At 38.9% G+C, this 71478-nt stretch overlaps 3 protein-coding genes across 5 annotated transcripts in view; 1 reads left to right on the top strand and 2 right to left on the bottom strand.

The window, feature by feature from the left end:
* The first annotated feature begins 4464 nt into the window (after window positions 1-4464).
* On the top strand, window positions 4465-37467 carry Fastkd1 (FASTK mitochondrial RNA regulator 1). 2 transcript variants are annotated; one of them, XM_090342688.1, is made up of 15 exons: window positions 4465-4554; window positions 7458-7957; window positions 9486-9554; window positions 10697-10822; window positions 14302-14700; window positions 17093-17203; window positions 17836-17967; window positions 21155-21638; window positions 22682-22796; window positions 27663-27791; window positions 29604-29735; window positions 30407-30520; window positions 33235-33373; window positions 34670-34784; window positions 35650-37467. In XM_090342688.1, the coding sequence occupies exons 2-15, from the start codon at window positions 7623-7625 to the stop codon at window positions 35743-35745; spliced, it is 2496 nt and encodes an 831-aa protein (XP_090198814.1). In that variant the 5' UTR covers window positions 4465-4554; window positions 7458-7622; the 3' UTR covers window positions 35746-37467. The 2 variants fall into 2 exon arrangements, with proteins under 2 accessions (XP_090198814.1, XP_090198815.1); XM_090342689.1 differs by lacking the exon at window positions 4465-4554 and having other exon boundaries at window positions 7838-7957; window positions 9494-9554.
* Window positions 37468-41804: 4337 nt separating this feature from the next.
* Window positions 41805-55251, bottom strand: Klhl41 (kelch like family member 41). The gene is made up of 6 exons (XM_090342690.1): window positions 54134-55251; window positions 48990-49147; window positions 48784-48891; window positions 45840-46025; window positions 44827-44973; window positions 41805-42179 (listed from the first exon to the last, which is right to left on the bottom strand). The coding sequence occupies exons 1-6, from the start codon at window positions 55241-55243 to the stop codon at window positions 42068-42070; spliced, it is 1821 nt and encodes a 606-aa protein (XP_090198816.1). The 5' UTR covers window positions 55244-55251; the 3' UTR covers window positions 41805-42067.
* A 3516-nt stretch (window positions 55252-58767) lies between these two features.
* Bbs5 (Bardet-Biedl syndrome 5) overlaps window positions 58768-71478 on the bottom strand; it is a 23220-nt gene continuing 10509 nt past the window's right edge. For both annotated transcript variants that reach the window (XM_090342692.1, XM_090342691.1), the window contains exons 7-12: window positions 69107-69202; window positions 64970-65032; window positions 61948-62082; window positions 60637-60720; window positions 59098-59121; window positions 58768-58936 (exon numbers count right to left, since the gene is read on the bottom strand). In XM_090342692.1, coding sequence (XP_090198818.1) covers window positions 58835-58936; window positions 59098-59121; window positions 60637-60720; window positions 61948-62082; window positions 64970-65032; window positions 69107-69202 — 504 coding nt within the window. In that variant the 3' untranslated portion in view covers window positions 58768-58834. The remainder of the gene's footprint in view (window positions 58937-59097; window positions 59122-60636; window positions 60721-61947; window positions 62083-64969; window positions 65033-69106; window positions 69203-71478) is intronic.

Genomic DNA, 71478 nt, shown 5'->3' on the forward strand with positions numbered 1-71478 from the left:
TCTCTCCCCTCACCCATGAACTTTTAAAATGTCTTTTGGGCCGAGCACCTGTGGTCCAAATTCCACTCAAAGATTTGCAGTTAGTCATTCTGGATCCAGAGAGTTTCAAGACACTGAGGAATTATGGAAGAAGCCTGTGTCATATTCTGTTTTGTTTTACTAATGTATAATACTCTCTACCAGATAAGCTTTAGTTTATTTTGGCATATGGTTCTGGACGTCCAAGGTCAAGAGACTCAAGACCTTTTAACTGACAATGTCCCAGACTGGAGTAGGGCTTCATATCATATAAGATAGGAATGTTGTGTATAATCTTCCAGCCATAATACTCTCTTTGTATGATAGTTCCAGTATTTACTACTGGAGAAGTAGCTTATGCTAGAATGCTTCTCCAACACAAAAGGTCCTGGATTTAGATCTCAATACTGCCAAATGAAAGAAAACACAAAGGAAAGAAATGATGCTACAAAATGCAATCATGATAAAGTCATCATTGGGTGATGACTTTATGTAATTGGAAGATGATCCAATTGACAAGGTCCCACCTTTAAACACCTAAAATGGAGTAAGTTCCATTCTCTTAAGGTTTACAGTGAGGAACAAACTCAAATATGAGCAGCAGAGGAAACAGAACATGGTCAAATTAAAATCTGTGTGGAGGAAAGTCTTTATTGACCAGAGATATTTGCATTGGTATGTGGTATGGCTCTGAAATAACCTCGGTGGTTGGCTTTATTCATTACACACGACACACAGTAGCTCATGAGTCTGATAGGCTAGATTTGGCCTAGCCTTCATCAGTCTTTGAAAGAAAAAGAATGGATTTTCTTTATTTCCTTTCTTCATTTGTGCTTGAACTCAGGGCCGCTTCCGCTTGCTTGTATTTTTTGCTCATGGCTACTACTCTACCACTGAGCACACCTTCATTTTTTTGCTTCTTAGAGAAAAGAATCTGGAAATTTTCACTTTTTTTTTTTTTTTTTTTTTTTTTTGCTAGTCCTAGGCTTGAGCTCAGGGCCTGAGCGCTGTCCTTGGACATTCTCAAGGCTAGAGCCTCAGCACCACTTCTGGCTTTTTTTTTCTATGTATGTGGTATCAAGGAATCAAACCTGGGTCTTCGTGCATGCTAGGTAAGCACTCTACAACTAGGCCAAACTAAACAAGATGAGGGGTGGGGGTAGGGGGAAGGAAATAGGGACCAAGACATGAGAAAGGCTATCAATGTTTGTGAAGTAATGCACCTATCTACTGAATATAATGTATCCCTTGTATTAATTACAATAAAAATATATGAAAAAAGCCATAAAAAAAAGAATCTGGAAATTTTGTCTGCCTGGGCTGGCTTCCTCAGATCTCAGGCTCATGAGTAGCAAGGGAGTGCCCAGCTAGAATGGGTTCTGATACCAAAAGAGGTATAGGTGGACTAGGCTAGGTTAACTGTGGAGTTAACCTTTACTTTTTTTTTCAAGTAAAGAGTACATTTCTTAGCCGGCGCGGTGGCTCACACCTGTAATCAAGGTCCAAAGCCAGCCTGGGCACAAAAGGACCTGAGACAATCTCTAGAAAATGGGAAGTGGGGCTTGGCTCAGGGATAGGGCAGTAGGTAGCCTTGAGCTGAAAAGCTCAGGGACAATGTCCAGGCCCAGGCATAGGGTGATAGCCTTGAGCTGAAGAGCTGAGGGTCAGTGCCCAGGTCCTGTTCAAGCCCCATAATCCACACACACAGAGAGAAAGAGTACATTTCTTTTTAGACAATGTTACACCTTCCCTTACTCTCTCCCAGTTTTTCCCTCCTGTCCCTACTTACAAGTTATATAGTTTTTTTTTTTTTTTTTTGCCAGTCCTGGGCTTGAACTCAGGGCCTGAGCACTGTCCTTGGATTTTTCTCAAGGCTGGAACTCTAGCACGTGAGCTTCAGCACCACTTCTGGCTTTTTCTAAGTATGTGGTACCAAGGAATCGAACCCGGGTCTTCGTGCATGCTAGGCAAGCACTCTACCACTAGGCCAAACTCCCGGCCCCTATTTCTGTCTTTTTTCTATGTATGTGGTACTGAGGAATTGAACGTGGTTCTTCAAGCAGGCTAAGCATGCACTCTACCACTAGGCCAAACTCCCAGCCCTATAGTTCATTTTTTTTTTTTTTTGGAGGCATTTGAGAACCTCCTGCAGCCCCTATAGTTGTTTTTTTTTTTTTTTTTTTTTGCCAGTCCTGGGCTTGAGCTCAGGGCCTGAGCACTGTCCTTGGACTTTCTCAAGGCTACAGCTCTACCACTTGAGCCTCAGCACCACTTCTGGCTTTTTTTTTTTCCTATGTATGTGGTACCAAGGAATCGAACCTGGGTTTTTCGTGCATGCTAGACCAGCACTCAACCACTAGGCCAAACTCCTTGCCCCCACCTATAGTTCATTTTTAATGGTATCTAGTGAGTACTACTGCTGCATTTGTTCATCCATTGTCCCTCCATTTCTGTGCCCCTTTACCCTCCCAAAGACAGATTAATGAACAAACAAGACAAAAAGAAAAGAACAAAATAGCAATGAAGAAATGCCTTTACTTTTAATTTGGAATGATGAACAGTGTCGGGGTCCTTCGTCCCCGGTCCCTCTCGACTAGTAGGAGGGATGCGGAAAAACACGCCCAGACCAGGATGGGGAGAGGGCCCACTGTCCTCCCGCACTCAGCCTTCCTTCCCCGGAGCACACAGCTTCATCAAAGCAGGCTAATCTCTCTCTCCAATAAAACCTGCTCCTGAGGCAGTCCCTCCAGCTAATATCCCCTCACTCTAGGTCCCAGCAGAGAGTGATAAACAATAACACATTTGTAACCAATCGTAATCAAGTCTTTTCGCCCTGCCTCTTGCGCCTTGCCTAGTCTCAGCAGAAAGTTATTAGGCATTACTCGGCCCCCAACAGAACAGTTTTTGTTTCTTCTTATAGATTATCAACAAACTGTTGATTGAATCACCTACTCTGTTTTCTTTTTTTTTTTTTTTTGCCAGTGGTAGAATGCTACTCTTGAGCTGAAGAGCTGAGGGACAAGTTCCACCCAGAGTTCAAGTCCTACAACTGATAAAAAAAAAAAAAAGTTAAAGTTTAATAATTTTCCTTCATCCCTCCCAATGCCATTCTTTTGAGGAATTTGTTCCTATGTGTACTCCCACTAAAAATGGTTAAACTAGCCAGGAATGGTGGCATATACCAGTACTTTCAGCTACTTAAAAGGCGTAGGTGGCAGGATCATATGAGGCTGAAATGAGATACATACTTGGGCAGAATAGTAAGAACTTGCCTCAAAACAACAATGGCTGAGTGTTGTTATTCAGTGATAGTGTTTGCCTATCAGGTAAGATGCCCTGGTTCATTGTTAAGAGCAAACAAAACAAAACTGTGGAAGCACACATCTGTAATCATAGCACTTGGGAAGTTGAGGCCGGAAGAACTTGAGTTCAAGACCATCCTGGATTACATAGCAAAAACCTATCTTAAAAAACAACTATGTGGGGATTGGAAACGTGGCCTAGTGGTAGAATGCTTGTCTAGCAGGCATGAAGCCCTGGGTTCAATTCCTTGGTACCACACACATAGAAAAAGCCAGAAGTGGTGCTGTGGCTCAGGTGGTAGAGTGCTAGCCTTGAGGAAAGCCCTAAGACTATGCTCAGGCCCTGAGTCCAAGCACTAGAACTGGCAAAACAAGCAAACAAAAAACAAAACGGAACTGTGAAGCTAGAACTATAGGCATGAGCCACCAGCACCTGTCCATCTTAACTTTTAAGGATATATTAGGAAAAAGTACATTTTTATTGTTGTGCAACCTATGTCCAGAACTCCTCATCCCACAAAACTGAAACACACGAAATCCCTCATTTCTTCTCTCTCCTAGCTGCTAACAAATATCATTGTTTTCTGTCTTTATAAATTCGAGGGTTATAGACACCTGGAATTTAGATAAATGGTATGAGGCTTGAGGCTTTTGTGCTGGGGTCCGACGTAAGCTGAATTGAACTCCACATGTTTTCATGCATAATTTCAGTTTATAATATTTCATGTATATATTATACATATAACCAGTGCTTCAAGGACTGGGGAGAGTCTCAAAGACACTGACATGGGGCTGGGAGTGTGGCTTAGTGCTCGCCTAGCATGCACAAAGCCCTGGGTTCGATTCCTCAGTACCACCTATACAGAAAAAGCCGGAAGTGGTGCTGAGGCTCAAGTGGTAGAGCTCTAGCCTTGAGAAAATCCAAGGACAGTGCTCAGACCCTGAGCTCAAGCCCAGGACTGGCAAAAAAACAAAGACACTGACATGAAGGCCCTGAGCGCTCTCCAGGAGCCTGGACGAGGGCCTCGCCTTTCCCATTGAGGACTAACGCTGCCAATCCCAGAGTTCCTGTAAAGGCGTGCGTGACGTCCACGCTTCGCGCCGAGACTTCTGGGAAGTGTAGTGTGAGTGGCGCGGGCGCACGCGTCCCCGTAGCGCTCCTCTGCGTGAGGACTCCGGATTTGGGGAAGGTGGTACCTCGAGTGGAAAGGCTAAACACCCTAGGACAGGCAGGGTAAGCGAAGAATTGAGCTTACGGAGTCTCCACTTTGCTGGGGGGGCCTGAGATAACGCTGACTTCTGAGCCATCGCTACCATCTCTTCGGCCTTCCGCAGGAAAGTGGTCGGCGCGCCGGCGAGTCCTCGTTGTGGCCGCGGATGCGGTTCTTCCTCGCCGAGAGCTCGGCGGAGTAATGGAGGCGTTCTTACTGGTATTATGTGCTCGGAAGCTCAGAAGGCCGCTGTGGGCCCCAGCCCGCTGCCGCCGTGATCGCGGGAGCCGTCTTCCCTCCCGGGCTCCCGTGCCGGCCGCGCGCCCAGCGCGCCTGTCACTTGCCACTCTTGAACCCCGCGCCCTTCCGGCTCCGGGAGTCGCCCCCGCCGCTAGCTTACTACCAAGCCTCTCACCTTAGTTAAATGGCTTCCCCAGGGTCATTCAGCTGGGGCCGCGGCCTCCCTTTATTCAAATCATCCTGTAGTCTCCACTTTGTGGGTGCTTGGCTAGCACCTTTCCCTTGTGCAAGGCAGGTTGAGGGAGTTTGCAGCTCAGGGCAGCTTTGGGCTAGCAGGACGTGCATATTGCTACAGAATAGGCAGTGCAGTCCTGTGGTGTAAAGCCAGTTCTGCATTTATTTATTTATTTATTTTTTGTGGGTCATGGGGCTTGAACGCGGCCTAGGCACTGTCCCTGAACTCTTCAGCTCCGGGTTCCCGCTCAACCCTGGGCCAACCCCCACTTCCGATTTTCTAGAAGTTAACTGGAGATAAGAGTCTTTGGTCTTTTTTTTTTTTGCCAGTCCTGGGCTTGGGCTCAGGGCCTGAGCACGGTCCCTGGATTTTCTCAAGGCTAGAGCTCTTCCACTTGAGCCACGGCACCACTTCTGGCTTTTTTCTGTGTATGTGGTACCGAGGAATCGAACCCGGGTCTTCGTGCATGCTAGGCAAGCACTCTACCAAACTCCCAGCCCCTCTTTGGTCCTTTTGTGTTCGGGCTCACTTTGAATCTTGATCCTAGATTGCAGCCTCTTCTCTCCTGTCTCAAGTTCTGGGTAATTTTAAAGAACGGTGCTAGGCTGATTTTTAGTGATAGCAGTAATTGAGCACATGCTTGTTCATGTGGAGAGGCTGTAGTCCCAGATTCTCCAGTACTATATCTATCTATCTATCTATCTATCTATCTATCTATCTATCTATCTATCTATCTATCTATCTATCTATCTATCTATCTATCTGGTGTGTGTGTCTGGGAACAACCTCAGGGCTTCTCATTCTCCTTTTTTGGTCCTCTCGGTTTCTCTCTCTCTCTCTTTTTTTTCTTCAAGTCTAGTGTTCTTCTATCCTTCGATCTCAGACTCCAGGGTAGTTTGGATAACAGGTATAGGCTGCCAGTTTTCTTTTTTTTTCAAATTTTTCATTTTATTTTTTATTTGTTTATTTTTTTTGCCAGTCCTGGGCTTGAGCTCAAGGTCTGAGTACTGTCCTTGGACTTTCTCAAGGCTAGAGCTCTACCACTTGAGCCTCAGCACCACCTCCGGCCTTTTTTCGTATGTATGTGGTACCGAGGAATGGAACCCAGGTCTTTGTGCATGCTAGGCGAGCACTTTAACCAGTAGGCCAAACTCCCGGCCCCTAGGCTGCCAGTTTTCACATATTTTATTTTTTCTTCAAAAAACCGTTTTAAAGCCTAGCACGGTGGCTCACGCCTGTAATCCTAGCTGCTGAGGATGCTGAGATCTGTGGATCAAGGTTCAAAGCCACCTTGGGCACAAAAGATCCTGAGATTCTTATTTCCAATTAACCTCTTGAAAATGGGAAGTGGGGTTTGGGTCAAGGGTAGGGCAGTAATCTTGAGCTGAAGAGCTCAGGCCAGTGCCCAGGCTAAGTTCAAGCCCCATAACCCACCTCCCACCCCAAAACAACAAAAAAAAACCCAAACCCTTTTTGAACCTAGTTTTCCTTATGTATAAAATGGAAATGGAAATAATTGTATCTTCCTGGAAAGTTAGTTGAGAATTTAGTGAGGTGGTATTAAAAAAAAAAAACAAAAAACATTGTAAGCCAGCAACCGCTGGCTCACCTGTAATCCTACTCCTGAGATGGAGATCTGAGGATAATGCTTCAAAGCTAGCTCTAGCAGAAAAATGCATGATACTCTTATCTCCAGTTAATCACCAAAAGCTAAAGGAAAGCATTAAGGCTCTGAATTCATCCCCAGAAACACACACACACTTTTTTTTTTTTTTTGGTGGGTCATGGGGCCTACCCTTGAGCTAAGCCCCACATGTTTTCTGGAGGTTAATTGGATATAAGAGTCTCAAGTCCTTTTATGCCCAGGCTGGCTTTGAACCTCGATCCTCTGATCTCAGCCTCTTGAGTAGCTAGGATTATAGGCATGAGCCATCACACCTGGCTCCACACACATTTTTTATAGTTTGACATATACAAGGTTTTTCTTTTTAAATTTTGTTTCTAGCCTTTAAATATTTCTTGATTGGTGCTGTAAAAAACTCATTTATTTCTTATGACCTATATAAGGCCATTAAGTAATCAAATAAATTCCTTTAGGGCACAAGAAGAAAGGGGTAAGAAATTACTCTGAAAGCTCAGATACTGGAGATCATCCTTCTAAAAAAAAATAATAAACATAAAACAGCCATTTTGATTTTATTCTTTTCCATTTTTTTTATGGTCAAATTTGAAGATTTAGGTAGTATCTAACAAATGTTTTTTTAAGGTAGGATGCTGGAAGAAGGTCTTTTATCTAGGTAGTTCTGTTTGGATCAGATATTGCTACCATTTCAGATTAAGAACAATCTCTAGTTCATGCAAATAAAACCTTGTTACTTTAAACTTGAATTTTGCAAATAATTTGATGAAATGAGATGAGAATAACCATGGCAAACCAATTGTTTTTTACAGAAGCCATGTGGTGGAAGACTTAGGGTCATCTTAATGGAAAGATAACCAATTATCTTGGAATCAGCAGATTACACCTGGCTACTAATTGCAGATGGCTTTCTTGATCTAAGAAAATTTGCAATATAAAGTTTAAAAGCCTGTTTTTTCTAGACTCTGGTTATAAACATGTTTCGTCTAAGAGCTATTTCAACATTTCCCTGGAGAGTGTTTCAGTTTCGACCCTTCACTTGTGAATCATTAATTGTTAAGATGAATGACTGCAAAGATGAAGAGCAAGTCTTTGATTTTATTGAAAGAAACAAAGCCACACTTACAGAAGAGCAAGTGGGATGTGCATTTAGTACACTTTGGAGTTTTCAAAAGCAGAAGATCAACTTGTTCAAAAGTGTTGAGTGTGTCAGAGACCATCCAAAATTTCTTAGTCTTTGTGATTCAGCTATAAGTAAAATCAAATTAATGAATGACAATACCCTGGTGAATGTGTTGTACATCACGCAACAGTAAGTTATTTTTAGTTTGTTATAGAAATGAGTATATTTCAATTTTCTAACAATCTTTAAAATGAAAAACTGTTTACTCTCTAAAAGATAGTTTTACACATAATGTAGTATTTTTTTTTTTTTTTGCTCATCCTAAGACTTGAACAAAGGGCCTGGGCACTGCCCTTGGGCTTTTTCCTCAAGGCTAGCATTCTACCACTTGAGCCACAACACCACATCTGGCTTTTCTGTGTATGTGGTACCGAGGAATGGAACCTGGGTATTTGTGCATGCTTGGCAAGCACTCTGCCACTAGGCCAAACTTCTAGCTCCATAATGTAGTATCTTAAAAATGTTTGGACAATTTATTAGATGCATATTTGTAGTATTAGAGTTATAAAAATTAGAATGTAATCAGTCCAACGGTAGAAATTATTAAGTTGATTATATGAAACTGAATTGTTGTGGGATTTTATAGAAATATGGCTTGCTAAAGATAATAAGGCTTTGTGCTAGTATTGGGGCCTGAACTTAGGGCTTTGCATTCTCGCTTAGTTTTTCTCATTCCAGGCTGTCATTCTACTACTTGATCCACACCTTCACTTCCAGCTTTTTCTTAATTTGGAGATAAAAGTCTTTTGGATTTGTATTTCTTCTTTATTTTTTTGCCAGTCATGGTGCTTAAACTCAAGGCCTGGGTGCTGTTCCTGAGCTCTTTCTCTCAAGGCAAGTGCTCTAACATTTTTGAGCCACAGCTCCACTTCTGCTTTTTTGGTCATTAATTGGAGGTAAGAGTCTCATAAGGACTTTCCTACCCCGGCTGGCTTTGAACCATGGATCAGCTGTCAGTCTTGTGAATAGCTAGAATGACAGGTGCAAGCTACCTGTCAGTGCGCTGCTTGCGTTTGTAATTCTAGAAGTTGGCTTTGATCCAAGTTCCTTAGATCTCAGTCTCCTGAGTTACTAGGATTACAAGCCTGAGTCACTAGCTCCTAACTTAGACTTTATGTTATTTATATTAATGCCTAATAATAAATCAGAAGCTAGTAAATTGCATCTTTGACTGTATTTTCTTGGATCCTCTACTTAAGCTGATGATTAATACACTTTTTTTTTTTCCTTTTTCTGGTGCTGGTCTTGTGCTTAAGCTCAGGGCTTGGGTGCTGACCCTGTTACTCTGTCAGTTGGTCCACAGCTCCATTTCTGGCCTTTTGATGGTTAATTGGAGATAAAAGTCTCATGGTCTGTCTCTCCTGCCTAACTGACTTTGAACCACGATCCTATTATTGGTTCTTATTATGTAGCCCAGGCTGTCCTTCAACTACATACAGACTCTTTTGCCTCAGCCTCCTGAGTGATGGAATTGCTGTATTCAGTGTGCATATGTTTTTAAAATTTCTTGTTAGTATTTTAAATTGGTTTATAAATGTATAAAATAATGAGTTTCATGAACTTTTCATACATTTATATAGTGTACTTTCCTATGTGTATTTTTAATAATTTTAAAATACTTATATGTGGAAAATTATTTTTTCTTGTTTTTCTTGAGATTTGCAGTTGAGGCCCATGACCCACTAGTTGAAGCACTAGTAACAGAAGCATGGGAGAGACTGGAAAGGCAAGTACTATAAATTCATTATCTAAGACCACAATTAGCTTTATTAGGGTTACCATAATGAACTCTTACAGCTGAGATTTCAATGGGTCAAAAAAAGAAAAGCCGGGCCGGGAATTTGGCCTAGTGATAGAGTGCTTGCCTAGCACAAATACCCAGGTTCGATTCCTCGGTACCACATACATAGAAAAAAACCAGAAGGGGTGCTGAGGCTCAATTGGTAGAGCTCTAGCCTTGAGAAAGCCCAAGGAGAGTGCTCAGGCCCTGAGCTCAAGCCTAGGATTGGCAAAAAAATAAAAAAATAAAAATAATTTGGGGTTGGGGAGTTTGGCTTAGTGGTAGCGTGCTTGCCTAGCATGCACAAAGACCCAGGTTCAATTCCTCGGTACCACATACATAGAAAAAAGCCGGAAATGGTGCTGAGGCTCAAGTAGTAGAGCTCTAGCCTTGAGAAAGTCCAGGGACAGTGCTCAGGCCTTGAGCTCAAGCCCAGGACTGGCAAAAAAAAAAAAAAAAAAAGCCTTTAAAAAAATGTTATTTCTAATCTAAGAGATTTTTTTTCTTGCTTCTTTCTCTCATTCTCCCTCCTTCTCTTTCTCTTTCTCTCCTCTCTGTCTCTCTCTCTCTCTTGCTCTCATTTTTAGTGTCAATACTGTGGTTTGAACTCTGGGCCACAGCATTGGAGCTTTTCCACTCAAGGCTAGTGTTCTACCACTGTATCTACTTCTGGCCTTTTTTTTTTTTTTTTTTTTTTGGTCAGTCCCAGTCTTGACCTCAGGGCCTGGGCACTGTCCTTGAGCCCTTTTGCTCAAAACTAGTGCTCTACCACTTTGAACCATAGTGCCATTTCCTATTCTCTGGTGGTTTTTTGGAGATAAGAGTCTCATGGACTTTCCTGCCCAGACTGCTTCACTCCAGTCTCCTGAGTAGCTAGGATTATACATGTAAACCACTAGTATTAGCTTATTGTTTATGGAAATGATGATGATGGTGGTGTAGTTGTACAAAGGGATTACAATTCCATATGTAAGATTATGAGTACAATACTTCTTAGTCATTGTCATCCCTTACTTTTATTTTCTACTGCATCATATTGTAATTAAGAGTAAAAGTTAATGGTCTAATTTTTGTATTTTCTTTAATAGGTTTGAAATGAATGTGCTGTCAGTGTTTTCTGCATGCCTAGGAGATCAGCATTTGTACCATAGTCCATTAATGGGAAAAATAGCTGATATTGTAAATAGGAACTTAGAAACCATACAGGACTTAAGGTAAATTGATTTACACTCTTTCTGTTGAGGTATAAAAGGTACTGAGCTTTGGATATAGATATAGATTTGCCAATCATAGTTATGTCTCATTAATCTTAAAAGTTCATCTACGTCTAATTCTCCTCTTGAAAGTTTGTCTATGAAGCAGTGATGGCAATACCTACTTTGCATTTTATATTTTATAAAATACAATACAGTATTTTATAATAATGCAGCACAGTGTTATTGAGATATGTGAATAGCCTTTGGTTTTTTTTTGTTTATTTGTTTTTGTTTTTTTTGGTTGGTCATGGGGCTTGAACTCTGGCCTGGGTGCTATCCCTGGGCTCTTCAGCTCAAGGCTACCACTCTGCCCCTTGAGCCATAGAGCCACTTCTGGTTTTCTAGTGGTTAATTAGAGATAAGAGTTTCACAGGTTTTAGGACCAAAGCTAGCTTTGAACCTCGATCCTCAGATCTCAGCCTCTTGAGTAGCTAGGATTACAGGCATGAGTCACCGTGCCTACCTGTCCCTGAGTTCTTTTGCTCAAGGCTTGCATTCTATCACTTGAGCCACAGTGCCACTTCTGACCTTTTCTGTTCATGTGGTTCTGAGGAATTGAACCCAGGGCCTCATGCATGGTAGGCCAGCACACTACCACTAAGCCATATTCCCAGCCTCTTCTCTGAGCTTTTGCTCAATTGGAGATCAAAAGTTTTGTCTGCCTGGGCTGGCTTCCAACTTTGATCCTCAGATCCAAGAGATCCTCAGATCTCAGCCTCCTGAGAAGCTAGGATTACAGATGGGAGCCACTAGCACCTTGTTTATTTCACTATTTTTCTCTTAAAAGCATTTGATTGTTGAGAGATCTGAATTCAAGTTCCATTAGTTTTTTTTTTTTTTTAGTATATAACATTTATTTTCTTTTTTCATAATAAAAGCCTTTGACAGTTGCTTCCATAGCTGACTAGTTTATACAAAAGTAAAGATGAGGCAGCCACGGGATTAATTACACAGAGCTGTTTATTGTCACCGTAGAACCAAGACTCACTAAATTATTTTACCAGACCATTTTCTTTTTTCTTTTGCCAGTCCTGTGGCTTGAACTCAGGGCCTGGGCACTGTCCTGGGGCTTTCTCAAGGCTAGCACTCTACCCCTTGAACCACAGCACCACTTCCAGCATTTTCTGTTATGTGGTACCAAAGAATCAAACCCTGGGCTTCATGCATGTTAGGCAAGCACTCTTCCACTAGGCCATGCTCCTGGCTTAACAGACCATTTTCTAGGATGCACTATTCTACCAACATAAATACTGCAACAGGTGAATTCATAACAGTTGTATACATTTTTTGTACTTTTAGTTGTTTTGTTTACTATGAACAAATATGCCTGCTCTGAAGTAGGCAAGAATAGTTCTCAAGGTTTTTTTTTGGCAATGCTGGACTTGGACTGAACTTAGCCTCCCGGATGGTAGGCAAGGGCTGTACTAGAGTCAGGCCTCTGGTGTCCCACACTTCCCTCTGGGTGGATCTCCAGACCTATGCCCTATCTGGCTTCCAATGCTCCATCCTCCTGCCTGGGGAAACAGCTGAGATCACAGACATGTAGCACATATTCAACCTCAAGTTCTCAGTGTGGGAATGTCATCATGAGGCCCCCATTTGAGAGAAGCCTACAGCACCATTTATTCAAGCACAAACTCATCTAGCTACAAAGATCCTAGAAAATCACTAATGCACTTTCCAGAAATGAAAACTTAAAATATGAATGAGACTTTTTCCTATTGGAATAACTGCAAACAGTATGAGCCCCACAGAAAACTCAGGGTGTTTCAGAGACTCCAAAGCTGATGGTTCCTATGCTCTGAGCTGCCGTGGGCATGGCCTGTGGGTGATGACCATCATCTGCTCCTGGATCCCGGCGCAGCAGGCCTAGCAGGTTCAAAGCTCCAGCACCTCAAAACAACTAATGGGGAAAATGTAATCCTAGCCTTTCACAGGGCTGAGATCTGGAGGATTATGGTTCAAGGCCAGCCTGGCCAGAAAATACCACTGCCAAAATAATAAACAGAAAACAGGGATGGAAGTGTGGCTCAAGTTGTAGAGTATTAGAGGTCTTGCATTCAAATCCTAGAATTCCCCCCAAAGGAGTGAGAGATAAAGAAGTTGTAACTGGGCTGTATTTTGAAAAACAAAAAAAGTCCATAGCAGAACATAGGTGAAAGGCAAAGTTAAATTTTAAAAAAGACTTAATTGGAAATCAAGTGGTGACCATGCTTGCATTCCGAGTACTTCTGACACTAAGGATGAATGAGCTCTAGTTCAAGGCCAGCCTAAGCTAGCTACCTTGCCTTAAAAGACAGGAAAAAAAAGTATTTTATCGTTAATAACTTCCTTGTTTACTTTCCAAATCAAGGAAACAGTGAAAATACTTTTTTTTTTGTATGTGCTAGGATTGAACTCAGGCCTCATTTTTTTCTTTGTCAGTTGTAGGACTTGAACTCGGTGCCTGGGCGCTGTCCCTGAGCTCTTCAGCTCAAGACTACCACCCTACCCTTTAGCCACAGGCCCACCTCCGATTTTCTAGTGGTTAATTGGAGATAAGAATCTCAAGGTCTTTGGTGCCTGGGCTGACTTTGAACCATGATCCTCAGATCTCAGTCTCTTGAGTTGCTAGGATGACAGGTGTGAACCACTGTGCCTGGCTCAGGCCTCATTTTCATGCTCAGCATTTCCACTCAAGGCTGGCACTCTTAGCACTCAAGTCACAGTTCCTAATGTAAATACTGGGAAGCAATAGAAAGTGTGTGCTGGTATTAGTGCTTAAACTTAGGGCCTTTCATTCTCTTCTGGCTTCTGCTCAAGCTAGTGCTTTACCACTTGAGCCATGTCAGCTTCTGCCATTTTACTGTTTAATTGTAAGTCTTTTGGGTTTGTGTGTCCACACTGGTTTTGCCCCTCAATCAGACTTTAGCCTCCTGAGTAGCTAGGGTTATAAGCCTCATCCACTGGCACCAGCCAGCTGATACTTTGTTTTTTTTTTCTTTTGGCCTCTGATTCACCATATTTATTTTTCTCAAATTAGAGACACATTTTGGATTGTGCAAGAGTATTCTCAACTTCCCAAGTAGATATATAATACTGATACAGAGGAATTTATGATTAAGAGGAAAAAAACCCTACTTTTAAGGCCAGCCCCTGTGTACATGACAGTAGTCTGTTCCTTGGGAGGTGGGGATAGGTTTGAGGCAAACAAGGAAAAAAGTTAGCAAGATCTCATTTCAACAAATGAGGATTGTGCACAGCTATGCCCCAGGGATACCCTCTCCAAAAACACCCTACAGCAGAAGGGCTGCAGGGCTCACAAGGTTCCATTAGTTTTTAAAGGAAAAATTATAATAGAAAATAATGTTTACTACTTTTTTATATCTGGATGTTCAGTTCTAGAATTGATCAGTTTTGTTCAATAATGTGAAATCTGTATCTTTTTTCTTCTTCAGGTCCTTGTCTAACTTGATGGTCAACATATCTGGTGTAATATCACAGTGTTTTCAAGAAAAATTAGTGAACAAAGCAGAGCTACTTTTTGACACTACAGATACTTCTAATGTCAATATTTCAAGAAGATTAGTTCAATTTCTTCGAAATGCTAAATATTGTTATTATCCACTTTTAGAGAGATGTAATAAAGTGTTTTTAAGCAATGTGAACTACCTTGATTTGGAGTTCATCAGTAAAATACTTAGCCTGTACCAAGTTCTGCAGTTCCATAGCTTTGAATTTATTATAATGGCCAGAAAGAGGCTATCAGAGATGATTCCTCTGTCTGAACATCCTGAGAGCTTTGTAAGATTGTTTGTCACATTGGGACCAATAGCAGGACCTGAAGAAAAGGAACAGTAAGTTCAGTTTCAAATACTTTACTTTTCCTGGTGAGAATATATACAGCTTTCAAACTTAAGCCTTCTTATAGCTGAAGGCCCCCAAATCAAATAATTTTCTTTGTTTAACTATTTGTTTTTATTTCATTTTGTTTTATTTAAAAAATCTAGTTCTGAGGATTGAACCTAGGTTCTTTCATGTGCTAGGCCTGTGTTGTACCACAGCACTATTGCTGAATCTTTTCATTAAATGTTTATTATTTTTATTTCTGTTCTATATCTAGTCTTACTTCGTAGCTCAGGTTGATTTGGTATTTCCTCAGTAGCCTAAGGCTTCCCTCATACTAGCCATTTTTCTGCCTTAGCTTCCCAAGTAGCTAAGATTACAGACATATACTACCATGTTCAAGTTAATTTTTTTTTTTTTTGCCAGTCCTGGGGCTTGAACTCAGGGCCTGAGAATTATCCTTGGGCTTTCTTGTTTGTTTGTTTTTTTTTTTTTTGCCAGTCCTGGGGCTTGAACTCAGGGCCTGAGAATTATCCTTGGGCTTTCTTGTTTGTTTGTTTTTTTTTTTTTGCCAGTCCTGGGGCTTGAGCTCAGGGCCTGAGCACTGTCCTTGGACTTTCTCAAGGTTAGAGCTCTACCACTTGAGCCTCAGCACCACTTCAGGCTTTTTTTTCTATGTATGTGGTACCGAGGAATCGAACCCAGGTCTTCATGCATGCTAGGCAAGCACTTGAACCACTAGGCCAAACTCCCGGCCCCCTTGGGCTTTCTTAAGGCTAGTAGTGCTCTACCACTGGAGATACAGCACCATTTCCTGCTTTTTCTGTGTATGTGGTACCAAGGAATTGAACCCAGGGCTTCATGCATGCAAGGCAAGCACTCTACCACTAGGTCACACTCTAGGCCCTGAAATAATTCTTAGTTATATCTCCAACTCTTAGTCTATTGTTATATGGTCAGTAAATCTCTGCTACTAGATCAACGCAGAAGATAAGAGAAAATACCATTTAAATACTTTTACTCTTCTTTCCTAGGCCATGTGAGTAGAGTTAACACAAGCATAACACTTCCTACTCAGCAAATGCTGAAAATAAAGCTGTGGCTCAAGTGATAGAATGCTAGCCTTAGGCAAAGAAGCTCAGGCCCTGAGTTCAAGCCCCAGAACTGGCTCATGGTTGCGTGCACACACACGCACACACAAACACTTCCAATTTTGTTGGCTATGGTAGAATAGAAAGACTGTACTTTGTATTTGAATATGAAGAAATATGACATAAATATGTATTATTAACGTGAGGTTCACATTTCCTCATTTGTGTGACTGGATTGACACCAGGCATAAAATTGTTCCATCCAGCATATGAATGTATGGGATACTTAGAATTATAGTAGTCTTTCTTATCTTGTCCTGCCTTTTCCTTTCTTTTTCATTTTTTCTCTTTCTCTTTGAGATGATTTCACCATGTAGACCAGACTAGACTAGTTTGGAACACAGTAACCTCCTGCCACAGCCTCCTTAGTGGCATCAAGGATATGCCATGCACGGCTACTGTTGTGCTTATAGATAAGTGTGATTAGTAAATTCATTTAAGTAGGGTTTCTAAGACCTGAGATGTACAGAGGGGCTACAGTTACAAAAGTCAGATAATTAGTTCATTTCTTTTTGAGCAGTGTCATCTCTTCCATTTTTCCCCGGGAAGTTCTAGTTTTTTAATTAATTATTTTTGTCAGTTGGGCTTGAACTCTGGGCTTGGGCTTTGTCCCTGAGCTCTTCAGCTAAAGGCTACCACCCTACCCCTTGAGTCACAGCACCACTTCCAGTTTAATGGTGATTAATTGGCAATAAGAGCCTTATGGGTTTCTTTGTAGTGCCCGGGCTGACTTTGAACAGTGATCTTAAGATCTCAGCCTCCTTAATAGCTAGGATTACAGGCATGAGCCACAGTGCCTGCCTGTTTTGTTTTGTTTGGTCTGGTCCTGGGGCTTGAAGTTAGGGTCTGGACTCTGTCCTTGGCCTGTCTGTGTTCAAGGCTAGCACTCTTTGACTTGAGCCACAGTACCACTTTTGGGTTTTTCTGTTTATGTGGTATGAGGAATTGAACCCAGGGCTTCATGCATGCTAGGCAAACACTTTACCACTAAGCCACACTCCCAACCTCAAAGTTCTGTTTTTTCATGAGACAGTGTAATATTATACTGGGACCTTAAAAACATGGAAGATAACTACTTTTCTTTATTTAATATTATGTTAACCTGGAATTGGTGGGAAATTTGAATTAGAAAGTTAGAATTATAAAGGAATTCAGTTTTAATCTCATTTCTTTCCTGTGTATTACCCAAGAATTCTTTACTGATAAAGTAATTTTTAATTTTCCAAGCTAATTCTAATTTTAATTCTTCTAGACTTCAATCAATACTATTACTGATGTCTGAGGAGCTGACCGGCAAGCAAGCCTTGGCAGTGGTGACAGCTATGGAAGTTATGGAAAGCAGGAATTCGCATTTGATTAAAAAGTAGACTTTCCTGAAGTTCATGCTGTTTATTCTCACTTATGAGTAACTGTCTTCTATAATTCTTTCTTTCTTTCTTTTTTGTCATTTGTGGAATTTGAACTCTGGACCTGGGCACTGTCCCTGAGCTCTTCAGCTCAAAGCTACCACCCTACCCCTTGAGTCATAGGGCCATGCTATGGTTAATTGGAGATAAGAGTCTCACGGACTTTAGTGCCCGGGCTGGCTTTAAACCATGATCCTCAGATCTCAACCTCCTATGTAACTAGGATTACAGGTGTGAGCCACCAAGCCTGGCCTATAATCTATAATCGTTTTTTGGAAGAAATAAGGAATTCTCCCTAAAGGCATTTATGTTCAAATTTGTTATTTCACACAAGAGCTAACAACTATTTTTAGCAGCTTTCATTTTATTTACTACTGTTCTTTCCCTCCCCCTCCCCCTTATTTAATTAATTTTAATTGTTTACATTTCTATCATGCTAAGATCATTCTTGAAGAAGAGAAAATCTTGTCTCATTCACTGCTATTTCTTTAACTTAGAGCACTTGGCATGAATGCTTCTATGAATGGTTGATCAATGATCACATGAACTGGTTATAATATATGTTTATATGTTCTGTCATTCTTTTTAGAATTGCTTCAGTTCTATATAAATATCTGGATAACTATAAGCCTTTAGAATTATTGAAGATAACTCAAGCATTGATTTTTCTACAATTTCAAAGTAAGGAGCTTTTTGTGAAACTAAGAGAATTACTGCTTAGGTAAGATTAATATAAGCATTTGTGGGCTGGTCGTTTATCTCAAATGGAATATTTGCCTAGCAAACTAGAGGGTTCTGTTTCTAGTACCGAATTATTATTTTTTGTTTTTTTAATGAAAGAATTTATTAACATTGATTTTTACATCATATTTCACATGTCATGTTTAACAAACAAGTATTCAAGAAGGGAATCTCTATATACAATCTCTGGCACTTAGGTTTTAGAATATAATTAAAATTAAGCTGAGGGTTTGTATGTCATACATGCATATTAATCTATGTAATTTAAAAAGAAGATAGGGCCGGGAGTTTGGCCTAGTGGTAGAGTGCTTGCCTAGCATGCACAAAGACCCAGGTTCAATTCCTTGGTACCACATACTTAGAAAAAGCCAGGAAGTGGTGCTGTGGCTCAAGTGGTAGCATTCTAGCCTTGAAAAAAAACCAAAGACAGTGCTCAGGCTCTGAGCTCAAGCCCAGGATTGGCAAAGAAAAAAAAAAAAGAAAGAAAGATTCATTAGAACTTAATTTTCTAATCAAGCTGCAATTTATTTATTTATTTTTGCTGGTGCTGGGAGTTGAGCTCTGCACACACTTGATTTTCTTGCTGATGGCTAGCACTTTACTACTTGAGCTACATCTCCAGCCCAGCAGTTTGGGTTTTGGGTTTTCTAATAGTACTGGGGTTTTAATTCAGTGCTTGGGTTACTTGATGACTTGCCTGGTGCACTACCACTTGAGCTACAATGCCAGCTGTTTGGTTTAATGTACAGAGTTGCTATAACTTTTAGAAGCAAAATTGAGTGCAGTGGCTCAGTGGTATAGTACTTGTCTAACATCTGTGTTTCTGTATTCAATGTGTAGGATCACACACATACACACACATATATAAAGTGATGATGTTAATGAAAAATATTGTCCCATATAATTTCCCCTTTATTATTTATTTATTTATTTATTTGTTTTGTTTTTGCCAGTCCTGGGCTTGAGCTTAGGGCCTGAGCACTGTCCTTGGGCTTTCTCAAGGCTAGAGCTCTACCACTTGAGCCTCAGCACCACTTCTGGCTTTTTTCTATGTATGTGGTACTGAGGAATTGAACCCGGGTCTTCGTGCATGCTAGGCAAGCACTTTAACCACTAGGCCAAACTCCCAGCCCCCCCCCTTTATTATTTAAAATTATGTTTTCTATGGCTATAACATTTGCATCACAACTAGAAAATTATCCAGTTTTCTACTGAGTTTTTATTAGGCTAGAATGATGTTTTTTTTTTATTAAAGATTTTTATTTTAAGTTAGGGAGACTAAGGATGTAGTTCAATGGTATAGTGCTTTTCTGAGTCCTGGGGTCAATCTCTAGTGCAGGAAAGAAAAAAAGAAAAGATAGAATAGTAACAGATGAGATTCAAATCAGATTGACTTTTACCGCTTCATTGACCATTACTAATTTGATTTTATACTGTGATTTCTTTTTTTTTTTTTTTTTTTGCCAGTCCTGGGCTTGAGCTCTGGGCCTGAGTCCTGTCCTTGGATTTTCTCAAGGCTAGAGCTCTACCACTTGAGCCTCAGCACCACTTCCGGCTTTTTGCTATGTATGTGGTACCGAGGAATCGAACCCGGGTCTTCGTGCATGCCAGGCAAGCACTTTAACCACTAGGCCAAACTCCCGGCCTATACTGTGATTTCTGAAAGCAGTCATGAGTCTGAACTACAGTCAAAATGATTTGCATCATAATAAATAGATATAGCCTGGCTGTGTGGTGGCTCATGCCTCTCATCCTAGCTACTCAGGAGGCTGAGATCTGAGGATCACAATTCAAAGCCAGCCCAGGCACTAAAGATCATGAGACTCTTTTCTGCAATTAACCACTAAAATACCGGAAGTGGTGTGCTGTGGCTCAAGGGGTAGAATGCTAGCCTTGAGCTGAAGAGCTCAGGGACAGACCCCTGGCCCAGAGTCCAAGCCCCACAGCCAACAAAAAGAAACAAATAAAAAGATGCATTTTTATGACTATGAAGGACTTGGACTGAAGAATAAGAACTATTTTATTTATTTGTTTGTTTGTTTGTTTGTTTGCCAGTCCTGGGGCATGAACTCAAGGCCTGGGTACTGTCCTTGGACAATTTTTTTTTTGTGGGTCATGGGGCTTGAACTAGGCCTGGGCGCTGTCCCTGAGGTCTTTAGCTAAAGGCTATAGCTCTACCATTCGAGCCACAGCACCACTTCCAGCTTTCTAGTGGTTAATTGGAGATAGAAGTCTCGTGTTCCTATTTATGTTTCCTGCATGGTTGGGATGGCAGATATGAACCACTGTGTTCAACTGTTCTCAGGCTGACCTCCTATTTTCAGCTTCCTGAATAGCTAGGATTTCACTATGCTATTTGCTGTTTTGACAATTACTGCCTTCATGGTGGGTAAGTTACCATGTGAATTTGGGAAAGGAGGAATAGAGAATCGGTTTATTGGGTATGGATTTTCAGTGTGTATTTGCTGTATGAAAGGAGAAGGTGATCAAGTGATCACAGTGTGTCAGGGCCTTTGCAAAGTCATGCTAGAATCTGATAGCTGTTACCAGAAATTGAACCCAAATCCTTCCTTAGTAGTGGCACAAGAAGCATTGTTTCTTTTTTGTTTCTTCATAAAGAAAAAAAAATCAGAGGTTTCTTTAGGACATCTTAGGATTCTACCATTTAATTTTATGTTTTCCTCATCCATCAGTTATTAATAATAATTGTTCTATGTTTTAATAGTAGATATAATGAAGATTTAATAAATTTAAATTTGTGACTCCATATATATATATATATATATATATTTTTTTTTTTTTTTTTTGTCATGGGGCTTGAACTCTGGACCTGGGTGTTGTCCCTTGAGCTCTTCAGCTCAAGGGGTAGGGCAATAGCCTACCCTTCAAGGCTACTGCCCTACCTCTTGAGCCACAGCAATATATCCTATCATATCCTATTGATAGATATATAGATATGTCTAGTATTTCCGATATTTCTGTTTTCTGGTGGTTAATTGGAGATGAGTCTCACAAACTTAAGTGCCCGGGCTGGCTTTGAATCTTTGAATCTTGATCTCAGCCTCCTGCGTAGCTAGGATTACAGGTGTGAGCCACTGGGTCTGGCTATATTTTGTTTGTTGTTGCTGATATATTAATCTTAATTCTTTTTCTCTCTTTCTTTATAGTTCTTTGAAAGTTAGTGTGACACCAAATGAGGTTTTCATCCTTGTCTGTGCCATTTCCATGCTTCCTTCTCCTCACATAAGTGAAGAGGGGACATCTCGAATCGAAGCTGTTTTACCACAGTGTTGCCTCAGGGAACTGGATGATATTGCCTCATCTGTTTTAAGATGGATTCAGTATGATCGCAAGTGTTTGGCTAGAACTACTGGAAAACAGCTGAAATTACTTCAAAAAATAGATTTTTATGGCCTTCAAAGATTACAACAAAGGAGTTTTGATCTGTTTTGGAAGGAACTTAAAAAAGTAAAAGGAGGTTGGCTTTTTGAATCACTTCTTGAGGAAACAGTTGATACTTTATATCATTCAGTGGATGAAATCAATTACAGGAATGTTTCTGGAATTGCCTCTTTTATTTCTAGAACTCAGTACCTCAGTAGTCTTCTCCTTGACAGAATAGCCTCAGTGGTGGTTCAGCAGATTGAAAAGGTGAAAAATTTAAATGTTATATATTAGTTTTATATATTTGTTAATTTCTACAAACATAATTAAAAAAATCTTAAGTACTTTCAGAAGTTAGAGTTTGAAGTTTAAAAATAAACTCTGGTGTGGATAAAATGGTACAAGCCAGTACCATACTAGTTATTTCGAAGATGGAGATTGGGGAAGTCAAGGTTGAACAGCCTGGATGGGCACAATGATGATGGGTGCCTGTACTCACAGCTACACAGGAAACAAAAATAGAATTGCCTTCCAAGGTAACTTAGTAAAAGTTCCAGACATTACAAAGTACCTAAAAAAAAAAAAGGGCTGGGGGCATGCCTCAAGAGGTAGAGCACATGCTTAACAAGTACAAAGCCCTAAATTCAAATACCAGTTCTACCCCCCAAAAAAAGATGAAAGAAAAAAAAATCTGTTCTGTTTGATAGCTTAGTGCCTGAGAGCTGAGAGTTATATTGAATGAATGAACAATGAGAAATGAACAAAAAGATGAAAAGTAAATGCAAATAACTGGAAAAACCTCTTTATACTTTTTTGTACTGTGTACTGATACAGAAATAAGTGATACTACTTTCTGTTTATTTTCATGAGTAATGATTTCTGGAATGGGATTTTGTATTGAATAATTTGTAGATTATCTGATTTATTCTGCATTATGCTTTTAGAGCTACTCATAAGTCACCACATAAATTATAGCAGGATAAAACAATTAACAGGCATGGGCTGGTTGTTTGGCTTAGTGGTAGAGTGCTTGCCTAGTATGCATGAAGTCCTGGGTTCAATTCCTCGGTACCACATACACAAAAAAGGCGAGAGTGGTGTTGTGGCTCAAGTAGAAAGCCCAAGGACAGTGCTCAGGCCCCAGAGTTCAAGCCCCAAGACTGCCAAAAAAAAAAAAATAAATAACAGGCAGAATAATAAATTTTTCATATAACCTTAGGTATGGTAGAAAACTAAAAAATAATTTGGTTAAATTTTTGTTTCATTTCACTGAAGCTTAAACTATATATTTTTTTGTTCTGTTTATACAGATCCATCCCTTTTCAATCCTTCCTATTCTTCTTCCATTTAGCCTCATGAACTATGATCCACCTCAAAGAGATGAATTTTTTGGAACATGCATTCAGTGCATTAATTCTTACTTAGGTAGGTATATTGAGGGCAAGTGATCCGACATGGAGCAGGTATTTTTTTCTTCAAAAAATGCTTTAAGGGGCTGGGAGTTTGGCCTAGTGGTAGAGTGCTTGCCTAGCATACACAAAGACCCGGGTTCGATTCCTCGGTACCACATACATAGCAAAAAGCCGGAAGTGGTGCTGAGGCTCAAGTGGCAGAATGCTAGCCTTGAGAAAGTCCAAGGACAGTGCTCAAGCCCTGAGCCCAAACCCAGGACTGGCAAAAGAAAAAAAAAATGCTTTAAGTGTTTTACTACTAGAAAAAAAAAGAATAACAATAACAATAATAATAATAATAATAATAATTTTTTAGCATCTGAGAGGAAGAGGCAGGAGGATCATAAGTTTGAAACTAGTATGGATAATGAAGTGAGTACACAGACAAACCCTGCCTCAAAACAACAAGAAGAAAATAAATAATCCTTTTTATGTTGGCTTTAGCAGAAGTAGACAACAAGGAAGAAAATTAGTTTTCATGCTAGAATGAAATGTTTTGAATTGAGTTTGACTTTCAAGGAGTAGAACTTTGTGGAACTTTTCAGACCCAAACTGCTTACTTGTCTGTATCATAATGTGGAAGTGTTACAAGTGAAACATCTGGCCCAGTGGTTCTTCTCACTTTTTCAGTCAACATTCATCATGAACTTCAGGTATTCTCCAGGCTCTGGACATACCAGAGACAGGAACCAGAGAAATTACCACTGGGTTTTGTGGTAGACCACACTGGCTTTGAACTCACCATCTGCTTGCCTGTCTTCACTTCCTGTGCCACTATGCCTGGCTACTAGACTATCATTGTTGAGTTTACTTTTTATAGGAGGGATCCTGGCGTAAATTAGAACACACTCGGTAAAATCTCAAGTTCAAAGTACTTTCTAGAATATTACTTCAGAGTAGATGTGTAGGATGGAGCATAGAGAAGTGGGATGGGCTCAGTTAATGACTTGAATTCAGGTACTGCCTCACTGAGATGTGATTTACCATGGGCTGAATGAAGTGAGGGAGTGAGCCATGCTGTTAGATGAGGAAGAGTGTACTAGGATTAAGGAATGGTAATACCAAATGCTCTGAGGTGAGAGCATCTTTGAGAAGCAGCAGATTCTCTGTCAGGTATAGAGGGAAGTAGGTTGAGCTTAGGAGTTGTTGGAGAGAGAGCCAAAGACTTATTGCCTGGGAACTTTTTGCTATGCATGAAAAGCAAGTCATCTTCAAGCAACAGATGCTTACTGATCATTTCATGTGCACCATTAGGTGCTAGTCTTCATATTAGGGTATATTTGTATACATTTCTATAGACTAGTCCTGGATAAGCCTGTGGAAGATCAGTATCATACAGTAGTTGTATAATTATTAGGTTAGTGAACTTGGTTATTCTTTTGTGAGATTTCTTAGCCAGATAGTATAGTCATGTTTAATTCCACTGTACCTGTAAAGACAAGAAAAACAGGCTAGAATATCATCATGCATGTGCCTGTGTGTCATCCACTTAAATTTTAGTAATACATCTGTTTTTAGAAAGAGGAGACTTGAAGCATACCTGTTGTACTATCTGTACTATCCTGGTTGTTCAATCAGTTGTTAATCAAAAGGAAAGAAAGTTTATCTCTCATCCCCTAAAGATGTACTTAGAGACTTATAAGTTAGATTTTTTATTTATTTATTTTTTTGCCAGTCCTGGGCTTTAGCTCAGGGCCTGAGCACTGTCCTTGGACTTTCTCAAGGCTAGAGCTCGACCACTGAGCCTCAGCACCACTTCCGGCTTTTTTTTTTTCTATGTATGTGGTACTGAGGAATCGAACCTGGGTCTTCATGCATGCTAGGCAAGCACTTGAACCACTAGGCCAAACTCCCGGCCCCAATTAGATTTTTTTTTAACTGAAGAATACAAGAGGAAATTTAATTTATTTATTGACTTAATGATAGTGTTAAAAATTCTTGTTAGGAGAACTGAACTTGAGTGCAAATTTTCTACCATTTAAGCTATACCCCTCAACTATGAAAAATTATTAGAGACTTTTTTTTTTGCCAGTCCTGGTGACTAAACTCAGGCCTGAGCACTGTCCTTGGGCTTTCTTCAAGGCTAGTGCTCTACCATTTGAGCCATAGCCCCACTTCTGGCTTTTCTATGTATGTGGTACTGAGGAATCGAACTTGGGTCCGAGTCTGGGTTCCGCTGCTTGCTGTGCTGGTCTGCACTGGTTCCTGCGTCTGGCTTCTGCCGCTGGCTGGCCTGGTCCTATGCTGGTTTCGTTGGGGCTACCCGGCCTGGTGCCCTCTGCTGCCGCGAAGGGTGGGGGAGGGGTCGTCGAGTTTCGAATTCGTTGAGAAAGTTGGATGTTAGCTTTATCTGGATTTCTTTTCCGGATTGAGTCCTCTTTTACTTCTTGTGTTTGTTGTGGATTTCTTAAGGTAGTTGGCTAGTGGGACTCCCTGGTTCTCTCTTTCTGTGGGAGAGAGCTAGGCAGCGTCCCTACTGTCTCGGGGCCATCTTCCGTCCCCATATTGCGATCTTTATTAAATAAACTTAACAACAACAAAAATCCAAAAAGAAGATCTAAGCATAGTGGCTTACAACTATATTACCTCAACTACATGGAAGATAGAGATTAGGAGAATTGAAATTGGAGGCCAGCCCAGGCTAAAATTTTATAGTACTCCATCTCAACCAGTAGCTAGGCATGCTGATGTAATCTTGTCATCCCAGCTTAGCAGGAGATCTAAATAGGATTACATCATTACTGGCTAAGCAGAATGATGCAGCCCTATTTGAAAAGTAATTTAAACAAAAAGAGATGGCTAGAAGTTCACGTGGTAGAGTCTTAAAAAGCTATGTTTAGATCCTAGTGCCTCTGCCTGCCCCCTAAAAAAAAGGGGGAAGATTTAATGTTGTATTCTCTGACTTTTGTAAGACTATACATGCCAGTAGGCCATTTTGTTGGCTCCTTCCTTCACATCAGAAATGTCTTGGATGAGGCAAATCAGGGAAATTTTAGGCATGAGATGTCTGTAATGCTGTTAGATAACAGGTAATAAGGAAAGTATAAGTGAGACCTGAACTTCAAATATGAGTGCTTAGTCTGGAGTCCTGAGATTTCCATAGATCAACACAAGGTACTAGAGCTAGGCTTCCTGAGTGAAATCCCATACCCTGATCCAAAGCAAATCATTTAATCTCCCTATGTGCTTTATAAAGCAAGTATTATACTTGTTCCTACTGTGCAGAGAAATGAGGCTGAAGCCAGGCTCACACCAGTAATCCTAGATCTGAGATCTTGGTTCAAAACCAGCATAGGAAGAGAAGTCTGTGAGATTCTGATCTCCAATTAACCAACAAAAAAGTGGTGTGTGGAGATGTGGTTCAGTAGCAGAGTGCTGGCTTTGAGCAGAAAAGCTAATCATGACTGTGATTCTGTGAGTTCAAGGCCCAGTACTGGCACACACATAAAAGAGATAAAAATGAGCATGTGTATTTATCTGTATTGCTTACAGTGGTACCTTCCACTCTGGGCACTGTTATGCTATCCAGACATAGATATTACAACCACTTCTACTCTTACATCACTGTCCTTTGGATTCATATTTTTTTTCTCAAGACAGTTCTCCCCCCTCCAATCCTGGGCTTGAGCTCAGGGTCTGAGCATTGTCCTTGGACTTTCTCAAGGCCAGGGCTCACCACTTGAGCTTCAGCACCACTTCTGGTTTTTTTCTATGTATGTGGTACTGAGGAATTCAACCTGGGTCTTTATGCATGCTAGGCAAGCACTCTACCACTAGGCCAAACTCCCGGCCCCTCAAGACAGTTTTAAAAGCTTTTTTTTTGCTGTTGTTTCTTTCTTTTTTTTTTTTTAATTTTATTTATTTATTTTTCAGTTTTTTTTCACATATACAGATTATTTTTAAGTTGTAAATTCCTTTGTGTATGGAAGACTTGGCAGTCTACCTATGTATGTACATTTATTGATGTTTTTCCCTTTAAATATATTTCTTCCATGAAACAATCATACACAGAAAAGAGCCAAATATATCTCTTAAAATACTAAAATAATGAAATTACTTTGAAAATTCAGTTATTGTGTTCATTACAAACAGGATCCTATTACTATATAGATAAATTTTATTTTTTATTGTCGTGGTTACAGTTACATTCGCCAGATAGTAGGTACAATACTTCACACATTGATATCCTTTCTGATGGTTTTAATAGAAAGATTGGGAGAGAGTGAGAGAAGGGGTGACATTATCCAAAAAGAAATGTACTCTTTACCCGACTTATGTAACTAACTCCTCTGTATATTACCTTTATAATAACAATAAAAATTAAAAAACACACTTTTAAAATTTTTTATTTTGCCAGTCCTGGGGCCTGAGCACTGTTCTTGGGCTTTCTCAAGGCTAAAGCTCTACTACTTGACCCATAGCACCACTAATGGCTTTTTCTATGTATGTGGAACCCAGGAATTGAACTATGGTCTTTGTGTATGCTAGGCAAGCACTCATCATGACTAGGTCAAACTCCCATTCCTAAAACAAACTTTAATAGCATAGTAGTATCAGTAGCATTTGTTTTACATTAGAATGACAGTTGTAGTTTACATGAATTGATCCACTCAGATAGTCAGCACTCAGATAAAGTGTTGTGCCTTTTTTTCTGTCTCCTCTCTTATTCTTTACCCAATAAAATTAGTCTCTTAGCTACTATTCTCATTTATAACATTGTCAGTGCTTGGTTTTTATCATTCTTTAAAAAAAAAAACCCCAAAACTTACGTGATCAAATATTTTAATGATGTTTATGAGATATTGGTACATTATAAATTTTTTGTAATTTTGTTTTTTAGGTATATTGGATCCTCTTGTATTAGTATTTCTTGGTTTGTCTTTGTCCAGTCTTGGATATTTTCCAGAAGAACTGCTGAAGACAATTTTTAATATCAAATTTTTAGCCAGATTCGATTCTCAACTTGAAAGTAGGTATCTATGTTTTATTTTTTATTTATTTATTTATTTTCCAGTCCTGGGCCTGAACTCAGGGCCTGAGCACTGTCCTTGGACTTTCTGAAGGCTAGAGCTCTACCACTTGAGCCTCAGCACCACTTCCGGCTTTTTTGTATGTATGTGGCACCAAGGAATCAAACCTGGGTCTTCGTGCATGCTAGGCAAGCACTTTAACAACTAGGCCAAACTCCTGGCCCTATGTTTTATTTTTTTTAAATATTTTATAACCAAGGTTCAGTTCCCTTTCTCTCTCTCTCTCTCCCTCTCTCTCTCTCTCTCTTTATGTATCTATATCTATCTATATATATTATATATATATTTTTTTTTTTGACAGTGCTAGGGCTTGAACTCAGGCCTTCAACACTGTCCTTGAGTTTTCCAAAGCCAGTGCTTTGAGTTTTCCAAAGCCAGTGCTCTACCACTTGAGCCACAGCATCATTTCCAGATTTTTCTGTGTATGTGGTACCAAGGAATCGAATCTAGGGCATGCTGCATGGTAGGCAAGCATTACCATTAGGCTGCACTCCTGGCCCCAGTTCTCCTTATCTTAAGGACTTACATGCTAGTAACTTTTATTTTGCTTTGTTAGTCCCAGGGCTTGAACTCAGGGCTTGGCGTGGTCCCTGAGCTTCTTTTACTCAATGCTAGTGCTCTCCCATTTGAGCCACAGCAACACTTCTGAATTTATTGATGATAAGCACCTGTAGACTTTCCTGCCGGGGCTGGCTTATCTTCACATCTCAGTCTCTTGGATAGGTATGAGCCACTGTCACCCAGTGTACCTTTTTTTTCCCTCTTCATAACAGTGTATCATGATTGGCTGGAGGAATATAGTTTAGTGATAAGAATACTTGTCTCTCATATATGCATGTATACCAGCACTGGGTTTTTTTTTTTTTTTGCTGGTATCAGAGCTTGAACTCAGGAGTCTTGGCCTTCTTTTCATGCTTGGCTTGCTTGTCATTGGTCTACACTCTGCTACTTGATCAATGCCTCTAGCCTACGTTTGTTGTTGTTGTTTTTGCTAGTTTTGGCTTGATCTTGAACCCAGGGCTTCATGTATGCTAGGCAAGTACTCTACCACTAAACCACATTCCCAGCCATTTTGCTTTCTTTTGTCATGATAGGGCTTGATCTTAAGACCTTATGCTTGCTAGGCAGGTACTTTGCTATATCCTCAGTTTTTAAAAGCATAGTAGTTTTACAACTCATATAATTCATTAGAAATAGTGTAAAAAGTTGGTTTTAACTATACTACTTAATGTATTAATTTCAAAATGTAAAGCATTTATGTACATGAAAAGTGATTTTTGGCCAGGAATTTGGCCTAGTGGTAGAGTGCTTGCCTAGCATGCATGAAGACCCGGGTTCAATTCCTTGCTATCATAGAAGTGGTGCTGTGGCTCTAGTGGCAGAGCTCTAGCCTTGAGGAAAAACCCAAGTACAGTGCAAGCCCCAGGACTGGTTAAAAAAAAGTGATTTTATAATTTGAATATTAAAATATTAAGCCAAACTGGGGATCAATGTCTTTGGGGCCGGGAGCATGCCTAGTGGTAAGGTGCTTGCCTAGCATGCACAAAGCCCTGGGTTTGATTCCTTGGTATCACATATATAGAAAAAGCTGAAAGTGGTGTTGTGGCTCAAGTGATAGAGCTCTATCTAGCCTTGAGAAAGTCCAGGGGGCAGTGCCCAGGCCCTAAATTCAAGCCCCAGACTGGAAAAAAAAAGTTGTCTTTGCTATTTCTAAGTTACCTACATCCTTATTATTTTATTTTTAATTTTAGTTTTAGGTTCATCTCTACGGACAAAGGCCCAGTTTCGTCTAATGGAGTTAAATAGAGCAGTCTGCCTTGAGTGCCCTGAATTGGAAGTTCCATGGTTTCATGAACGTTTTTGCCAACAATATTTTAATAAAGGTTTGACTTTTCTTTTTAGCAAGAAAGAGTTTAATTCTAAAATAAATTATTAGACCTAAGTATAAACATTGTTTCCCAGAGATCCATGCCCTGTTGAAATTTTTAGGTAGGATTTGGGTTATAGGAATTTCTTTTCTCTTTTTCTCTCTCCCTCTCTCCCTCTCTCCTCCTCCCTCCCTCTCTCCATCTCTCCCCTCTCCCTCTCCCTCCTCCTTTCCTCTCTCTCTCTCTCTCTTCCTTCCCTCTCCTCTTTCTCTCTCCCTCCCTTCATCGCCCCCTGCTCTTTCTCTGTCTGTCTATTTTTCTGTTTTTTTCTCTCTGTCTCCCTTCCCTCCCTCTTTCCTCTCTCTTTCTCCCTCCCCTCACCCCCTCTACTCTTTGTCTGTTTTTTTCTTTCTTTGTTTCCTTCTTTCTTTCTTTGACCTAGGTTGTCCCTCTTATCTAGGTGCCTACTTGCTGGGATTAGTCCCACAGCTGGAATACCCTAATTAGCATATTAAACCTTCTTTTTGAGAGCAAACACTTGTCTTTTGCTAAATTTAGTGCTTTACATATAGTATTACACTGAAGCACTAATGGGGATTAGCAATCTTCATTTTTCAGTTTGTAGAATTAGAATGATCATCATTCAAAAAACATTCAGTAGACTAATTATTTCTCCTTTCTTGAAGATATTGGCAATATGAATTCAGCACAACAAGAGATTTACAGAATGTTAGCAGACATACTAGGAGGAGTCAATTATGTGAAAGCTTCCATTCTTTCTCCTTACTACTACACAATTGGTAAGTTGTTAGTAGATAATTGGTTGCTTTCAGATGACCAGACTAACTTGAATAGACTCGTCTAATCAATTTGAATTTTAAAAAGAAAAGTTTAAAATTTATTTTAAAAATTGCTATAAAATTCCCAGACAAAATTAGAGCAGTACATTGTTTTGTTATCTTTTATGCTAGAACCAATACATATTCATTGTATATAGAAAATACAGGAGAGTAAAAAGAAGACAAAAGCACAGAAAATAACTTGTCCTAAAGTAATACATGTAATTAGTACTTAAAGTAGGATTATTAAATCCCAGGCCTATCAGAATTGCAATTCATATATGCTAATTCTCATTTTTGTGAGCATTATTGTTATGTGAAATATGTATAAACCTTTAAAATTAAGATTTAATTGGCCTGTTTGTGTACAGGAATATGGTATGGCTAAAACAACATACAGTTCTTAATCATGGTTAGTTAATTAATTAGTTGTGATTAAGAACTGTGGATTAGGTCCTGGGTGTAGGTTGTGGTAAGATGCTTGCTTAGTATGTTCAACACACTGGGTTTAATCTAAGGGAAAAAATCAAAACAGCAGTAGCAACAAAAAACTATAGGTTCAGGGCCAGGAGTTTAGCCTAGTGGTAGAGTGCTTGCCTAGCATGCACAAAGACCCAGGTTCGATTCCTTAGTATCACGTACATAGAAAAAAGCCAGAAGTGGTCCTGAGGCTCAAGTGGTAGAGCTCTAGCCTTAAAGTCCAAGGACAGTGCTCAGGCCCTGAGCTCAAGCCTAGGACTGCCCCCCCCCCCCCAAAAAAAGCTATAGGTCTGAAGCATTGCTTAGACTATTAAAACCAAAAATATACTTATGGGGAAAGATGAGTGGTAGAGTGCTTGCTTAGCATATGCAACATCCAGATTTCTATCTCTAGCCTGTGGTCATCAGGTTGTTTGTTGTGTAAGTCCTGTGTCTGTTTCCCATATGGCATTTTAAGCATTGTATCCTGTGTGGCAGAGGGGAAAGAGGGCTAGTGTGTACCCTTCAACTTTTTTTTTTTTTTTTTAAATCAGATTGCTAATGCTAATATTAGGGGCTCTGCCCTCACAACTTAGTCACCTCCTAAAGGCCTGACCTTTTACAACCAGCACACTGGTGATTAAGATTCAATATGTGAATTTAGGGAGGGAGCATTCAGGTTATAGCACTTTGAAACTACTTTGCCAGTCCTATGGTTTGAAATCAGGACCTGGATACCATCCCTGAGCTTCTTTGTGCTCAAGGCTATGCTCTGCCAGTTGAGTCACAGTACCACTTCTGACCCTTTCTGAGTTATTTATTGAAGATAAGAGTCTCACGGACTTTCCTGCCCAGGCTGGCTTTGAACCATGATCATTCATGGTCTCAGCCTCCTGAGTAGCTAGGATTATAGGCGTGAACCACTGGTGCCTGGCAGACTTTGTTAATATTTTGTACACCAACAAATACATTTATTGAACATAGTTTTTAATGTCTACAGGACTGTGCTATGACTGAATTATATATAAAGACACCATAATTAAGCCTATTAAATTGTGTGAAAAAGGGGGAGGAGGGAAAGAATAAACAAAGGGATGAACTTGATCAGAGTACACTGTACACATGTATAGAATCATTACAACAAGACACACATGCATTCTAATGTGTTTTGGTAAAAAAATTAGATTAAAATTTAAAACCCCACAAAATATGAAAACTATTGCAGCAAAAAAATTTTGTTAGTTTATGTACAAAATAAACATGCTTAAATCTTTGCTTTTGATAGTTTTAGCTTCCTCCAACTGTTATCAAGATATATGAAAATATTAAAGCTAGACTTTTTTTTTTTTTTTTTGGAGACAGTCTCACAGTGTAGACCAAGCTAACCCAAACTGGAGACCTCAACTTCCCAAGTTCTGCAGTTATAGCTGGGTGCTACCACATCAGGCTTAAACTAATATTTTTCTTTTTTGGCTGCCAGACTTGGGGCTTGAACTCTGACCCTCAATGCTATTCCTGAGCTTTTGTGCCCCAACCGAGTACTTTACCATTTTGAGCCACAGCACTATTCTGGCCGTTTGGTAGTTAATTGCAGATTAGAGTATCATGGACTTTTTTGCCCAGATACTTTTTACTATGATCCTCAGATCTCAGACTTCTTGGTAGCTAGAATTACAGGTGTGAGCCACCAAACTAAGCTAAAAAGAAAATTTTAAAATATGATATTAAATGGTATAGTTATTTTCATATATTCATTGTTTATGAATGCTCATTGGTAAGATTTTACTGATTGATTTTCAAGGACAGGTATCAATGGACCAGATCTTACAAAATAAGTTGGATAACTGAGGAGGTTAATCTTTTTTTATGTGTGTGTGTGTGTGTGTGTGTGTGTATGTGTATGTGTGTGTATATGTGTACATACATATTTTTGTCTCAAGTTTTTTCCTATAAGAATGTATTAATTGTCCAGGCACAGGTGGCTCACGCCTGTAATCTTAGCTACTCAGGAGGCTGAGATCTGAGAATCACAGTTCAAAGCCAGTCTGGGGCAGGAAGGTCCATCAGATTCTGATCTCCAATTAACCACTAGAACTGGAAGCTCAAAGTTGTACAGCGCTAGCCTTGAGTGAAAGAGCTCAGGGACAGCGCCCTGAGTTTAAGCCCTACCACCACCATCACCAACAAAAAAGAACATCAGTTTTCTATTCTTTAAGGTTTTGAGTGTATCTTGGATAAAAGAAAAAGACCTCTTCCTTATGGAAACCGTAATGTAACAATGGAGAAACTACCAGGCAAATACTGGGAACTAAGTACCCAAATTGTTGGATCAGAGCTTCCACCAGGAGCTGAAAGGTAATTGATCTCTCAGTTTCAGGTTTTATTTAACTATTAAATCTGGCATTTGGTTATGACCTTAGTTATTAAGGAGCTTAGTTATTATAGAGCTCATGAAGTCTGCTTGTGTATTTTAGCCTTCTCTCTGCCTCCTGACTCATTATTCACCTTTACCTGTCCAAAGCCTAGCAGCTTCTCCATTTGAAGTGCTTACCTGCTTGTCCTCTGGTAGAAGGAAATCCTGTTATCTTCCTTTTTGTTCCCAAACCTCTACTCTCTGATATCCCTTAGCCATCTTCTAGTGTGCATTGGTTGTGTACCACATATGTTCCCAGTTGACTTAATGCTGTGTTGCTTTATCTCTATGTGTAAATCTGTTATGTGGAGAACACATGTATGTTTTTAGACAAAGAATCAAATGAAAGTAGGGAGATGGTTTACTATAATTTGTTTTAAATAAATTGGTGTGATCGCTATTTTTTTCAGTAGAAAATAATTTGGTGCAGCTGGATGCCAGTGTCTCATGCCTGTAATCCCAGCTACTTAGGAGGCTGAGATTTGAGGATCACAATTCAAAGCCAGCCCGGCACAAAAGTACATGAGACTCTTATCTCCAATTAGCCATCAGAAAAACTGGAAGTAGTGCTGTGGCTCAAAGTAGTAGAGCACTAGCCTCAAGCTGAAGAGCTCAGGGTCAGCACCCAGGCCCAGAGTTCAAGCCCCATGACTGACAAAAAGGAAGGAAGAAAGGAAGGAAATAATTAGGTGCACTCATTTATATATTTGTTTGGCTTTTTAAAAAATTTAGCTTATAAAGATGCATTCATAGCCAGGTGCATGGCTCAAGCCCATATTCCTAGTTACTTGGGAGGCAGAGATGGAAATAGTGGATTGAGGGTAGCCTGGGTATAAAAGTTCCTTAGACTCCATCTAAATTAGGCAAATGTCTGATATATGAGTTAACCAGTTATAGGAGAAACACAATGGCTGGGCAGCGTGGTGCACACCTTTTATCCTTAGCAACCCCAGGAAAGCAGATCATAGCCCAGGAATGATCATGGGCAAGAAGCAAGACTACCTTGGAAATAATCAATACAAAAAGGGACCGGAGATGTGGTGCAAATGGTAGAGAAGCTGCTAGGCAGGAATGAGGCTCTAAATTAAATCCACATACTTTTCCCAACAAAAAAAGAAAGAAAGAAAAGAAATGAAAAGAAAAAAAAAGGTGCATTCTTATTCCTGAAAGGCTTGTAATTATACATTTTCTCATGTTTGCTTTTAGAAGTAAATGCTTATTTTTAAAATCTTATTTAGGATTGCTTTTGAGTTTCTGGATTCAAGAGCTTTTTGTAAAAATATCCCTCACATAAAAGGAAAATCTGCTATGAAAAAACGACATCTGGAAATTTTGGGCTATCACGTCATTCAGGTATGAAATATATAACTCAGCCTATAGAAAATCTGACAATTAGGTGCAGTGGTACAGGCACTGGGGAGACTGAGGCAAGAGGAACAAACATTTGAAGCCAGCCAGGGCTACATTTTAAGACTGTCTCAAAAAAGAAAATAAAAAAGAAAGCAGACAAGGACTGTCATGGTGTCTCATTCCTTCCCGCAATCCTGGATTCTGGAAAGATAGAGATCAGGTAGATCACAGTTTGAGACCAGCCTGGGAAAAACATTAAAAAGACTGTCCTACCTCAGTAAATGGTACTATCCCAGCTTCTTGGAAAGCCATAGATGGGAAGATTACAGTCTGAAGCCTTCCCAGGGCAAAAAACTAAGACTCTACTCAAAAAGTAACTGAAACAGAAAGGGCTGGAGGCATGGCTCAGGTAGTAGAGCCATTGCCTAGCAATCATTAGGCCAAATTTAAAACCCCACTATGGCAGAAAAAATGAGAGTTGAACCAGACAAAAAGCCCAAACATTGACTATATACTTGGCCTCAACTTGAAGATCTAAGAATTGTCATTTTTAATGTTAAAATGGGCTACTTTAAAATACCTCTGAAACAGATATCTTTTTGTTCTTAATAGAATAAGAAAAAAAATCCTCATTTGTTTTATTGTCTTTTGAAAAATCTGTTGAGACCTTGGAGTGTAGCCTAGTGGTAGAGTGCCCACCTAGCATGCATGAAGCTGTGGGTTCAATTCCCTGGTACCACATACAGAAAAAGCCAGAAGTGGCACTGTGGCTCAAGTGGCAGAGCACTAGCCTTGTTGTTGTTTGTTCCTGTTATTTTTTTGTAGCTGCTTTAAAACTTGGATTCAAACTATATTATTTATTTTCCAGATCCCTCATTTTGAATGGAACTCTATGGCAATGTCCAAAAAGGAAGCCCGGATAAAATACCTGAGAGAACATATATTCGGAACAGATAGATCATGATTGTAGGTTTTATTTAAAATGAGTTATAGTATGCCACATTTGTATTTGTTTTAATTGACTAGACTCAATTAAAAAATTATAGGTGTACATACCCTGAGATGGGAACATGTCTGGTGTATTTGAGAATAGCAAGGATTCATTGTGGCTGGAGCAGAACAAGTGGATGGTGGACAGGAGGATAATAAAAAGTAAGAGGTAGCAATTAAGAATGCGCTGTCAACTCTGAAGATGGCAGGGTTCCATCACTCTGGTTGTCCTAACTTCAGTGGAGCATTTGAAAGAAAGAAATGAATGGTAGCCATTAATCCTGGATGGTGTCTTGAAGAGAGTAGTAGCAGGGGAGGTGATAAAGAAGAGTCAAATTTGTAAATGAATTTTGAGTTGGCTTTGAACTGTGATCATATCTCAGCCTCCTGAGTAGCTAGGATTGTAGGTATAAACCACTAGCACTGGGCTTCTGCTTCTTTTCATGTAGTTTCAGTGTATTCCAAAGTCCCTAACCTAGGACTTGAGCTCAGGGCCTGAGTGCTGTCCTTGGGCTTTCTCAAAGCTAGAGCTCTACCACACTTGATCTACAGCACCACTTCCAGCTTTTTCTATGTATGTAGTACCGAGGAATTGCACTCCTGGCTTTGTGCATGCTAGGCAAGCACTCTGCCACTAGGCCAAACTCCTGACCCTCTGTAAATAAATTTTGAAAGTACAGAATTTGCTCATTGATTATGAAAGAAAAGAGTCATGAATAATTCTAAATTTTTGTTCTGGCAATTAAGGACACCACTGTCATTAAAGGAAATAGGGATGCCTATGGGAAGAGTAATATGAGAGATGGTCTAGGGTCCAGGAGGATTGTGAGCTCTTGTTTTTTAAACAATTAAGTACAAAATGATTTAAGAGTTGAGTTTGGAGGTCAGGGAAAGGCCCAGGTTCCAGATATAAATCTGAAAGTTGTCATTGGCATTTAATGCTGCAAGGCTGGAAGAAACCACCTAGGATATGAATAGAGAATAGGGTAAATATAAGAGAGAGTGCTGGTGGGCCTTCTAACATTAAAAGGTCAGGAAAGAAGTTTGGAACTACTGGCTCATGTCTCTAATCCTAATTACTTGAGAAATGGGATGCCAGCTCAGACAGAAGAGTTCATGAGATCCCCTTCTCAATCCATAGTTGGGTGTACTGGTATGTGCTTATCATCTCAAGCTATGTGAGAGAGAAGGAATGAGTTTTCTTCTAAAGCAAAGAAATAGGGTGGTAGCTTAAATGGATCAATTTTTTTTTTTTTTTTTTTTTTTTGTGGGTCATGGGCTTGAACTTGCCTGGGCACTGTCCCTGAGCTCTTCAGCTCAAGGCTACCACCCTACCCTTGAGCCAAAGCTCCACTTCCATTTTCTGGAGGTTAACTGGAGATAAGAGTCTCAGGTCCTTTTGTGCCCGGGCTGGCTTTGAACCTTGATCCTCAGATCTCAGCCTCCTGAGTAGCTAGGATTATAGGTGTGAGCCACCACCCTGTGAATGGATCAAACCTGACCTAGTTTAATCCTTCAGTGTTGAAGGGATGATTTTCTCTGACATCCAACACATTCATAATAAAAGTTATAATTCATAATAAAAGTTACTGAGAATCAACTATGTTAATTAGAGATAAGAGTCTCATAGACTTTCCTGCCTGGGCTGGCTTTGAACCTCATGAATAGCTAGGATTACAGGCATGAACCACCGGCACCTGGCTTCTGATTTTCTTTTTTTTTTTTTAAATATAAATTCCACTGTGAATTTATATTCTTAAAAAATAAATATAAATTCCATTTTGAATTTATGTCCCTATATATAGGATGTCGAAATCCAATTATCAAAAAAGGGATGTGTTAATTTGGCCTGACATAATACTATGGATTCTGTGGTGTGAGCAAGAGTACTTACTTTCACAGTTCTAGGGGTTGGAAAGGCCCGGATCAAGGTGCTGGTAGATTCTGTGACTATCTTGTCATGACAGCCCTTTTGTATTTTTTTTTTTTTGCCAGTCCTGGGCTTGAGCTCAGGGCCTGAGCACTGTCCTTGAACTTTCTCAAGGCTAGAGCTCTACCACTTGAGCCTCAGCACCACTTCCGGCTTTTTTTCTATGTATGTGGTACCCAGGAATCGAACCCGGGTCTTCATGCATGCTAGGCAAGCACTTTAACCACTAGGCCAAACTCCCAGCCTTCTTTTGTATTCTTACACAGAAGCAGCTACAGAGCTGCCTGGCCTACTTGTGACTCAATGACTCTCACAGCTCTATCCTCAGGACCTCTGAAGTACTTGTTTTAAATACCAGTGGCTTTGCCATGACATGAGTCCTGATAATGATTTGTACGTGAGTGAAGCTCATAAAACCTTTTGTGAAAAATATAGTAGTAAGTGGAAGAAAGATACCGTCTTATAGTAACATCCTTCTTGAATTTCCTCATGATAGTCACTTATATTGGAAGATACACTAAATTCTAAATGACCAATTGTCCCATTTACCTGAATGTTCCACTTCTCAAGCAAATGTCCTCAAAATAAGTTAAACTGTTGTACTATGCGGCTTTTAGAATAAAGTAATTATACTATTTATGTCCACTAATTTATATCCATTATATCCAAAAGACAATTTTTTTTTTTTGGTTGGTCATGGGGCTTGAACTCTGGGCCTTGAGCTGTCCCTGAGCTGAAGCTCAAGGCTAGTGCTCTACAACTTTGAGCTACAGTGCCACTTCTGTTTTTCTGGTGGTTAATTGGAGAAGAGTCTCATGGACTTTCATGCATAGGCTGGCTTTGAACTGAGATCCTCAGATCTCGACATCCTGAGTAGGGTTATAGATGTGAGCCACAGGAACCAGACAAGATAATTTTTGTAAGTTGGTACTAGTGGTGCATACTAACAGACAATATTTTTGTCTTTTGTATATAAATAATGGACATAAATTTTCATGTACTTTAAGTATTTGGAAGCCTTGATTAAATGACCCTGGCACATCTTATATTTATTGTTATGTCTCTTATTCTCATTTTGTAGGCCTGCCAGACTGAAATGGTTTTCTTGAGAGCTTGTTTGGAAATTTTAGTAGGGGAGTATAGCTACTTGTATACTTTTTTTATTGAGAAACTTTATTAAAGAATTTATTAACATTGATTTTTACATCATATTTCAAATGTCATGTTTAAGCTACTTGTACACTCTTGACTGAAGATGTGGGGTTGTTAGGGGGAGGTTGCCCTTATTTTTTGCCAGTCCCAGGCCTTGAACTCAGGGACTAAACACTGTCCTTCAGCTTTCTCAAGGCTAGAGCTCTACCCCTTGAGCCATAGCACCATTTCTGGCTTTTTTCTGTCTATGTGGTGGTACCAAGGAATCAAACCCCGGTCTTTGTGCATGCTAGGCAAGCCAAACTCCCAGCCCCTGGCTGCCCTCTTTACTCAAGCATGCAGCTTACCTGGGGTGTTGGGGAAGGGATGAAGATATTTGCCTAGCTAACCAAATCAAGTTTGGTGATCAAAAGATGACAGATGTGTCAACCACATGCTCCTTTCATCCTAATATGTATATATGCACACATACATAATCTGGTGATTTTTAGTGTATAGTCAGAACATTTTTATCACTTCCCCTCACCACCCCCAAAGAAACACTGTATAAAGAATTTCCTGTCTACCTAGGTCAATATTCTCTCCCCCAAACAATTTCCTGACTTTTTTTGTGTGTATGTATGTGCCTTTCTTGGTTTTAACTGAAGGCCCGGGCACTGTCCCTGAGGTTTTTTGCTCCAGTTAGAACTCTACCACTTGAGCCACAGCTCCTCTTGTGGCTCTTTTGAGATAAGAGTTTCCCTAGCTTTCCTTCCTGGGCTGCCTTTGAACCTAGATCTTCAGATCTCAGCCTCTTGAGAAGCTAGGATTACAGGTGTAAACCACCTATGATACACTTCTTTAGTGCTTACCTTTCAAGACTGCCCTTCCTCCCCTAGAGACAGGTATGTAGTCTAGGCTGGCTCAAACTCATGATCCTTCTGGTTCTGCTTCCTGAGTGCTGGGTCACCATTAACTGTCTATAGGCATCACTTGCTACTGTTTGCTCCTCTTAATATTTGGACTGTGGAACTTGCATACAGTTACCTATCTTTGGGATTTGTTGTATATTCGTGGTACAATTGATGTTTCCTCCCCCCTCCCATCCTTCTTTTTATTCATCTCCCTCTGCATTTCTTTCTTCCTTTCTTCCCTTCTTTGTTCTCTCCTTCCTTCTTTCTTCCCCCCACCTTTTTTTTTTTTTTTTGTCTAGGACCAGGACTCAAACTTTATACATAACCCTTTTGTTCACTGGCTGGCCCTCTATCAATGGAACAATGCCTCCAACTGCCCTTCCATTTTTATGAGCTCAGGCTGGCCTTGACTTTGTGATCCTCCTACCTTAGCCTCCCAAGTATTGGGATTACAAGTATGATCTACTGTGCCTGACCTTAGCAGTATTTTCAGTATAAAAAATAATCAGAATTGTTTTCAGATTTACAAAAGGCAGATTTTTGTTGAATATATATCCATATTTATTTTATTCACTTTCCAGCTTCAATACATTCTAGTCATCTGGGATATTTGGGGAAAAAAATCCTAATACATCACAGACCAATTAAATCAGAATTTTTAGGAACAGGGATTGGGCTTGAATTGATTATTTATGATAGATAAAATAAAGCTATATGAACACTTTTTTTTTTTTTCGTTCAGTTGTGAGCTTGAGCTCCTGACCTCATGACCTGGGTACTCTCCCTGAGCTTTTTTACTCAAGGCTAGTGCTCTACCACTTTCAGCTACAGCACTATTTCTGGTTTTCTGTGACTTAAGTGGAGATAAGAATCTCATAGCCTTTCCTGCTCAGGTGGCTTTTAGCTGTGATCCTCAGATCTTAGCCTTCTGAATAGTTAGGATTACAGGCTTGAGCCCGCATACCTGCTTTTTATGTAGCTGCTGGATGAGTAATCATGGAATACTCTAAATTAGTCCCAAATCTGGTTTTGTCAGAAAATACTGTGTAAAGTTAGAAGTCAAATAATGAGCAAGCATGAGAGCTACATCTGACCCTTACATGGATGTGTAGCTAGGATAATGTGATAGGTTATGACTTATGTAGAGTTGAGTATGATGATGATAGACAACGGAGTCAACATACTATGAACAATAAGAAGAAACAATCACTTACATCTGAGAAAATGGAATCATACAGTCACTTTAAAAATTTTTTATGTTGGCAAAAGTAGGACAGTGTTGTCCACAGTGATCTTGAATCCATGTGCTCAACCAGGTGTCCTGCCCTCAGCCTCTTGAGTAGCTGGAACTACAGGCACTTGGCCATCACCATTGCTGGTTTAGTTATCTTTCTTGCTATCAGAAACTTGCAGATGGTTCTTTATGAAAAGTATGGCCGAAAATTAAATGGTTATAATCTTCTCTACAGCCTATTGCATCTTAGAAACTTAAAAGAATCAATGTATTTCAACTCCACCACAAAATCTATGCCAAATAGTCAGAGGACTACAATTTACTGGCTTTAAAAATTTTAAAGTTTGGCCTAGTGGTAAAGTGCTTGCCTAGCATGCACGAAGATCCGAGTTGGATTCCTCAGTACCACATACATAGTAAAACCTGGAGATAGTGCTGTGGCTCAAGTGGTAGAGCTCTAGCCTTGAGAAAGCCCAAGGATAACACTCAGACTCTGAGTTCAAGCCCCAGGACTGGCAATTTTTTTTTTAATTTAAAATGTTTGATTTAGAAATCACAATATGATGATTTTGCAAGAAGAATGAAGAAAAAAGAAAGGCCACTTCGATTTGACTGCTTTCACTTGATACTTTTTCCTTCAAATGAGACTCATTCGTTATATTCCTTAAACATTATTTCCAAATAATCTAATGACATGTCATTAATGCATTAATAGCTTGAAGCATGAGGAAAGGCTTTTGATGTGAGACATTAAAAAATGTAGATCTAAACATTTCATTTATAATAGAAGACAAGTTGTAAAAGTACCTTGACAATACAAACAATTAATAATTTAAGTTGAAACTCCTTTATAATTTGAGTAAGATGGATTAAGAAATAATTTGTTCAAATAAACATCAAATTTCTTACAAAAATGGTTCTAAACTCAGTTACATTGAAGAGCCAATGGCAGATGTATTGATTCTCTCTATAGCTCTTAAATAATAGCATGGAAGAATTTCTACATGAATCTCTATATAGGTTTTTAAAAGCTTAAAACTCCATTATCAAAAAAAACCACCTCTCAACCTACTGTATTTTGTCACGTTTATAGTTTAGACAGTTTGAAGAGATTTAAACGTGTTGCCAGGCAACTAGCTCCTGAAGCATAACGAATTTCCTTCAACATCCCAGCCCATTCTTTTTTATCATCTTCATACCTGTTGGAGGAAAACAAAAAATGAAACAACAAAAAAACAAACCCAGTAAGCAACATTTGAATAAATAGTTCTAGAGGTTTCTCTGTGTTCCATACACAAATGTGGATCTTTGAAAAAAAATTCATATGGGCTCTTACCTAGAAGAGGAGGTCTGCTAGAGTAATTCCTTTCAAAATATGCATTCTGTGAACAGACTCATACCTGAACTATGGCCCCAGTGTTAAATCTGGATGCTTAGCAGTTCAGTCTTTTCTGGGGATCAACTGTCCAGAGTTAACAGACAGCTAAGCAGGTATCATTCATTTTTGGGCTGATGGAGAGAGCTGGTCTCCTAGAGTCAATGTAAGAAGACTTCCTGAAGAGGAAGAACTGGGAGAAAGCAAGGACTAGTGTGACATCTGATGCATAGTGGTCACTCCATCAACATATGTTCTGCTGCTATGGAATTTTGGAGACTTCTCAGGCTCTGCACTTGACTTCAAGTAAGAACTGATTATCTTTTCTGAGTATTTAATACCATAAAGGTACACATTTCTCTGGAAATGTGTCTGACATTTTATTTTTTTTAATTATTTATTAACATTGATTTTTACATCATATTTCAAATGACATCTTTAACAAGAAGGGAATCTCCATATACAATCACTGGCACTTAGATTTTAGAACATAATTAAAATTAGGCTGCGGGTTTGTATGTCATAGATACATATTAGTCTATGTAATAAAACATTATGTCTAAACAGTCACATTTTTAGTCTATGCACTTGTGTTTATATTTCCAATGCCATGTCCATAGGATTGGGTAAGTGTAAGCCCCTGGCACCTGGCCTGACATAGAATCCTGAAAGCAGGAAAGAAATGATGAATCATGCACAAGGGATCTTATGTGGCATCGAGTGGGTGCAGGCTGTAACCCTCCCATGGGCGGCTCAGGACAACCTGGCCTACATGGTGAAATACTGCCACAAACAGACAAAAACATTAAAAATAAACCAGAAGCCAGGTGCTGGTGGCTTATTCCTACAATCCACACTACTTAGGAGGCTAAGCTCTGAGGATCACAGTTCAAAGCCAGGAAAGTTGTGAGACTGTTATCTCCAATTAACCACCAGGAAATGGGAGTGTGGCTCAGTGCTACCTCACTAGGGCCGGAGTGGTGCCTAGTGGTAGAGTGCTGGGCCGATAGTGGGGCCGGGAGCAGGCCAAGTGTAGAGTGCTTGATTAGCACACCAAAAACTCTGGGTTCCATTCCTCAGAACCACATACACTGAAAGAACCAGAGGTAGTGCTGTGGCTAAGTGGCAGAGTGCTAGCCTTGAGCAAAACCTGTCCAGGGAGAATGCCCGGCCCCAGGACTGGCCAAAAACAACAACAGGAAAAGTAGAAGTCTATAGAGAAAGGCAGAATATTAGATTGACATCAAAGAATAAGGTCCAAAATAAACAACACAATACTGGCCTCAGGAAATGCACTAGCTCTCACTTTCAGCAATGTACTCATTTTATTTAGATGTTCTCCTACTTTTAAGATTCCTTGGCAAGGAGGAAAATATTATAATGGAAAAAAATGACACAGAGAGAAAAAAAAAAGAAAATGCCAAGAATTGAAAGGGTCTGAAGGGAATAAGTGGGAAAAAATAGGTCTTAAGAGTTCCTGTCAGAAATAAATGAGAAAGAGGGAGGAAATCTATAGTTAATTAGTTAATTAGCTTAGATTTAGCCTTCTACCAAGTATGCATATTTAAAATATACTGTACACTATGAATGTACATACTTTTGTCAGTTTAGAATTTGTTTATTTATTATATGAATATACAAAATTATATATAATTATATATAAATGTATAATTTATTATATAATTATATGTGCTTTTAGAAAGTCCCTAAGACCGGGAGTTTGGCCTAGTGGTAGAGTGCTTGCCTAGCATGCACGAAGACCAGGGTTCGATTCCTTGGTACCACATACATAGAAAAAAAAAAGCTGAAGTATAGAGCTCTAGCCTTCAGAAAGCCCAAGAACAGTACTCAGGCCCTGAGCTCAAGCCCAAGATTGGCGAAAAAAAAAAGTAGTTTGCAAGCTGGGTGTGGTAGCTCATGCCTATAATCCTAGCTACTCAGGAGGCTGACATGAGAGGATTGAGGCACAAAAGGATCTGACACTCTTATCTCCAATGAACATCTAGAATGAGCGGGACTTGGCTCAGAAGTAGGGTGACAGCCTTGAGCTGAAGAGCTTAGGGACAATGCCCAGGCCTAGTTCAAGCCCCATGACTCACCAAAAAAAAAAAAAAAAAGTAGCTTGCAATCAGGTCTGGCTTATTACTACAAAACTTTATCAAACTGGACACTGGTGATGCATAGCTCAATCCTAGCTACTCAGGAGGCTGAGATCTTAGGATCAAGGTTCAAAGCCAGCCCAGGCACTTAAGTTTGTGAGACGCTTATCTACAATTAACCACCAGAAAACTGGAAGTGGTGCTGTGGCTCAAATGGTAGAGTGCTAGCCTTGAGCTGAAGAGCTCGGGAACAGCGCCCAGGCCCGGAGTTCAAGCCCCATGACTTCCTAAAACCAAACCAAAACTACTTGTTTATCAGTTACTAGATAGCTGGTTTAACATTGGGTCCCAAAAGTTAGAGTAAGAACTTACTTCCAAATGTCATTGACTTCAGTGGGTGCAAACTCTTTATTTTCCAGTTGAATCATAGCAAAACCACCAATGGCATATAGGGATCCAGCCAGGCTGACCAAACTGATGGAGCTTCTTTCTTGAGGAAATTCAGTCATTACTTCCCATCTGCATAATTTATTGAAAATAAAGTTAATGTAAAACCTAAACAAATGCTGAAAGTATTTATTGATCAGTTATAGCAAATTATCATTCAAATGTGTGTGTGTATGTGTGTGTGTGTGTGTGCGCACGCGCTTAATTAGAGATAGAAATATCATGGACTTTCTGCTTGGGCTGGCTTCAGACCTATCAGCCTACTGAGTAGCTAGGATTGCAGGTGTGAGCCATTGAATAGGTCTTTTCATCTTTCAGATCTTCTGGTTATTTCATCAGTTACATCTTTTTGTTGTTGTTGTTGGTTGTGGGACTTGAACTCTGGGCCTGGGCATTGTCCCTAAACTCTTCAGCTCAAGGCGACTACCCTACCCCTGGAGCCACAGAACCACTTCAGGTTTTCTGGTAGTTAATTGGAGATAAGGTCTCACTTGGACTTTAGTGCTTGGGCTGGCTTTGAACTGCCATCCTCAGATGTCAGCCTTTTGAGTAGGTAGGATTACAGGCACGAGCCACCGCGCACAGCCTGTTAGATCTTTTCAGAGTCTAAGTCAAATAATTCTTAGAGATACATTTACCATCTACACATGCACAGTTATTCAGAAATATTACATCTGCAGGACTAAATACACCAAGTTAATAGGTAAGAACAAACAGAGCCTGCCAACATTAACTTGAAGGCTATATGTTCCAAATTACAAACACAGGTATTGTATCACAAAGGAGTTTTTACCCCTTAGCAGAAGAAACCCAGATGAACATGCTTCATCTTTAACCTATGCCTTCTTGCATTCCTCTTTCCAGGACTCAATTAGAAAGCTTAGTTTCTATTCAGATATAAACCACAGCAATTCACATGTTGTAGCAAGGCAACTTACTTATTGGTTTTGAGATCAAAAGCTTCAACTGAAGCTGAAAGGCCATCTTCAGTGACACCGCCTGCAATTACAATTTTGCCTTTGTGGACAGCCACACCAAACATGGACCGAGGAGTTTTCATTGGAGCTAGATCTTTCCAGTCTCCCTTTTTTGGGTTGTAGATGAACACTCTATTGGTACATTTTCTGTAAACAGAAGACAATAAATATTCATTTTATGTTTTTTGGGTTTTTTTTTGCCAGTCCTGGGCTTGAGCTCAGGGCCTGAGCACTGTCCTTGGACTTTCTCAAGGCTAGAGCTCTACCACTTGAGCCTCAGCACCACTTTTTCTATGTATGTGGTACCGAGGAATGGAACCCAGGTCTTCGTGCATGCTAGGCAAGCACTCTATCACCAGGCCACCCTCATGACCTTCCTTTAATATTTGAATATAGGTATCACTGGAAAATTTGGTAAGTGTATGATACAAAATCATATTCCTCAAATTCACTGCTGGTAACTAATACAACTCTTACTTTATTTTCCTATACATGCTAGATAAGTGCTGTACCACTGATCTACATCTTACAGCCCAGGCCATTACTTTTATATAATGACTCATTTTAAAGTTCATTCTTTAAAAATTGTATTTTATTGTCAGGGTAATGTATAGAGGGGTTATAGTTACATTCGTCAGGTAGTATGTGCATTACTTCTAGAACATTGATACCCCCTCTCATATTTTTGTCCCCCTTTCCCTCCTCTACTCCCTCATTTTAGAGTTTCTTGACTTTGGTATTTGTTAAGCAATATTGTCTAGTTAATTGTGTTCTTAAGATTAATGTATTCTTACTGACAAGACTTGTATGCTTCTTACTGACATATCAATTTCCTAGTTCCTGACTCCTTGAAGGAAATAATTTAAATAATTTGGAAGATTCCCAACAATTCCAAATTGGAACATACTTAACAGCAGTTTTATTCCATTTACTCAGAAAAAATATGCCAAAGAAGATTTGGCACAGAATAGGTTTCTATTTGTTTTAGCTTTTGAGACGCAGTTTTTATATGTAGCCTTAGTTGGCTTCAAACTCACTATCACAATCCAGGTTGTCATCAAACTCTCAATCTTCCAGTTTTAGTCTCCCAAATGCCAAGATAACAGGTGAGAACCACTCTACTTTCTTTTAAATATTCATTTGATGCAAACATCAAGGATTAGGAAATGATAAAAATATTTCAGAATATATTACCTTCAATACTGAGTACATGAAAATCATTACTTTAACCATGACATTTTGATGAACCTGGAGATGGATATTTAAAATTACCACCATCTAAAAGTATTTCACTTAATTAAAATTTGATCAAAACAATAAAGTCTATACCCTATCAAAAAAAAAACCCATGACATTTTATGTACTATATTTATCAGTTTAACTAATAGTCACTAATTATTAACTCCAGATAGTTTAAAAAAATTTTTTTTTGTCAGTCCTGGGGCTGGAACTCAGGGCCTGAGCACTATATTTGGGCTTTCTCAAGGCTTACCACCACTTGAGCCATAGCACCACTTCTGGATTTTTCTATGTATGTGGTACCAGGTCTTCGTGCATGCTAGGCAAGCTCTCTATCACTAGGCCAAACTCGCAGAGTGGCTTTTTTTTTTTTAAACTTTTAACACATATTACTTTTAACACATTTTTATATTTTACTTCCTTTCTACTATGCTCTTAAAGTTTTTGTTGTTTAAGATGTCTTACTATGGGCCGGGAGTTTGGCCTAGTGGTTGAGTGCTTGCCTAGCATGCATGAAGACCCAGGTTCGATTCCTCGGTACCACATACATAGAAAAAAGCCAGAAGTGGTGCTGAGGCTCAAGTGGTAGAGCTTTAGCCTTGAGAAAGTCCAAGGACAGTGCTCAGGCCCTGAGCTCAAGCCCAGGACTGGCAAAAAAAAAAAAAAAAAAAAAAAAAAAGATGTCTTACTATGGTTGCCTAGGCCAATTTTGAACTTCTGGGCTAAAAAGATACTCCTTTATAAGCTTCCCAAGTAGCCAGGACTACAAGCACATGCCACTGTGTCCTTACAATTTATTTATGTTTCTTTCCCAGGAGTGGAAAGGAAGTTTATGTATTCAACAAGCTAAGCAAATGAAATCAGTTTCAGGAGAAAACACTTAATTTCTTAAAAGATTTGTGTATTTAAATTGAACAAAAAAATTACTTTCATTTTTTTTCCGTGTGTGTGTGTGTCTGCTGGTACTGGGGCTTGAACTGAGTTTTTTTTTTGTTATTCTATTTTTTTGAGATTTTTTTTTAAATTAAAGAATGGATTAACATTGATTTGTTATTTTATTTTATTTTTTATTGTCAGGTAATGTATAAAGGGGTTCCAGTTACATTTGCCAGATAGTAGGTGCATTACTTCTCACACAATGATATCTCTTTCCCTAAGCTTTTTTACTCAAGGCTAGTATTCTATCATTTTAGACCACAGTGCCACTTCCAGTCTTCTGGTGGTTAATTGGAGATCAGAATCTCATGGATTTTCCTGCTTGGGCTGACTTTGAACTGTGATCCTCGTATGTCAGCCTTCTGAGTAGCTAGGGTTATAGGCATGAGCCGCCAGTATCTGGCTTCGTGTACCTCTCTTAAGAGGAACTTTTGGTCTCACTATATATGAATATCTAGAGTCCTGTATAATTTATCATGTCCTGATGTATTTTATTTTAGCTCTAGCTTCTACATATAAGAAAACTTGCACTGTTTATCTCTCTGAGCTTTCTTGCCTCACTTAACATGATTCATTACAGGTTGCCCCTCTTTTTAAAAATTTTACTGTTCAGAAAATATGGGTGAAAACCAAGTCTATTTCATTATGTATACTTGTAGGAAAAGAGGAAGAGACCCTTGTACTGAAAACTCACTTGGACATAAACTACAAGGACATTTCAGGCACTTACTTGTCATCTGTCTTTCCACCAAGACAATATATCATTCCATTATGTGAAATCACATTATGGCCATAGACTTTGATAGGAAGATGTTTTACTTCATTCCATTTTGCAGCTCTGAAATAAGATGGAATTTATGTTTTCAGTAAGTCTGAAAATATGAATTTGCTGTAGGCATTTGTTCCTTAGGGAACAGGAATGTCATTCCAACTTACACAGGATCATAGCACAATACTGAATCCAGCGAAGCCTCAGTTTGAAGATCTTTACCAGCAACTACATAGACTTTCTCATCTACTTCTCCCAGACCAAAGAGACACCTGGCTGAAGGGAGAGGCGGAAGTCCAACCCACTCAGATGATATGTTGTCAAGCTGGAAAAAAATACATGAGGAATTGTGATGCTTAGAAGTTATGGTTGCATCAATGACTATTAAAATACATGATGGGGCCAGGAGTGTGGTCTAGTGGTAGAGTGCTTGCCTAGCATGCACAAAGCCCTAGGTTTGATTCCTTGGTACCATATACACAGAAAAAGCTGGAAATGCTGTGGCTCAAGTGGTAATGTCCTAGCCTTGAGAAAGCCCAAGGACCAGTGCTCAGGCCCTGAGTTCAAGCCCCAGGACTGGCAAAAACAAACATAGAGATAATCAAAGATTTCACAATACCATAATACTAAATACTCATAATACCAAAGTATGTTTTTGATTAGAATTACCATGAAGAATGAGAAAATCTATTTCACTTGCCCAAATAAAGTACCAAAACCTTTAAGACTTCAAAAACAGAATAAAATAGAGGCTCCAGATAAGAACTGTAAGGTTTCTTGTTGATTTTTTTAACTCATGTCCATCTTTGACACAAGGCATCTTAATATTCTTTAGGACACTAGGAAAAGGCAGGTGGCCACGGCAGGGAGAGTCACAGTATGTGAATAATCCCCGAGAGCTATTTTTAACATGCTCCCAACAGCTGGACCTGTCATTCAGGCCATAGACAGCTGGGAAGTTTAGGCAATACCATTTTTCATTCTTTTTTAAAATTTAAATTGTAAAGGTGATGTACAGAGGGGTTATAGCTACATAAGTAAGGTAATAAATGTGTTCCTTTCTAACAGTATTATCCCTTCCTTCATTTTCTGCCACTTTCCTTCCCACGCCTCCCCTTCCTCCCAAGATGGAAGGTTCATTTCCAACAGTGTCTTGTGAGTATCTCTATTGCATTGCTTGTCCTTTGTTTCACCATTTTGTTATTGATAGAAGCATAGAATTCCACTGCATATATATATATATATATATACACCACATTTTCTTGATCCCCATTTTTCATTATTTTAAACATTTTTTAGGATATCTAAGTTTTGCTTTATTATTTTGTGGATAGGCATTGATGCTGGCTTCCTAGTCTTTTGGAGGAGTCATTTAAAATACGCCCCCTTACTTATATTTAGAAGAAACTTTTTTGTTTGTTTTGTTACCATTGTTGCAAGCCTACTCTGACTCTGCTAGGGCCCATGCTCTGGGTTTGGTGGTTCTCATATAGCCAGCATCCATCTCAGTACTTCACTATTTACAGTCTTAAGGTTTTTCTACTTTGCATTTTAGGATAGTAAGGCACAAGGAGATAGTTTTCAGAGGAAATGCAGCAGGCCATTGCTCTCACTGGTGCTACTACTAGAAAGTAGAAGAAAAACAGGTAAAGTTGAGATTCATTGGATACTAAGTTTGGCTAGGAATAGAAAAGCGAGAGAGGGCTATATTTATGGAAGCTTCTCTATAGATATGAAAACCAGACAACATGGCATGAGTTTTAAACCTTGTCATGCACTACTGTCACCATCTAGATCTTATGTTCCCATTTTTTGAGATACAGAACCTGAGGGATCAGTTCTCATACTGTACCATACAGTTTCCCTTTCCATATTACCTTTTTTTTTAAAATTAAAAAAATTTTTTTGTCAGTCGTGGACTCTGGGCCTGGGTGCTGTCCCCGAGCTCTTCTACTCAAGGCTATTGCTCTACCACTTGAGTCACAGCATCATTTCTGCACATTACCTTCATTCTGCTCTTTGTCTTTTTTTTTTTGCCTGTCCTGCAACTTGAACACAGGGATTGGACCCTGTCCTTGAGCTTTTTTTTGCTCAAGGCTAGTGCTCTAACTCTTGAGCCACAGTTCCACTTTCAGCTTTTTGTGGCTAACTGGAAATAAGAGTCTCAAGGATTTTCTTCCTTAGATGGACTTCTAACCAGGATCTGCAGATCTCAGCCTCCTAGCGGCTAGGATTATGAGCCAGCAGCACCAGACCAAGCCTCCTTCATAAACAGATAAACTGTCAGTACTCAAGTTTCTCTTCAACACACTTTCTAAAGTTTACTTTTTATTTGCTAGTCTTGGGGCTTGAACTCAGAGCCTGGGAACTCTCCCTGAGCCTCTCTCTCTGTGCTAAAGTTTAGCCCTCTACCACTGATGCAACACCACCACTTCTTGCTTTTCTGTTTATATGGTAAGAAATTGAACTCAGAGCTTCATACTTGCTAGGCAAGTATTGTACCACTAATCCACATTCCTAGCCCTTCAACATGTTTTTTAGTAAAGAGAAGCTATCATGTTTTTAAGCTTCTCTTGGTTCTACTTTCCTCTTGATGAAAATTAGGGTCTGGACCTAGATCATTCAAAACCTGGTGGGGGTTCAAAACTGAATCTATTAATCCAATGAAAGAAGGAAAATAGGGGCCGGGAGTTTGGCCTAGTGGTTAAAGTGCTTGCCTAGCATGCACGAAGACCCAGGTTCGATTCCTCCGTACCACATACATAGAAAAAAGCCGGAAGTGGTGCTGAGGCTCAAGTGGTAGAGCTCTAGCCTTGAGAAAGTCCAAGGACAGTGCTCAGGCCTTGAGCTCAAGCCCAGGACTGGCAAAAAAAAAAAAAAAAAGTGGCAAGTTACGGGTAGTGACAGGGAATTGACTTTCTAACTTTGTATAACTACTTTAGGAGCTTTAATAAACATCCAGCAAGTTTCTTGAGCCAGAAATAGAAGCCATGTCTGTAAGGGTATTGATAGATTGGAAGAGAAGAAAAATTAAACTGAAAATAAATGGCTGGTCTGTGGATATGTTTAACTTTACTAGTTTATGTGGTAGTGAGGGTCAAATCTGAGGCCGTGTCCATGCTAAGTGCACACTACCATTTAGCTATGTACCAGACCTTATGTTCAATAAGCTAAATATAAAGTGGATTAAAAGCTCCAGGAGTTTGAAGAATTATTCTATGATTATCACTACTCTGAGGATCTGTTATCTATCTGTCTGCCTGTTTGTCTATGTTTTTATATTTTTTATATTTCCTGTATGTATTTATAGAGCTTTTCATGGAATGTGTCCTTTCTGAAGTTAATCTAAATTTAAGATTAGCACTTAGCAACTATGTTCATTGCAGCATTATTCACCACAGCTAAGATACGGAGTCAACCCAGATGCCCCTCAGTAGATGAATGGATCATGAAGAGGTGGTACTTATACACAATGGAATTCTATGCTGCCATCAGAAAGAATGACACTGCCCCCATTTGTAAGAACATGGAAAGACTTGGAGAAAAATCATATTAAGTGAAGTAAGCCAGACCCAAAGGAACATAGGTTTCCCTCATTTGTAACAATTAGTATACATTTAGGATTCTCCTAACAGAGGATCGTAATAGTGCAAAAACTATGTACATATGGCCATATATATAGGATGAGGCTAAGCAAAATGAACTCCAGGATATGGAAACAAGAGGTTTATCTTTGTGATTGTTGTTCTTAATGTACTAGGTGAAGTTATTTCCACTTTCTTCTTTTCCCCTTAAGGTTTATCTCATGTTGTTACTGTATCTGACTTTGGTACTTGGTATATTATATATATGCTTGTGTATTTGAAAATGGGATGGAAAGGGAAAAAAGATGAGTGGTGGGAGGGGGTGAAGGTGGGGGGAGAGGAAGTAGAGAAAACATGGGAAGGGATAACAATGTTCAAGAGGTAATGTACCCACTACCTGATGAATGTAACTGCAACTCCTTTGTACATCACCCCAATAATAAAATAAAATAAGTACTTGGGAAATTTTCTGGCCTATACAAAGAAAGTTACAATATTTTCCAGTAGGAATTTAAAATGAATAAATATGCCTAATATGTACTGTGTTTGTTAAGCAGTATATATACTGCTTAAAGGTAGGAGTTAAAATGCTCTCCTAGTCTATGTCATACACTGTGAGAGTATATTGTGACTATGGTATGACATTCTACACTTGCTTATCTTTGGCCTTTCCAATCCAAGTGCCTGTAAACTCCAGACCATGATTAGCTATGACTTAAACTCTTTGTGCTTGGTGAAAGCTAGTTGATCACCACTGACACTGCTGCACTGAATTACTAATTCCTTCATAAATTCATACGCTATCATGCACTGATAATATGGAGCCAATTTCCTATAAACAAACTACAGAGAGTCTACTAGTTTAGGAGAATTTGTTTTCCTGCATTCTGTTTTGTACACAAAACAAATTATTAAAGGTATAATAATGTCTAACTTAACTGTGACTCAAGTAAATGTGCAAATATAAACAAAACCATCTAATGTAATGTATTAGTGACATTTGTTGAAAAAGATTGTTTCCTATCATTTAAAATATATGGAATATGTACACAACTTCATTATGTTTTAGATGGTGACCATAAATAAAGATGAAATTCTTTTCTGTTTTGCCAGTCATGGGGACTGAACTCCGGTTGAGCCCTACCACTTGAGCTGCAGCACCACTTCCAGCTTTTTTCTATGTATGTGGTACCAAGGAATGGAACCTGGGTCTTTGTGCATGCTAGGCAAGCACTTTTACCACTAGGCCAAATTCCTGGCCCATAAAGATAAAATTCTAAAGGAAAAAAGGAAATCTGGAGAAAAAACCCCAGAAAATATGGCCTATAGAATAAGTAAGTCACTTTGATAATAAGAACTAATTTCAGTGAGGGAAAGATCTTTATTTTTCAGGAAGCAGTGTATTAGGTTATGAATTTTTTTTACTAGAATATTGGGTTTTGAATGCTTACAATCACAATCAACTTTAAACATGATATCTGGGGGTAAAAGGGTGTTAATTGTCTTAAATATTAATAAGAACCATTTTCACCACATTTTTTGTTAAGTCTTCACAAGCAGTCAAATATTTCTATCCACCCTCTAAGCAGTAAAAGCACAATAGAGTACACTAGGTCATCTATTAGAATAAAATGCAAGAGGCCTGAATAATTTACAAATGGCTAAGGGCTAACTGGATGGCAAGTCTTCTCTTACACCTCTACTTACACAGAAATAGTGATTCTTACCTGGAAAAAGTATGACTGGAGAGGTTGATCCTTATTTTCTTCATCTACATATAGTCCTCCTACCACATATACCTGATTCTGTTGAGTAACAATACTGGAATGATTTCTGGGGATCTGCTCAGCCAGTGCAGTAAGGTAGCATTCATTTTCGGTGGGATCATAAGCTACTGCAGCGGTGTCGTTAACCAAGAGGATAAGGTCTTTGACAAACATTCCATGCCTGGGAATGTCATTCAGGTAACCAGGAAGTAAGTCTTCGTCACCCACATCTCCATTCACCTCTCCAGTTCCCATCTTCTCTGTATTTTTGCTAGGTTCTGGGAGTTTGCCTGAGAAAGCATCTTTTAGAACTTTGATTTTTTTCTGGAGTTCAGAGTTGCTTTTAATTATGTCGTCTTTCTCAACATGATCTTTAAAATACTTTTCTGCCATAAGACGAAAACGGATACAATCAAACACTTCGCTAAGATTTTTAGCTCTGTTTTCTTTGTCTGTTCGTACCCATTTCATCACTGCCTCAAATACCACTTCTTCCTTCTCTACATTTAGACTGTCGTTGGAAATGACCGAGATCAGTTCCTGTGGAGAGAGTTGCATAAAGTCCTCTTCCTTACAAATCTGCACAAAGCGATCAGACACAAATTCCCGGGCGGAAATGGCGAGTCTTGGGCAGTCAAGGAGAAGTCCTAATCTTAGGATGGCTAGACAGTTACCAGGAGCAAGTCTTTTCTGGAGATAGGACACACAGACAGTGAACACTGAAGGGATCTGAAAGCGACTGGCCAACGCAAAAATATCTTGCACGTTTCCATCATTGAGATCAATACTAGCAGAGTACAGGTATTTGATGATTAAATCAAGTATAGCCGGATCCACATTGTCTAGTACTACCTCCTTTTTTTTCTCCTCTTCAATTTCAGATAAGAAGTACTCACGGAAGTAAGGACTACAAGCTGACAAAATCAACCTGTGGCAAGGAAGACTTTTGTCACCTGCTTTGAGGGTGCAATCGATGAATTTTTTCTCATCCAGGAGATCTTTTAGACCATCCTGAAGAAGGGTGGATTGGTAAAGCCGCAGTTCCTCTGCAAGTTCCCGCTGGGAATCCATTTTGTGAGCAACCTGGGTAAGGAAGGGGACACTGAGGGCCTCAGCTCCTTGCAGCACACACGTCTAGCTGTAAAAAGGCAGATCAGTGTGCTTTGCCCAGCTTGAAGCCTCTGCAATTTAATCCCACCAGCTAAATATAGATGCCAACTCTTAACAACAGGAATTTAGGAGAGCTACTTTGGAAAGAAGAGTTGTTCTGGCAGCTGTCATAGACTGAAAGTAACAACTGGAACTTTTAATCACCAAGGAAACGCTAAGAAACAAGGCATTTAAATGAAGTATAAAGTTTTAACATTTATAAAGAATTAGCAGATATGCTAATAAAGGCTACTACAAGAATGTTTGCTGAACAAAGTGAATCATAAAAATGAGTCACCCCTCTAAAAATGATCTAGTGGCAAGTGACATGGCTCTTCAAATTAATGACGCAAAGGTTAAGAATATGAGGTGAGTTTACTTGAATTCTCATAAGATCACCTTTCCAGTAATGGTTATACACTATTTTTAAAACTTTTCTCTTAAAAATGGTAGGATATAGATTTTTCTTTTAGAGGCAAGAAACTTAAAAGATGTTTGTGTATAATTATAGTTTTATAAAAGGAGATGATCTATCCATCATAGCTGAAATAACAAATGCATAAAAACAAATGGTAATTTTCTAAGACATTCTAAATGATCTTTGTTTTTAAGTCAGAAAATTGTTGCTGAATTAAATTATAAAAATAATTTATTCACACCCTGCCTTGCTGCATAAAGGATGTGTTAGAGCTAACAATAATAGGTAATGAAAGCAAAATTTTAAAAGGAATTCTTCAAGATCAAAGGAAAGTAGTTAAAGTCAATGTTAAAGAAACTGAAGACCCACATATATAAAAACATGATCACAAAAGATACGTTGTAATTTTTAGTATTGCTATTTCATTAAACAAAATGTTAAACAGAACAAATATAGCCCTAATACATACTGTTATTGTCAGAACACTGACAAAATCAGAATAAAGTACTATACCACCTATTCAATTTGGAACACAAGCATTATTTTTAAAAGTACATATAAACACATAACTGGAATGATATTCTAAGTCACTGATTATAAGAGAATACCACATTAATTATGGAACGCAATTGGGCCTGGAACTCTGGGCCTGGGTGTTGTCCCTGAGCTCTTCAGCCCAAGGCTACTATCCTACCCCTGGAGTCACAGCTGCCACTTTTGGTTTTCTAGAGGTAAATTGGAGATAAGATTCTCCTGGACATCAGTCCTGTGGCTGGCTTTTGAATTGTGATCCTCAGATCTCAGCCTCCTGAGTAGCTGGGATTATAGGTGTGAGCCACTGTGCCCAGCTAGGCTACTTGGTGTTTTTGTGGTACTGAGGGACTTGCACATGTGGAAGAAACCCTTTACCATCTGACACACTGGTATTCTTAAACATCCCTCGAAGAACATAAACTGTCCTTTTCTGTTGCTGTTTCTTGAATTCAGTGCCTGGGTGCTATCCAGTTTCTTTTGTTCAAGCTAGCAATCTCCCACTTGGGCCATGGCGCCACATCCAGCTTTTTCTGTTTATATGGTACTGAGGAATCAAGCCCAGGGCTTCATGCATGCTAGGCAAGTATGCTACCATTAAGCCACATTCCCAGCCGTGTGTGTGTGTGTGTGTGTGTGTGTGTGTGTGTGTGTGTTGTGTGTGTCTGTGCTGCTGTTCAGCACTATAATCCATAGGTCTCACAAGTGCTCCATAAACATTTGTGGAATGAAGGAATGCCCAGATCAGAGATTCTCTGTTTTTAAGATTCAAGGTCTAGCCATGTGCAAAAACTTTTCTTTCATTTGACATCACAGTGAGGTCAATGGTACTGTGAGCTGCTAAAACAACAGCTGAAAGAAGAGCTCACTGACTCTTTTTCCATTTATAGATGTCATTAAAGGTTTTTACACACTAGAAAAAAAATAACAGCTGTTCCCTTGTTTAAACAATAAATGACTCATAACACAGCATTTGAAAATATTAGTGAGTCATATATAAGTACAGTGATGCGGCATTTAGGATTATTTCTTACCATTGGGCAGTTTTAATTTCTATTGCTTGAGAAATAGCATTTAAACAATCTTTTTGAAATTTGTGATACCCTAATAAAGGTTATTAGATCTCTATCCTTTAAATGTGAAAAAATACAGCTGGGCATTGGTGGCTCATGCCTGTAATCTTAACTGCTCAGGAGGCTGAAGTTGAAGAATCAAAGTTCAAAGCCAGCCCAAGAAGGAAAATCTGAGAGACTCTCATTTCTAACCACCAAAAGGCCAGAACTGGAACTGTGGCACAAGAGGGAGAGCAGCAGCTTTGAGGACAAAAACCCAGGGACAGCACCAAGACCTTAAGTTTCAGCCCCAGACTGGCACGCGCGCACGCACACATACACACACACACACACACCCCAGAACAAAACAAAAAACACCCTTTTCCATTTAAATGAAGAAATCCATTTAAAGCTTTTGTTGAGTAATTTTAAATAAACTGAGGTGAGCATTAGGTTGCACTATATATCTGTCTATGGCTGTACATATTATTGCACCTTCAAATGTTTGTCAACCTTATTCTTTCCCATGAGACATAGGGCTCCTGTGGCTATTGTTAATCATTTCACTAGATTCTCCACAATGTTCATGCAACTGTGGTAGGAGCCCCCCAAGCGACACTAGAGAGATCAATGACTTTTACCTAAACAATAAGTTAGACAAAGAATGTGCTATTTTTGAAAGTTGAAAAAGTTTCAGTAAATACAAGTAAGGAAAAAGTCAACAAAGGAAAGAAGCATTTTTTGGGAAATATGTCCATTTCCAAACTATTAAAGTCATTTTCACATTAGCACTCAAAGCAAGTGGAGGCTTGTTGTATACCACAGTTACCTATAATTTTTAGTTTTGACAAAAATGACTCCCTAAGCTGGGTGTCAGTGGCTCATGCATGTAATCCTAGCTACTCCGGAAGTTGATATCTGAGGATTGCCAGCCTGGGTACAAAAATCCTTGAGACTTTTATCTCCAATTAACTACCCGAAAACCAGAAGTGTGCTGTGGCTCAAGGACAGAGCCTAGGCCCAGAGTTCAAGCCCCATAACCAACCAAAAAAAAAAAAGACTTGTTTAGAGATTACCATTTGTGTAGAGTTAGCTTACATTTGGAGCTATGTGATAATATATTTAAGATAACATTTTAAATTAAGAAAGGAGTATTCTGATTATGATGTTGTTCTGTTAAATAATACTTTCAAAACATTTGATGGTGCTGCATAAATTCTTTATTTAACCCAATGATACAGTCATTTAATATCTGAAAAGTAAAACTTTACAAGTATTAAGTACATTAGAAACATTTACAAACTAGATACATTTCAATTACAATTTTAAATATAATTTTTAAAAAAGAACTGGTGGTTTCCTAAGTGAGCTTTTCCTTAATCAGTAGAAAACTTTCTGGAAAGCCTTGAATATAAAAGCTGAAAATATAAAAATCATTCCATGCCTTATAGCAGGTGACTAGAATCTTTACTCTTGAGAAATCTTTAAATAGAAATCCAGCTCAACTTAAGATCAACTCATTACTTCCCAAAGTCCCTGTAGTGTGAATCCATCCTTCAATTTCTCTATTGCCAGCCCCAGTTCTTCTGAAAATACAGGTTCACGATCTTGTTGCTTTGGGGAGGTAAGAGAACGAAATAGGAATAGAGAGGGTGGGCAAGGGAGAGGAAAAAACAAAAAATAGGTTTCACATAAGTTAGAGAATGCTAAATGCTGAAATACAGAAAATTACAAAAAAAAAGAGAGAAAGAATATTATCAGTAAAATATCCTTACCTTATTACCATCAGCAAAATAAGCCTATAAGACAAAAAATGTGATATTTCACATGTTTGATATGTAATAGATAAGTGAGCTAATGAACAGGTAACAGATTTGCACAGTGATTCTACAACTAAATGTATTTCATGTTTTGTGACTGGGTGTTTAATGTGTTTCTCACTTATCTCTATAATATTAGAAAGTAAAAATTTATTGATCAGTAGTGATCAGTATCAACACCTACAATTGATGATGTCTTAAAGCTCTAAACAAATGTGCTTTGTGGGTCTCAACATAGTAGATCACATATGTAATTCTAGTTACTTGAGAGGCTAAGATCAAGAAAAATCATGGTTTGATGCCAGTCCTGGCAAAAGTCTGTGAGATATCCATTTCAACCAATAAAAGCTAAGCATGGTGACCTGCATCTGTCAACTCAGGTCTCATACAGGGAAGAATAGACAGGGAGGATTGTGGTTCAGGACAATCTGGGCAAAAATAAGAGACCCTACTTGAAAAATAACAAAAGCAAAAAATTCTCTAGTGGCAGAAGATTTACTCAGCAAGCTCAAGGCTCTGAAATCAAGCCCCAGAACTGTACAAAAACATGACAGTGCTTTGTCATTAATATGTAACTCGAGATGAACAAAACCAGTACTTTAATGTGCCAGTAAATACATAAGATAGCAGTAGTTGATAATTAAATACTTTATAGTAATGTTACAATCTTTGTTTGAAAATATGTTACCAGAGGGGTAATTCTGGTTATATTCACAGGCTACAGTATGGAAGAAGCATTATTACTGTAATGTAATACCAATTTGGAAACAAAAACATTTATTGTTCAGATGTGTATTCTTCTAAAACCATACAGTTACAGATGAAGGGAAATTTAACTTAATTATGTAATGTATATATTTTAAAGTATTTAACTATAATAATGTTTGATAATTTTTTTGATAATTTTTTGCTAGTACTAGAAGTTGAACTCAGCTTCATACTTGCTCAGCTTCTTTTGCTCATGGCTAGCTCTACTCTAAGTTATGCCTCTAGTCCAGTGTTTGGCGGCTTAGAGATAGTGTCTCATAGACCTTTCTGCCCAGAATAAATTTGAACTATGATACAAGTCTCAGCTTCCTAAGTTTCTATAAGTGTGTGGTTCTTAAGTAATTCAAAAGCATTCTCACAAACTAATTCTCTCACTTAAACCTTATCCTCAAACTCAATCTCATGTCAAAAGCCTCAAGTTTTGGGCTGGGAGTTTGGCCTAGTGGTAGAGTGCTTGCGTAGTATGCCCGAAGACCCAGGTTCGATTCCTTAGTACCACATACATAGAAAAAGCTGGAAGTGGTGCTGTGGATTAAGTGGTAGAGTGCTAGCCTTGAGGAAAGCCCAAGGACAGTGTTCAGGCCCTGAGCTCAAGCTCGAGGACTGGCAAAAAAAAAAAAAAAAAAAAGCCTCAAGTTTTATAATGTTCATAGTCACACCATGATTTAGCTAAACATTACTCATACATAAATCATAAGGAATTTAATAGTTCTTTTTGACACTCACCACAAAAGCATCTGTGTGACCATTAGAGTCTATTTCAACATCATCTTGAATTTGTTCCACTGTCAGAGCTTCAAGCGGCTGTGGCTAGAAATCAAGATGTCAGAATTTATCAGAGACAATATTACTTAGACAAGTCATATGAGAAAAATGTATTTTGGGAACTGTAAATACGTTCAAGAAAATACAACTATAATTATTCAAGTCTTAAGAAAATCACCATTACAATTAATACTCATTCATTTAAACTAACTTGAATAATAAAATGCATTATACTTAAGTGTCTAAATCTGAAGTCTAGATTATAAAAAAAAACTTATAATGGGAAATTTCCACATATTTAATATACCTAAGAGCCATTATTTTTTTTTTGGCCAGTCCTTGGCTTGAACTCTAGGGCCTGGACACTGTCCTGGAGCTTTTTCAAGGCCAGGGTTCTACTGCTTGATCACAGTGCCATTTCCGGGTTTTTCTGTGTATGTAGTATTGAGGAATTGAAACCAGGGGGCTTCATGCATGATAGACCCAAGCACTCTACCACTAGGCCATCTTCCCAGTCTTAAGAGCCATTCTTTAAGAATCTCTTCTTTTTCTTTCACATAATCAAAAACTTCTTTATAATAGCATTTTTTCAAATTTCTTCAAAATATGCATAAAATATCATTTGAAAAAAGTAAAATAACTAAGATTTGTATAGGATATTTGAAAGGTAAGGCAGAATAAGATGTAGTGCTGATATTTACTAATCTGTTTATTTTTCAAATATCTGGGTATCTTTACTATATATGCAGTATGTACTAGTACCATCAAGGGTATAAAATCCTTCTTACAAAAGGACTTAGAGGGTGTGGGGGGGTAGGGTAATGGGTACCAAGACATGTGAAAGGGTATCAATGTATGTGAATTAATGCACCTTCTATCTGGCAAATATCATGTAACCCTTTTACTAATTACAATAAAAAAAAAAAGGACTTAGAATCTTTTGATAGCGGATAGGAAAATAAAACACAATTATAAATAACTATCAGGTTGAACTACATGAGATAATTTTTATAAGAGGTCAAATACTAATAAATCATCTGGTTCAGCCTATGTAAAGAAGTCCATGTAGGTATGGAAGAATGAAAGATGATGCAACCATTTAGGAGAAAGTTAACTCTCAACAGTTAACACAGTCTAGCTCAGGCCATGCTCACTTGAACAAAGTCTGTGCATCCAGTTTAAAGCAAATTTTACACAGGCCTTTATATCTGTATTTTATAAGTAGCATAAAAGGAATTCAGCAAACTATAATTCAGATGTCAAACTGATTACCTTTTCTTCCATTTCATAATTCACTCCAAATATAGGACTGGCAGAATAGACCTTGTGAAGTGAATTGATTTCCTTAACTGATTCCTGTAGCTTTTCCACGGGATCTATTTTAAAGCCAAGAACATATCCTCCACTCTATAATAGAAAATAACAGAAAAAAAAAGCCTGAGAAATGATACTTAAAAGACAAGAAAATTACAGCTCTAATTGTTCTTATTTTAGAGTACAACATGTAAGTTGAATAAAAAAATTAAATTCACCACTATGAAAAATTTTAAGCACATATAAAACTAGAATAATACAAGCCTTCAGATAGTCATCACAGAGCTTCAAATAGACAAACATTCATCTTTTTAGTTCTGTTACCTGAAACTCACATCTTCTAAAGTATGTCCAGATATCACATAACCTCATTTGTAAATATAAAAGGTTTCTCAAAATTAAAATAAATGTACTGTAGATTGTAAGTTTTTCTTGTTTTGTTTTGGTTGGTTGTAGGGCTTAAACTTAGATCTTGGGCACCATCCCTGGCTCTTTTTGCTCAAGGCTAGTGCTCTACTACCTGAGCCACAGTGCTATTCTGGTTTATGAGTGGTTAATTAGAGAGGCGTCTCACAGGGACTTTTCCTGCCCAGGTTGGCTTTGAACCATGATCCTCAGATATCAGCCTCTTGAGTAGCTAAGATTATAGGCATTAGCCACCAGTGTCCGGCTTGAGCTAGTTCTTGAAAAGGTAGAGACTACACAGAAAGAAATGAGCCAAGCACTGGTGGTTCATTCCTGTAATTCCTGCCTCTGGAGGCAGAGACCTAGAGGGTCAAGGTTCAGAGCCAGCCTGGAGAGCCATCTCCAACTGACCAGTAAAACACCAAACTTCTTTTGTGGCTCAATGGTAGAGTACCAACCATAAATAAAGAAGGTAAGTGAGAGCTCAAGCTCCTGAGTTCAACTCCCAGTACCAGCATCAAAAAAAAAAAAAATTAAAAGAAAAAGAAATGGCCTATTCAAATCTTTGAAGGCTAGCTCCTTCAAGAATTTATGATATGATAAAGCCATTAGGAAAAGTATTAAAAAGACTGATATAATTCAATTATATACAAAAGCAGAATACTGTAACAAGTTGGCTCCAAAGTTTCAATCTATACATACTAGCTGTTTGATGCTGAGAAACTTACATTCCTAGGTGTACCACCAAACCGTTATCTGGTTGTTGTAATAAAATAGACTAGATAGGGAGTTTGGTATAGTTGCTAGGACATAGTAAATAAAGGCAGCTGTAGACTATGGGAAAGGAATGAATAGATATCTAGATATCCATGTTTAAATCTAGACAGGATATTTTTTTTTTTTTGCCAGTGCTGAGGCTTGAACTCAGTGCCTGAACACTTGGGCTTTCTCAAGGCTAGAGCTCTATCACTTGAGCCACAACACCACTTCTGGCATTTTCTATGTATGTGGTATTGAGGAATTCAACCCAGGTCTTCATGCATGCTAGGCAAGTACTCTACCACTAGGCCAAACTCCCAGCCCCTAGAAGGGATTTTATAATCCACTTTGTAAAAAAAAATATTTTAAATGTTTTATTTAAAAGTGTTTCTGGAAGCCAAGTGCTGGTGACTCATGCCTGTAATTCTAGCTATTCAAGAAGATGAGACCTGAGGGTTAAGGTTCACAGCCAATCTGGGCATGAAGGCCTATGATATTCTTTTTTTTTTTTTTTTTTTGGCCAGTCCTGGGCTTGAGCGCAGGGCTTGAGCACTGTCCTTGTATTTTTCTCAAGGCTAGAGCTCTACCACTTGAGCCTCAGCACCACTTCTGGCTTTTCGCCATGTATGTGGGGTACCGAGGAATCGAACCAGGGTCTTCATGCATGCTAGGCAAGCACTCTACCACTAGGCCAAACTCCCAGCCCGCCTATGATATTCTTATCTTCAACTAATTACCAAAAATCTAGAAGTGGAGCTATTGCTCAAGTTGTAGAGTGCTAGCCTGGTGCAAAAAAGCTTGACGACAGCAACTAGGCCTTGAGTTCAAGCCTTAGGACTGGAAATAAACAAAAGTGCTTTTAGGACTGGGTTGGGAGGGATGGGTAAGAATGTTTGAAGGGGTGACACTGCACAAGATGCACTGTATTCATAAACGGCTTTGTTAAATGGCAAATCTGTTATATAACTACTTAATCATAAAAGTATTTCCTTAAAAACATAGCAAAACAAGGGCATAGGAATTTATAATTAGATTAGTATAATCTATATGCTAAAATATAAATGTATTAAATATATATGTATGTATATGTATATATACATACATATATATGTATGTAAATGTATATATAAATACACACACACACACACACACACACACACACACACACACACACACACATATATGGGTATGTTTTTCTCAGGGAAAATCTTTTGTTGTTTTTTTGTTTGAGACTTGAACTGATGCTTCTGATCACTGGCTGATGCTCTATTACCTGTACTCTTCCAAGCCCTCAAAGAAAATCAATCAGATCTGTAATCAAAACCTATCTTATCCCTTATTAGTTGTGAGACCATAGACCAGACTTGTAATTTCTCTAGGTGTCAGTTTCTAGATAGTAATATGGAGAAAAATAGTAAAGTTATTGGACTGCTAGAATATAGAAACAGCATTTGACACACTAACTTGATTAATAATAAGTGATCATTATGTCTCTCCAGCAAAAAACAAACAAAACAAAGGCAGAGCTAGGCTTGGTGGTGCAGGCCTGTAATACTGGTGCTGAAGATGCTGAAGCAGGACGATTGTGAGTTTGAGGCTGACAATTTCTCAAAACAAATAAAATAAGAAGCATGAACTAGTCCTCCTACAGAGACAATTGCATAAGATTTCACACACTTCATATACCTTCATAGTATAGTTAACATTCTTCTTGTTGATAGGTAATAAAAGTAAAAGTCTAGATTGTAAAAAAATGCAGACTGTCACACAGTTTAAAAAAGTTATAAGAGGTTAATAAAAATGTAAAATATCTTACCTGCTTAGAACTTTCTATTACAAGAGCTAATCCAAATTTTGAATCTCTAATCTTTATTGAACGCTAAAAAAATGAAAAGAAAATGCATGTCTTATTATCTGACTTTAATGTAAGGCTTTAAACTTTTATTTTGTACACTACTTTTCAAAGGATAAACTTCACAAAGATCATATTAATAGACTAAGACTAATGCTAAAAATGAAGACATCTGAAATATGCATAAAATCGTTCTCATTTTCAGGGAGCTAGCAATTTTTCTGAATATTTTATACAACCATTAATAATTTTTAAGTTTCTATGAGCTAATGTCCTTGGTGATATCAAGGCAGGATTAGTTTGAAAGTCACATGCTGTTTCTTACCTGAAGGATGGTTCTGTTCTAAAAGATCCTTGATTTTTTACTTTTTATTTACTTACTTATTCTGTGGTGCTATGCACTGAACCTCAGGACCTGCTACATGCTATAGGCAAGTGCTCATACCACTGAGATATACCTTAGCTCCCAATTTACATTTTAAAATATAAGTTTATGAGCATCAATTGGCAGACTGGAACAATTAGATGTAATAAATAAGAGCTTCCAAATGTAACATGAGGATTAAACAGAGCAGTAGGAGATGGGAAGTGGCTCCAGTAGCCTGGGAGAAGGGAGGAGGAAATGGTAAGTAGGGGCTATAGAAAGAGATGAAAACCATTTGTTGGTGGAGAAAGGGAAAACTGTGGAGGATCTAATATTATTCCAGCAGTCTTCTGTGGCAGCTGACAGCATGTCATACTTCCAGAGGAAAAGAGGGGAGAGACAGACTTTAATGGTAATTCTTATGAAAATATGGCCTTTCATCTAACTACTTTACATTCCATCCAGAATACAGAGTTCCTAGTTTAGAACCATAGAACACTGGCACTCCTGGCTGTCATCAACAGATAATGTAACTAGGAGATACAGGATGATAAAAGAGAAGCAACAAGAAGTTCATATGTTCACACACACACACACACACACACACACACACACACACACACGAGTAGAGTTGGGACCATGGCTGAGGTGTAGCATTGAAGTCAGGGAATAACTAGTAGCTGTGATAGTGTCAGATTGCAAGCTGTTTGGGTTGGGTTGAATTCACTCCAGAGGCCCTACTTGGCTGCTCTATTCTAAATAAACAACTACAGCAAAAATATTTAATCTGAAGAACAGAAAGCACATGGTTGTGTACTAGTCAGTGATTATTTGGCATAACTGAGGTGAGATTAGGTGAATTATAGCACATACAAATGCAATATGATTATAATTTCCCATATTTTCTGGCTGGAGATATAGCTCAGCGATGGAGTGCTTGCATAATCTGATCCTCAGCATGACAAGTAAGACAAATTTAATTTCCCTGGATGGCCAGAAATCATTTTCTTCCTCCACCAAGTCAAAAACTCCTTAATGGCAGGAATGGTGAATTGATTCAGGATTGTAATTTCTGGCACTTAGCACAGAGGAGGTGTTTTGTATCTGGCAAATGAGTAAAAAATGATCAGATATTTTATTTTATTTTATTTAAATTTTTTATTGTAATTAGTAAAAGGGTTACATGATATTTGCCAGATAGAAGGTGCATTAATTCACATACATTGATACCCTTTCACATGTCTTGGTACTCATTACCTTCCCCCCCACCCCCCCTACCCGTCTTGGTTTTCCCCCCTTCCCTATCAAATTTCAAATAACCAAATACAAATAAATTCAATATATCAGATAACAAAGTGAGATACTGTAACATTATGAGATAACCAAGGGACAGCAAAGGAGATGAGAGACAACATAGTACATTAAAGACAACAATCATTCGTTATATGGCTTTTGTTTCAATATCCTGGAGGTCCTTTCAGTTAGCTTCATACTATATGGCCTTATGTATCAAGATTTTGCTCTATTGCAGATCTCTGCTAGTAGAGCCCAAGGTTTCTACTGATTATGACGAATGAGGGAAACCATTGAGCCTAAGTTCCTTTGGGTCTGGCTTACTTCACTTAATATGATTTTTTCTAAGTCTTTCCATTTCCTAACAAATGGGGCGATGTCATTCTTTCTGACAGCAGCATAGAATTCCATTGTGTACAAATACCACAACTTGATGATCCACTCATCAACTGAGGGACATCTAGGTTGGTTCCATATCTTTGCTATGGTGAATAGCATATGCAATGAACATTGTTGTGCTAGTGGGTTTAGTATGCCCTTGTTTCTGGATGGTTGGGTAAATGCCAAGTAGTGGAATTGCTGGGTCATAGGGGAGTTCTATGTTTAGTCTTTTGAAGAACTGCCACACTGCTTTCCATAGTGGTTGAACGAGTTTGCACTCCCACCAACAGTGTAGTAGTGATGATCAGATATTTTAAAGTAACTTGGAAATCAAACTAGTTAGGAATATTTTGCAAAGAGTTATCAATCTCATAGGCTAAGAATTTTTTCTTCTTATTTCTAGTTGTTATAAAGGTGATGTATGAGGGGTTACAGTTACATAAGTCAGGTAAAGAGTACATTTCTTTTTGGATGTCATCTAAGAATCCTCTTTTTAAAAAATAGCATTTTCAGGGGCTGGGAGTTTGGCCTAGTGGTAGAGTGCCTGCCTAGGATGCACGAAGACCCAGGTTTGATTCCTTGGTACCACATACATAGAAAAAAAAGCCAGAAGTGGTGCTGTTGTTCAAGTGGTAAAGCTCTAGCCTTGAGAAAGCCCAAGGACAGTGTTCAGGCCCTGAGCTCAAGCCCCAGGACTGGGACACACACGAGCACGTGCATACACATACTCGTGCACACACACACACATGCATTTTCAGCCAGGTACTGTCAGCTCATGCCTATAATCTTGGCTACTCAGGAGGCTGACATTCGAAGCAGGAAAGTCTGTGAGACTCTTTAATCACAGAAAAAGTCAGAAGTGGAGCTGTGGCTCAAATGGTAGAGCACTAGTTTTTTAAAAGGTGCTCAGGGTCAGTGTTAAAGTCTCAGGACTGGGGAAACAAAACAAAACTTATCTTCTAGATATCACATATACTGTTACCTATTCAATAAGTCTTAAGAGTGCTTAGTTTTAAGACTACTTATTCCTATAATAAAGGTGAGTATCCTAGGATAACCTCACAGGGTTTTCAATAACTACATTTATTTTCATCTAAGTTGTGCTAGGGTTCTGTAAGTAATTTCTTTCAAATTCTTTCATGTGTTGAGTTACTATTTGTTTTACAAAAGCAGTAGCAACAGCAGAGTAAGAAAGAGTAAGAAAGCTTACTATTTTTTTAGTTGTTGTTGTCAGTTGTGGGGCTTGAACTCAGAGTCTGGGTACTGTTCCTAAGCTCTTTTGCTCAAGGCTAATTCTCTACCACTTTGAGCTACAGCTCCACTCTCAGTTTTCTGGTGCTTAATTGGACGTAAGAGTCTCACAGCTTTTTCTTCCCAGGCTGTCACTGAACCATGATTCTCAGATCTCAGCCTTCTGAATAGGATTACAGATGTGAGCTACCAGTGCCCAGCCAAGAAGACCTATTTTTATGTATTCCAAAACAAACTGGTCTCAGATGTAGTAAGTTCTTATTCTAAATTTTAGAAGCTTTAATTGAACTTATGCTAACAGTCTTATCACTAAAAATCATCTTCATTCCTTTTGCTAACCCTGTGGCATGAATCCAGCTTGTGCTGCAGTCTATTTGAATAGAATAAAAAGCAGCTCATTCATAAGACTAATGGATTCATCCTGGCACAAAAAGGGTATGGAGCAGAAAGTGGTGAGAAAAATTAACAGCAAGTATATTAGTTAATGTGCTAAGGCATATCACTTACCTGCCTCATGGAAAGGTTGCAGAAAATTTTAGTGGCTAAAGGCCTTTGATTGGAATCTAATAAGGAACACAGATAGCTATTTAAAATTTTAGAACCCAATGTATTTCTTTTTTAGTAGTAAGTTAATAATGATGCTGTTTTCCTTGCTTATAGTTAAGTCTTTTCTAATGGAATAGTCAAGTATCAACATTTTAAAAGTATGCTCTTAAAGAAAAGGAACTCATTTAACTCCAACAGTCCTACTGACTTATTAACTGTATTAGTTATTATATATTTAAATAAATAACCAAAATATATGTACTTACAATTTGCAAATATGGGATGCTGACATTAAAACTGTCGTTCATATTCGCATGCCACACAATTCTCACATTAGTGATAAAAAATGTTCCTAGATTTCCCTGCAAAAGACCATAATGAAAAATAAATCACTGATAATTTGTTTGGATACCTAGTTTTTATTTTCTAGAACCCAGAATAATTCTGATATCACAGCAGCAGATTAACATTAGAACTGAGTATTATGAAGTATAAATGCTTCTAATATGATGTCAAGATAATTAGATGACTGTGAGTCTAGACTGTAGAATCATTTATCATTAAACTGTCAGTATAGTTAAAACTTGGCTTAAAATAGGAGGATCAAGGTTTGAGGCCAACCTAGGCAGAACAATTTGTAAGACCTCTTCTCAACCCAAGACTGGACACAGTGGGCACCAACAGTGGTGTGTAGACCTGTCATTCTAGTTATGTAGGAGGCTAAGATTGCAGGATCATGGTTCCAGATCAGCCCAGATGGAAAAGTCCAAGGGACTCTAACTCAATGGAAGAGGCCATTCTCTCTGGAACTATTTCATGACATGAGAGGATGTTGTCAGAATAAAAACGGAATCTACCAGCCATGGTAGTACTTGCTTGTAATTTCAGAGATTGAGAGGCAGAAACAGGAAGATTGAGTTTCAGATCAGCCTACATGTCCATGTACCAAATTCCAGGACAGCCTGATCTGCAGAGTGAGACTCTATCTAAAAAAACAACAGCAAAAAAAAATGTAGTCACTTGTGCCAGTACTTTCAGAAGTAACTAAAGCTAAGAGGTTATGGAGAGAGGACTCTTATACAAGTTATTTGGTGCTTAAGCTCTTCTAAGCACTTCTGACAGAAAGCAAATTAATATTTTCTGACCTTAGTCCCCTCTTGCATTCTGCTTTACAATAGTGCAATCTTCAGGATTAAACACAGGCTCTTTCTAACCTTTGAAGATTATCCTCTACTCATGTACTACTTTATCCATAGCCTAGAAACATACAAAGCTAGGTTTTTCAAATACATAAACCTAAGGGCATTTGTAACAGGTACTTAAGTTCTTTTGCTAGAAAGCAGCAACTCTTCACTGGACCTGCAAACATTTTATTTTCACACTGTCATTTCAGTCACCTTAGATTCCTGGACTGATGGTTAAACTTCCTGTGACAAGTGGCAAAGTGAATCTCCATCCTCAAGCACAAACAACTTTCCTATCCTGACAAGGCTACACCTAACCAATTCAGAGAAAATGTTATTCAGGATACCTTTGACCATATCTCCTCTGTTCCCAGCTCCTAATATCATTACTTGTCTCAATTTTTAACATATTTGCACAACTTCTCACCTCCATGTTAGAGTATCATCATCCTCAGACAGTCCCAACATCTTCCCACTATCCCTTATCCCTTCCTATTATTCCTTGGATAATACGATGGCTGAGGTTTGTGACTGCTGTAATTCTGCTGGTTTGACAAAAGAAGGGCCACATTCTCAGCAGTGTCTCTCCCTAATCCAAATCAACTTCCTGTGTCCTGACACACAGCAAGACTCTGAATCCTGAGTATCCACATTACCCTCTGTCAGCTGAGATCAGCCAGACTGACTTCACCATCCATATATCTTAAAAAGTTCAGGGTGCTGAGCTCTTGGGAGGGGAATGTTATAGGTGTATAGGTGGCAGTAAGCAGGAAAAGGTAAACACCAAGATAATAGTGGCCTTAAGTTTTGAGATAATGATCCTGTATCCTTATGGAGCTTAAACTGGGAAAGGCAAAGAAAGTCAAGTGGGAGGGCAGAGAGGTACAAGTGCACAGGCACAGGCCTTCCCACACCGGGGTAACTTGGACTCACTGGCTAAACCATTTGGAAAAGGCCACAGGAGAAGGCCCTTATTTCCTCACACCTAGTAACATCCACCCCAACCCTACTGATAAATTCCAAGCTGCCACAAACTCTACTCCAACTGCTTGTCTCACCCTTTGAGGTGTGTGGTCCCTGCTAAAGAGATCAGTCCTTTTCTGAACTGCCCTTTGCTTTAGTAATAAGTTATTATTTTATTAAAAAAGAAAGGAGAGCCGCCTGGTGGCTCACACCTATAAGCCTGTAATCCTAGCTACAAAGGAGGCTGAGATCTGAGGATCTATCTGTTCAAAGCCTGCACGCACTAAAGTGGTGAGCCTCTTATCTCCAATTAATCACTAAAAAATGGGAAGTGGGACTATGGCTCAAGGTAGCCTTGAGCTGAAGAGCTCTGGGACAGTGCCCAGGCCCAGAGTTCAAGCACCATATTCCACCAAAAAAAAAAAAAAAAAAAGGACTTAGGGAACAGCTCAACTGTAAAGTGCCTGCCTAGCCAAGCACAAGGACCTAAG

The sequence above is a fragment of the Megascapheus bottae genome, chromosome 12, assembly GCF_031878675.1.
Source record: "Megascapheus bottae isolate mThoBot1 chromosome 12, mThoBot2.hap1, whole genome shotgun sequence".
NCBI classification, from domain to species: domain Eukaryota; kingdom Metazoa; phylum Chordata; class Mammalia; order Rodentia; family Geomyidae; genus Megascapheus; species Megascapheus bottae.

Bases quoted from the DNA above. Each gene is read 5' to 3' on its own strand.
- Klhl41 (XM_090342690.1), bottom strand. From the start codon at position 55,243: ATGGATTCCCAGCGGGAACTTGCAGAGGAACTGCGGCTTTACCAATCC. The intron at 48,892-48,989 runs GTAAGTTGGAAT...ATCTTATTTCAG, and splicing joins GTATTGTGCTATGATCCTGT to AGCTGCAAAATGGAATGAAG. The intron at 46,026-48,783 runs GTAAGTGCCTGA...TTCTGTTTACAG, and splicing joins GGTGGAAAGACAGATGACAA to AAAATGTACCAATAGAGTGT.
- Fastkd1 (XM_090342688.1), top strand. From the start codon at position 7,623: ATGTTTCGTCTAAGAGCTATTTCAACATTTCCCTGGAGAGTGTTTCAG. The intron at 7,958-9,485 runs GTAAGTTATTTT...GTTTTTCTTGAG, and splicing joins GTGTTGTACATCACGCAACA to ATTTGCAGTTGAGGCCCATG. The intron at 14,701-17,092 runs GTAAGTTCAGTT...TAATTCTTCTAG, and splicing joins GGACCTGAAGAAAAGGAACA to ACTTCAATCAATACTATTAC.